Source organism: Dreissena polymorpha, chromosome 3, assembly GCF_020536995.1.
Source record: "Dreissena polymorpha isolate Duluth1 chromosome 3, UMN_Dpol_1.0, whole genome shotgun sequence".
Taxonomy (NCBI): domain Eukaryota; kingdom Metazoa; phylum Mollusca; class Bivalvia; order Myida; family Dreissenidae; genus Dreissena; species Dreissena polymorpha.
In genome coordinates this window covers 146,593,381-146,654,328 of record NC_068357.1, presented here as the reverse complement: position 1 = coordinate 146,654,328, position 60,948 = coordinate 146,593,381, and the positions used below count along the sequence as shown (strand labels likewise).

Genomic DNA, 60,948 nt, shown 5'->3' with positions numbered 1-60,948 from the left:
TGGCCCTTATAACTTACTTGCATGTATATATAGAGAAAAATTGAGTGCTTTTGAGTGCTGACGCGGGAGTGCTTTTCGGTGGCCAAAAAATACTATTGTGCTTAATATTTTTGCTTAAATCTATATTTAACGAAGTCATTATTGACTTAATACATATATAAATCTTTTTAATCCATCAAAAACGGACCTTGTAGCTTACTTTCATGTATATATAGAAATAAATTGAGTGCTTTTCGGTGATTCTGTGCTGACGCGGGTGTGCTTTTCGGTGGCGTGAAAATACTATTGCGCTTTGAATTTAAAGTTAAATCGATTTAACGCAGTCATTATTGACTAAATACATATATAAATATTTTAAATCCATTAAAATCGGCCTTTATAGCTTACCTTTATATATATAGAGAGAGAAATTGAGTGCTTTTCGGTGATTCTGTACTGACGCGGGAATGCTTTTCGGTGGCGTAAAAATAATTTTGTACTTTATATTTAAACTTAAACCAATATTTAACGAAGTCATTTTTGACTTAATGAATATATACATCTTTTCAATCCATCAAAAACGGCCGTTATAGCTTACTTTCATGTATATATAGAGAAATTGAGTGCTTTTCGGTGCTATTCGGTGCTTTTCGGAGATTGTATGGACCGGTGTTACTTGTATACTATTATATCGGGGATGTGACATTAATTCTTAATGTTGTTACAATCAAAATTGTACCCCTTTTTGTTCTGCATGTATTTCGTAACTTATTGAATAAGCAAAACTTTTAAATTAATGACCAAAATAATGGTGTATGAATATTGTAAATCTTATAGCAAACAAACACAAACACACAGGCAGACCAAACACAATATGCCCTCCTTTGTGCTCTAGTTTGTGAATTCTCTTCAATTCTAAAACTTTATCCACACAGGTTTGTGGTGGCTGTAGTAAGTTTCTCGTCCACCAACATCTTTATAACTGTCAAAGTTCACAAATATAAAATCGTTTATTAATAAACTTAAAAATGCTTAAAGTTAAGCTGAAGACATAGTAGTTATGAACCTTTTTTGGGTCGCGGTCGCAGATTTTCGAAATCTTAACGCGGACCCTATGTTCAAGGTCAAGGTCAAAGGGAAAAACTTTTATGCACATGGAAAGTTCTTGTCCAGATACAGATGCGTGCCAAATATGAAAGTAATATCTGAAGGGACTCGGACATTATGAGCTTTTTTTTAAATCGCACGCGCAGATTTCGAAACCTGAACGCCGACCCCAAGTTCAAAATTTTTAATTTGATGCTCATGGAAAGGTGTTGTCCAGATACACATGCATACCAAATATGAAAGCAATATCTTAAGGGAAACAGTAGGTATGAGCCTTTTTCGAATTGCAGTCGCAGATTTTGAAACCTGAACGCTTACCTCAAGTTCAAAGTCAATGTCACAGGGGTCAACAATTTATGCGCATGGATGGGTGTTGTCCAGATACCAAATATGAAAGCAATATTTGAAGGGACACAGTAGTTATGAGCCTTTTTTGAATCGCGGTCGCAGCTTTTGAAAACTGAACGCTGACCTCAAGTTCAAAGTCAATGTCACACGGGTCAACAATTTTATGCGCATGGAAAGGTGTTGTCCAGATACACATGCATACAATAATATAAAATCAATATCTGAAGGGACACAGTACTTATGAGCCTTTTGCGATTCGCGGTCGCAGATTTCGAAACCTGAACGCTGACCTCAAGTTCAATGTCACATGGGTAAAAATTGTAAGCGCATGGAAAGGTGTTGTCCAGAACACATTCATACCAAATATGAAAGCAATATCTAAAGGGACACAGAAATAATGAGCCCTTTTCGAATCGCGGTCGCAGATTTTGAAACCTGAACGCTGACCTCAAGTTCAAGGTCAAGGTCACAGGGGTCAAAAATTTAATGCGCATGGAAAGGTGTTGTCCAGATACACATGCATACCAAATATGAAAGCAATATCTGAAGCGAGACAGAAGTTATGAGCCTTTTTTCGAAAAGTGTGACACCGCAGACGCCGCCGCTGAGCAAGTAATACCTATATGCCCCCTTACCATAGTTAGGCGACACAAAAAGGTAATTACTTTTTAATTGCGATGTTTTCTAATTTTAGAATGCCAGGTCAACCCATCAGATCCGAATTGAAATGTACATCACTGACCTACAGTGCAAAGCCCAGCTGTGATGAACTCGGGCTTCGTGTAATCTTTGCACACAATTGCCTTTTATAACCCTGAGGCAAGTTCACATGTGTGAATCTAAGTGTGCTGTGATACCTGTCTTTTTACCACTTTACCCCATTATGGACACTACAAAACTCCGTAAGGAGGCGAACACTTTTTCGTATACTTTCTTTGATAAACTTATGTGTTATGTGATCATAAATGTTGCAGATACATGTACCGGCAATAGATTTTGCTTATTGTATTCTCAAAATTATGAATATTCAAGATGTCCGTTAGATATGGTCAAGTTATCATATTCACGTGCAAAAAATGCAGAATTTAGTTTAAAACATTTGTAAGTTTTGCTAATAAAGTTGAGGTTTTCACCGTTTCCAACAGTATTTCATTCATATCATCGCAGACACTTTTCCTGGGTAAGCAGGTTGACCAGTAAACTGTTATAAGAGCACATACTTATGTCAGTAGCTGCCAACGACACTACTCGAGTCAGAAGATGGCGAAAATGGACAGCAGAAAGGATATCATGACCAATCGCCGTACAAGTAATGTGGCTGGGAACGGTTTACTCTTTACCAGCTAGACTTGCAGGCCTGGCACATCATTAGTATCAGTGTTTGTATGTTGCCATGAGTTATGCGAACATTAAATTCAAGCCAATGATTAAACATCAAAGCGGACATTTATCAGATTGTCCGCATTTTTTTCATTATTAAATCTCTTTATTTGTATTTATTTAGAACTTAATGAAGCAGGATCGACATAAAGAAAGTTTGTGTAACAAAAAGGAGTTTATTTGATTATGCATAGTACCAAAGAACTATAAATAAACATGTTTATTGATAGATATTTGCAAAAACTGACAAATATTCAACTAATCAAACTTCTATTAATAAACAGTGAATTAATAGATCTTTGCACTCCTATATTAAATATTGTCTGTAGATACTCTTAATTATTGCCCTTTTCCTTAGTAGGAATGCAGTATGTGATATATAAATAAAATAGCAAATGTTCATATTGTTCAGATGATCCTAAATTTGACTTTGTATCTACGTTAACAGATATATTATATTTCCATAGATTAATGTATTAAGAACACCATCATCAGTTCAACTATTCATTTAATAGTCAGTTAATGCATACATGAAACTATGCAATAATAATCAAAACAATATACTTCCAAAACTCAAAAGAGTACATTATAAAGTGAAAATAATAATTTTGTGTGAGAACATCTGTTTTGCATAAATAACTTTTTTCAGCTTTGAAATACATTTATTCAGAGATGAGTGATAGTCACAAAGTCTACTCCTCCTCCTCCTGGGGCTCTTGGTTGCCATCATCATCCTCTGCAGACTCTGACTCGGCAGGTGTGTATTCAGCGAATGCTATTTTGTATATTAAATATTGTGTTAATGTTTAATTTTGTTGATTAATATAAATATAAGCAGGACATGGGAGGTAATACACTATTATATCTTTCTTATATACAGGGGAAACAAATGCAATAAGTTTAAATTTCATGTTTAATAAATAGAGGATATTTGTTCATGTCAGTGTGAGATCATTTGTTAATTTTTATGATCACATTTTATTATTACTTTGACAAAACAACACTTACCAGAATTCCACACTGGATTCCAATATCCAATATCCAAAAATACTGCTTTTATGGTGGTGCTAGGTTGCGGCGTCGTCGGCTTTGGCGTTGTTGTCGAAGGTTTTGGTGCTGGAAATGGAAAAACTATATGCAAAGGAAAACATCGCAAAACGAAGTAATTGAAAAACTGTTTAGTTAACGAACTTTTGTCGCAAAAGTAACATTTAACTTCAGACAGAAATATTTCAAATATCAGTGCAGCATTTATTTCTTTACATGTACTGTGTCGATTAGAGGAAAACAAACAAATAATTCACTTTATTGAATATTCATTAAACATATAAATAATAATTATATTTGCTTATGTTTTATTAATAATTGTCGAAATTTGTTTCGACATGTTATTTAATACATGTATTACCAATTTTTACTCAACTTTTGGATATTGTTCATGATTGTTATACGAAAAAACTAGACACAATTTCATATAAATGTATTCATTGTAAGAAGTTTCAACGATTACTTGCTGTATAAAACTTTATAGAAGAAATTGCGATATTACTTTAACACAGGAAAGTATATATATATACATGTAGTTTACGGACAGTTCGACTGACGGACGAACGGGTGCAAAGAAATTCACAACATTCTCTTAAAAGATATACATCATAATAAAAGTTAAATCATATGTGAATAAATAAAGATAAAAGTTATGATAATGTAAAGAAAAGATGCCAACATATTAAAAAAAAATATTGGCTGCGACAGAAGATGTGCAGTGCATTATTCTTACCAGGCGTCACCGTTTCGCAGCCGCATGTCACATTCGAGAAGATGCAACCACTTTGACACCGGTACTTGATTCTCAATACGATATGTACGTAAACATCCGGGTACCCAGGCACCACCTCGACTTTACATGAAGGCCCTATTAAAAGAGGTTTGGATCATTATATACAGTATAGGCCTTTATGGTTTAGTTTTTTGCCACGCAAAATACATGTACATAAATGTCTATGATGTCCGACAGTCGTGAATGATGTATTAACGAACATGTTTATTTATTCATAGATTTTTGCTTTAATGAATGAACGTTTTGACTGATGAATTGAAGGACATGCTTTCTCCGATATTTGACCTTCTCAATAACAGGCGAAATGACTTTCTTAAAAGGTCAAATATAACACGAAATAATGGTGTACTTGACAATAAAATTAAAATTATATTAAATGGTCTTCTACTAGTTCTACAATTAACTTATTTTTCATGCAATTTGTTCATGCAAACACAAAAAAATGCGTTTTGTCCCAAGTGAGTAAAAAAAGGGTAAGAATCACCTAAATCAACCATAACAAATCCACTCATTATAAAAACAATATATCCAAATTAGTGTAAATGCAATCAGCGCTGTATTCCACAAAGTCATCATACAGTAAAAGAATTATTTATGCCACGAGACGTTCAAAATCGTAAAACACTAGTTTGACGCCACCATCACGGCCGCCACCCGCAATAACTTATTCTAATTACACGGATTTTCAACTTTGTTGAAAACCTGGTTATGAACACGTTCTAGTCAAATATGTCTTAGCTGCGTATTTATATTTGAACTTACTGACTGAAGCAGTGCAAGATTTAATACCATCATTCAGAAGGGTTTAGATAAATGAATCAATTTGAAAGGAGATTAATTATTCAATTGCAAAATGGTTCCCTCTGGGAATACCTTTCGGCGCTGGTTCTACTGCTTTTGTGGTGATGGTAGGTTTCGGCGTTGTCGGCTTTGGCGTTGGTGTCGTATGTTTTGGTGCTGGAAGTGAAAAACAGTATATGCAAAGGAAAACATCGTATAACGAAGTAATTGAAAACCAGTTTAAATTTTTTCTAGCAAAATCAACACTTTACTAAAGACAGAATTCTTCCAAATATATGTGCAGCATTTATTTCTTTACAAGTAAACGTTAATTTGGCAAATATTGCCCAGCCTGCAACGCAATACATTCACTGTCGGCAAAAAGTAGATTGTGTCGATTAGAGGAAAACAAACAAATAATACAATTTATTGAATATTCATTAAGTATATTTATACCAATTATATTTGCTTATGTTTTATTAATAATTGTCGAAGTTTGTTTCGACATGTTATTTAATACATGTATTACCAATTTTTACTCAACTTTTGGATATTGTTCATGATTGTTATACGAAAAAACTAGACACAATTTCATATAAAGGTATTCATTTTAAGAAGCTTCAACGCTGACTTGCTGTATAAAACTTTAAAGAACAAATTGTGATATTACTTTAACACAGGAAAGTAGTATATCTATACATGTAGTTTACGGACAGTTCGACTGACGGACGAACAGGTGCAAAGAAATTCACAACATCCTCTTAAAAGATATACATCATAATAAAAGTTAAATCATATGTGAATAAATAAAGATAAATTTTATGATAATGTAAAGAAAAGATGCCAACATATTAAAAATATTTATTGGCTGCGACAGAAGATGTGCAGTGCATTATTCTTACCAGGCGTCACCGTTTCACAGCCGCATGTCACTTTCGAGAAGATGCAACCACTTTGACATCGGTACTTGATTCTCAATACGATATGTACGTAAACATCCGGGTTCCCAGGCAACACCTCGAATTTACATGAAGGCCCTATTACAAGAGGTTTGGATCATTAAATACAGTATAGGCCTTTATGGTTTAGTTTTTTGCCACGCAAAATACATGTACATAAATGTCTATGATGTTCGATAGTCTTCAATGATGTATTAACGAACATGTTTATTTATTCATAGATTTTTGCTTTAATGAATGAATTTTTTGACTGATGAATTGAAGGACATGCTTTCTCCGATATTTGACCTTCTCAATAACAGGCGAAATGACTTTCTTAAAAGGTCAAATATAACACGAAATAATTGTGTACTTGACAATAAAATTCAAATTATATTAAAAGGTTTTCTACTAGTTCTACAATTTACTTTTTTTTCATGCAATTTGTTCACGCAAACACCAAAAAATTGCGTTTTGTCCCAAATGAGTAAAAAAAGGGTAAGAATCACCTGAATCAACCATAATAAATCCACTCATTATAAAAACAATATATCCAAAGTTGTGTAAATGCAATCAGCGCTGTATTCCACAAATTCATCATACAGTAAAAGAATTATTTATGCCACGAGACGTTCAAAATCGTAAGACACTATTTTGACGCCACCATCACGGCCGCCACTCGCAATAACTTATTCTAATTACACAGATTTTCAACTTTGTTGAAAACCTGGTTATGAACACGTTCTAGTCAAATATGTCTAAGCTGCGTATTTAAATTTGAACTTACTGACTGAAGCAGTGCAAGATTTAATACCATCATTCAGAAGGGTTTAGATAAATGAATGAATTTGAAAGGAGATAAATTATTCAATTGCAAAATGGTTCCCTCTGGGAATACCTTTCGGCGCTGGTTCTACTGCTTTTGTGGTCGTGGTAGGTTTCGGCGTTGTCGGCTTTGGCGTTGGTGTCGTATTTATTGGTGCTGGAGTGAAAAACAGTATATGCAAAGGAAAACATCGTATAACTAAGTAATTGAAAAACAGCTTAGGATTTTTTTAGCAACATTAACACTTTACTAAAGACAGAATTCTTCCAAATATATTTGCAGCATTTATTTCTCTACAAGTAAACGTTAATTTGGCAAATATTGCCCAGCCTGCAACGCAATACATTCACTGTCGGCAAAAAAAATAGATTGTGTCGATTAGAGGAAAACAAACAAATAATACAAGTTATTGAATATTCATTATGTATATTAATACTAATTATATTTGCTTATGTTTTATTAATAATTGTCGAAATTTGTTTCGACATGTTAGTTAATACATGTATTACCAATTTTTACTCAACTTTTGGATATTGTTCATGATTGTTATACGAAAAAACAAGACACAATTTCAAATAAATGTATTCATTTTAAGAAGCTTCAACGCTTACTTGCTGTATAAAACTTTATAGAAGAAATTGCGATATTACTTTAACACAGGAAAGTAGTAGATATACATGTAGTTTACGGACAGTTCGACTGACGGACGAACAGGTGCAAAGAAATTCACAGCATTCTCTTAAAAGATATACATCATAATAAAAGTTAAATCATATGTGAATAAATAAAGATAAATTTTATGATAATGTAAAGAAAAGATGCCAACATTTTACAAATATTTATTGGCTGCGACAGAAGATGTGCAGTGCATTATTCTTACCAGGCGTCACCGTTTCACAGCTGCATGTCACATTCGAGAAGATGCAAACACTTTGACACCGGTACTTGATTCTCAATACGATATGTACGTAAACATCCGGATACCCAGGCACCACAACGAATTCACATGAAGTCCCTATTACAAGAGGTTTGGATCATTAAATACAGTATAGGCCTTTATGGTTTAGTTTTTTGCCACGCAAAATACATGTACATAAATGTCTATGATGTCCGACAGTCTTCAATGATGTATTAACGAACATGTATATTTATTCATAGATTTTTTCTTTAATTAATGAACGTTTTGACTGATGAATTGAAGGACATGCTTTCTCCGATATTTGACCTTCTCAATAACAGGCGAAATGACTTTCTTAAAAGGTCAAATATAACACGAAATAATTGTGTACTTGACAATAAAATTCAAATTATATTAAATGGTGTTCTACTAGTTCTACAATTTACTTATTTTTCATGCAATTTGTTCACGCAAACACAAAAAATTGCGTTTTGTCCCAAGTGAGTAAAAAAAGGGTAAGAATCACCTAAATCAACCATAACAAATCCACTCTTTATAAAAACAATATATCCAAAGTAGTGTAAATGCAATCAGCGCTGTATTCCACAAATTCATCATACAGTAAAAGAATTATTTATGCCACGAGACGTTCAAAATCGTAAGACACTAGTTTGACGCCACCATCACGGCCGCCACCCGCAATAACTTATTCTAATTACACAGATTTTCAACTTTGTTGAAAACCTGGTTATGAACACGTTCTAGTCAAATATGTCTTAGCTGCGTATTTAAATTTGAACTTATTGACTGAAGCATTGCAAGATTTAAACCATCATTCAGAAGGGTTTAGATAAATGAATTAATTTGGAAGAAGATAAATTATTCAATTGCAAAATGGTTCCCTCTGGGAATACCTTTCGGCGCTGGTTCTACTGCTTTTGTGGTCGTGGTAGGTTTCGGCGTTGTCGGCTTTGGCGTTGGTGTCGTATGTATTGGTGCTGGAGTGAAAAACAGTATATGCAAAGGAAAACATCGTATAATGAAGTAATTGACAAACAGTTTAGGATTTTTTTAGCAACATTAACACTTTACTAAAGACAGAATTCTTCCAAATATATGTGCAGCATTTATTTCTTCACAAGTAAACGTTAATTTGGTAAATATTGCCCAGCCTGCAACGCAATACATTCACTGTCGGCAAAAAAATAGATTGTGTCGATTAGAGGAAAACAAACAAATAACACAATTTATTGAATATTCATTATGTATATTAATACTAATTATATTTGCTTATGTTTTATTAATAATTGTCGAAATTTGTTTCGACATATTATTTAATACATGTATTACCAATTTTTACTCAACTTTTGGATATTGTTCATGATTGTTATACGAAAATACTAGACATAATTCATATAAATGTATTCATTTTAAGAAGCTTCAACGCTTACTTGCTGTATAAAACTTGATAGAAGAAATTGCGATATTACTTTAACACAGGAAAGTAGTATATCTATACATGTAGTTTACGGACAGTTCGACTGACGGACGAACAGGTGCAAAGAAATTCACAACATCCTCTTAAAAGATATACATCATAATAAAAGTTAAATCATATGTGAATAAATAAAGATAAATTTTATGATAATGTAAAGAAAAGATGCCAACATATTGAAAATATTTATTGGCTGCGACAGAAGATGTGCAGTGCATTATTCTTACCAGGCGTCACCGTTTCACAGCCGCATGTCACATTCGAGAAGATGCAACCACTTTGACACCGGTACTTGATTGTCAATACGATATATACGTAAACATCCGGGTTCCCAGGCAACACCTCGAATTTACATGAAGGCCCTATTACAAGAGGTTTGGATCATTAAATACAGTATAGGCCTTTATGGTTTAGTTTTTTGCCACGCAAAATACATGTACATAAATGTCTATGATGTCCGAAAGTCTTCAATGTTGTATTAACGAACATGTTTATTTATTCATAGATTTTTGCTTTAATGAATGAACTTTTTGACTGATGAATTGAAGGACATGCTTTCTCCGGTATTTGACCTTCTCAATAACAGGCGAAATGACTTTCTTAAAAGGTCAAATATAACACGAAATAATTGTGTACTTGACAATGAAATTCAAATTATATTAAATGGTTTTCTATTAGTTCTACAATTTACTTATTTTTCATGCAATTTGTTCACGCAAACACAAAAAATTGCGTTTTATCCCAAGTGAGTAAAAAAGGGGTAAGAATCACCTAAATCAACCATAACAAATCCACTCATTATAAAAACAATATATCCAAATTAGTGTAAATGCAATCAGCGCTGTATTCCACAAATTCATCATACAGTAAAAGAATTATTTATGCCACGAGACGTTCAAAATCGTAAGACACTAGTTTGACGCCACCATCACGGCCGCCACCCGCAATAACTTATTCTAATTACACGGATTTTCAACTTTGTTGAAAACCTGGTTATGAACACGTTCTAGTCAAATATGTCTTTGCTGCGTATTTAAATTTGAACTTACTGACTGAAGCAGTGCAAGATTTAATACCATCATTCAGAAGGGTTTAGATAAATGAATGAATTTGAAAGGAGATAAATTATTCAATTGCAAAATGGTTCCCTCTGGGAATACCTTTCGGCGCTGGTTCTACTGCTTTTGTGGTCGTGGTAGGTTTCGGCGTTGTCGGCTTTGGCGTTGGTGTCGTATGTATTGGTGCTGGAGTGAAAAACAGTATATGCAAAGGAAAACATCGTATAACGAAGTAATTGAAAAACAGTTTAGGATTTTTTTTAGCAAGATTAACACTTTACTAAAGACAGAATTCTTCAAAATATATGTGCAGCATTTATTTCTTTACAAGTAAACGTTAATTTGGTAAATATTGCCCAGCCTGCAACGCAATACATTCACTGTCGGCAAAAAAATAGATTGTGTCGATTAGAGGAAAACAAACAAATAATACAATTTATTGAATATTCATTATGTATATTAATACTAATTATATTTGCTTATGTTTTATTAATAATTGTCGAAATTTGTTTCGACATGTTATTTAATACATGTATTACCAATTTTTACTCAACTTTTGGATTTTGTTCATGATTGTTATACAAAAAACAAGACACAATTTAAAATAAATGTATTCATTTTAAGAAGCTTCAACGCTTACTTGCTGTATAAAACTTTATAGAAGAAATTGCGATATTACTTTAACACAGGAGAGTAGTATATATACATGTAGTTTACGGACAATTCGACTGACGGACGAACAGGTGCAAAGAAATTCACAGCATTCTCTTAAAATATATACATCATAATAAAAGTTAAATCATATGTGAATAAATAAAGATAAATTTTATGATAATGTAAAGAAAAGATGCCAACATTTTAAAAAATATTTATTGGCTGCGACAGAAGATGTGCAGTGCATTATTCTTTTCAGGCGTCACCGTTTCACAGCCGCATGTCACATTCGAGAAGATGCAACCACTTTGACACCGGTACTTGATTCTCAATACGATATGTACGTAAACATCCGGGTACCCAGGCACCACAACGAATTCACATGAAGTCCCTATTACAAGAGGTTTGGATCATTAAATACAGTAAAGACTTTTATGGTTTAGTTTTTTGCCACGCAAAATACATGTACATAAATGTCTATGATGTCCGACAGTCTTCAATGATGTATTAACGAACATGTATATTTATTCATAGATTTTTTCTTTAATGAATGAACGTTTTGACTGATGAATTGAAGGACATGCTTTCTCCGGTATTTGACTTTCTCAATAACAGGCGAAATGACTTTATTAAAAGGTCAAATATAACACGAAATAATGGTGTACTTGACAATAAAATTCAAATAATATTAAATGATTTTCTACTAGTTCTACAATTTACTTATTGTTCATGCAATTTGTTCACGCAAACACAAAAAATTGCGTTTTGTCCCAAGTGAGTGAAAAAGGGTAAGAATCACCTAAATCAACCATAACAAATCCACTTATTATAAAAACAATATATCCAAATTAGTGTAAATGCAATCAGCGCTGTATTCCACAAATTCATCATACAGTAAAAGAATTATTTATGCCACGAGACGTTCAAAATCGTAAGACACTAGTTTGACGCCACCATCACGGCCGCCACCCGCAATAACTTATTCTAATTACACGGATTTTCAACTTTGTTGAAAACCTGGTTATGAACACGTTCTAGTCAAATATGTCTTTGCTGCGTATTTAAATTTGAACTTACTGACTGAAGCAGTGCAAGATTTAATACCATCATTCAGAAGGGTTTAGATAAATGAATGAATTTGAAAGCAGATAAATTATTCAATTGCAAAATGGTTCCCTCTGGGAATACCTTTCGGCGCTGGTTCTACTGCTTTTGTGGTCGTGGTAGGTTTCGGCGTTGTCGGCTTTGGCGTTGGTGTCGTATGTTTTGGTGCTGGAGTGAAAAACAGTATATGCAAAGGAAAACATCGTATAACGAAGTAATTGAAAAACAGTTTAGAATTTTTTTAGCAACATTAACACTTTACTAAAGACAGAATTCTTCCAAATATATGTGCAGCATTTATTTTTTTACAAGTAAACGTTAATTTGGCAAATATTGCCCAGCCTGCAACGCAATACATTCACTGTCGGCAAAAAAAATAAATTGTGTCGATTAGATGAAAACAAACAAATAATACAAGTTATTGAATATTCATTAAGTATATTAATACTAATTATATTTGCTTATGTTTTATTACTAATTGTCGAAATTTGTTTCGACGTGTTATTTAATACATGTATTACCAATTTTTACTCAACTTTTGGATATTGTTCATGATTGTTATACGAAAAAACAAGACACAATTTCAAATAAATGTATTCATTTTAAGAAGCTTCAACTCTTACTTGCTGTATAAAACTTTATAGAAGAAATTGCGATATAACTTTAACACAGGAAAGTAGTATATATACATGTAGTTTACGGACAGTTCGACTGACGGACGAACAGGTGCAAAGAAATTCATAACATTCTCTTAAAAGATATACATCATAATAAAAGTTAAATCATATGTGAATAAATAAAGATAAATTTTATGATAATTTAAAGAAAAGATGCCAACATATTAAAAATATTTATTGGCTGCGACAGAAGATGTGCGGTGCATTATTCTTACCAGGCGACACCGTTTCACAGCCGCATGTCACATTCGAGAAGATGCAACCACTTTGACACTGGTATTTCGTTCTCAATACAAAATATACGTAAACATCCGGGTACCCAGGCTCCACCTCGAATTCACATGAAGTTCCTATTACAAGAGGTTTGGATCATTGTATACAGTATAGGCATTTATGGGTTTTTTTTGCCACGCAAAATACATGCACATAAATGTTAAAAAAGGGTTAAATATAACACGAAATAATATTGTACTTGACTATACAATTCCATATAGAGAAAATGGTATTCTACCATTTCTATAATATACTTATTTTTCAAGGATTACGAGGGTCTACTTGTTTTGAAAACATTGAGGTGTAGGCCAATTTCTTTTTCCCCCAAAATAATATAATTGCACTGACTACACCGTACCATAGCGTTTCGGCATAGGTCCGTCACCATATACCAAACAAAAAACGAACACAACTGTATGGTGAATTGTTATAGAAACCTATGACAAAAACCCGAGTGATTTATTTACAAAGCATATTTGTATTTGTCAATATGTACTTACCTTTTATGTCGGGCTCACCATACTCGCAGCCGCACGTGTCCTGCCTAAAGACGGTTCCCTCTGCGCAACTCAACTCCACCCATCCGCGGCCGGGAACACGCTGGCGGAACTTCCCGCGCTCCGTAGCCACAGCTTCCTTGTCACACGCTACTAAAAATAGTTTTTATGCAATACTGAGATTTTGGTGTGGAAAAGTTCATGTGGTTTGCTGTTTTTCGACCTGCGTAGGTTACCAGTATAAATTACAACTCCCTGATTCCTCATGATACAGTCTCCAGAAAGTGAATTGTCGATCAATTGTTAAGTAAATATTAATGGACTACAGGAAATATGACATGTGCTAATTACAATCGAAGACGATATTTTATTTCACGTGTAGTCATATTAAACATCTGATTTTAACGATGAATACCCTACTGGTGGAAATAGTAAAAGATTTTAGAATTAAATCAACCGATCTTGTCTAAATTAATGTTTTAAAAGTAATGCAGTTATAGGGGCACAGGTCAAGATTAATGAATCATTTTTTTTATATTCGCGAAAACATGTGCATATAAACTCCTGAAGAACTCGAATAACTCCAAATTATTATCGTTATCTTAACATGTCATCAAATCGCTCACCTTAATTTAATGAAAGGGTGATTGCTGAAAGTTCGTATTAAAGCATCAATTAACTTACATAGTAATTAAAAGCAATTGATTGTTTATTCCATATGACTCTAGGTAAAGTTTAGATTACTTAAGACACACATAAACAACACTAAGATCATTAAAAAGCAATAATATCTCAAACAAACTTTTTTAATGAAATTTTTGACAGCTACGCCTCATATCTTGCCATAACTGACACGTATTCAGCAATGTAATTGACATTTTTAACTTAAAACTGGACCGGTGTTGTACAAAATGCCCATACGGTGAAAGTATAAATAACTGCAAGGGCTGAATACGTTTTATAACTTTTAATGTTATAAAGAGTGACATAGGCATTTGCGAGTCCACATAAAAGGCCTATGCTTATTCAGCGTATGAATTTTAAGGTATTTTATATAGAAATCATATACAATTAATTGGAAAAGATAAATCAATCGATCGACGTAAATAGAATTTACACAGTTTATGGACTTGAGTACCAATAAAGGAGAAAAAAAACTTATTTGCATAAGTACTCACACAAATAAATACAAATGGAGTTTGTGTTCGATATTGGTTTTTGTAAACAAAAAGTTTAAGCAGTTTACATGTTATTTTCATACGTAGAACAACAAGAATATACCATGTACTACAGTCTACAGTGGCTTATAGAGCCGAGAAGCTGGCTAACTAACCTTTGTGCCACAATGAAGTTACAGTCTACAGTGGCTTATAGAGCCGAGAAGCTGGCTAACTAACCATGTACTACAGTCAACAGTGGCTTATAGAGCCGAGAAGCTGGCTAACTAACCTTTGTGCCACAATGAAGTCACAGTCTACAGTGGCTTATAGAGCCGAGAAGCTGGCTAACTAACCGTTGTACCACAATGAAGTTCACAAAAAGCCCCTTTCACACTAGATTTGGGTCACTATATATAGTATAAGCCAATATGGTTTTGTTATGTTTCACTTAAAATACATGTACATAAATGTATATGATGACCGACAGTCCTCAATGATGTTTTAACGAACATGTTTATTTATTCAAAGATTTTTGCTTGAAGGAATCAAAGTTTTTTGGCTGATGAATTACATGACATGCTTTGTACGATATTTGACCTCGATTACAACCGATAAATAATGGGGGTCTGGACTACACAATACCATAAATAGTTAAGTTTTTTCTACAATTTACCCCTTTTTAAAGACTACGAATTTATTTTTATTTGTTGATAATAAACTTAATGTACTCTCAAAAAACTCACCGGAAAGATCATGACTCTGATATCCGTACTCCTGGGCACGAATGCAAGCGCCCATCATGAGGCCGACAAACACCAATCTATAGCCTGCAAGCAGAGTTTTTCAAGACATTTATATTTGTGTCTTGTTCTGAGAAAACTGGGCATAATGCATGAGCGTAAAGTGTCGTCCCAGATTAGCCTGTGCAGTCCGCACAGGCTAATCTGGGACGACACTTTACGCACATGCATTTTGCTCAATTGTCACAGAACAAGACATGTTTGATTTATTTGAAAGCAAAAGCTGTTACGATCATACTTTTTTATCTGCATTAAAACGCTGTGATGTGACGGATTTGTAATGCTAATCTAAAGGACGTTTTTTAAATATTACAAACTTAATGTTGCTGTACTATGAAATATATCATATCAGCTGAGAAATTACTTTTGTTTAACATACAAAACAAATTGCAGCACGAAAACTTGTGTCTGGAAAATTACTTTTGTCCGTGATGCTATTTGTGTTGAAAAGAACAATACATTTTATATAAATACTGTATTTGTTTTAAGGTTAATTTTTATTCAAAAGTAACAGATGTTAATCTGTTGCAACGTGCTTTCTACATTTTGATAAATTAACTAGACACGTATTTTGGAAATCAATCTAATTTGAGAAAATTAATTCTTCCATCGAAAAGAGTATTGCTGCATTTATGGATCGGAATAAAACACGAGTGATATTAAGAGGTGGTTTTTTTTAATGATAGGACTCACATGTGAAATATTTTAGATAGAGTTTTGATAGATCACATAATCCTTTTCATAGGACAGTTTTGCAATTTGAATGTTTTATTTCATTAGATGTTTAATAAGTGTTTCAATAATTTATGATTCTTATAAAAATGATATATTCGTCCTTTTCAGTTCTGTATGCTATCTTAATTTTTCCTTATTTTTGTGTATTACTAAGGAAAACATGGTGTCATGTTTAATGAATATTTTATTTGGTACCTAGCGAATAATAATTCACAACGCTGAAACCTATGTGGTAAATGGTCTCTGTAGACAGCTTTTTACTATAGTGGTTTTTTATCAAGAATTTAAAGAAAACATTATTGTAAATCGTTCTCTGAAAGAAGACAACACGGGAATAACGTGACAATGGTTAAAATGTGCACGAATAAATGTTGAAATACTTAATACCAAAACATCTTAAGTAAGGTGTTAAACATGTTTTCTCCAAGTTATCATACTTACTCAAAAAATGTATATCCATCCTTGCGAAAATGGGTATTATGTTATATGCGCCCTGCGTAGATACTGAACAGCCTGTGCAATCACACAGTCTGGTTAAGAGCTATCTTTTCTTTAAATGAGACTACGAAACCTTGCGCGCATGTATAGCGGACATGGTAACTCCAGACCATAATACGCTAGCCGCATATGACATACAACATAGTTTCGCATGGCGCGGCATCGCATGGTATCTGAGTTTCACGAAACGATAAAAACTCCTTGAATTATTCTTACTATCAACGTCATTGAATATCGCTTGTTATATGCATTCTTAGATATCGATTTGCCTGTCATGTTTGTTAAGCTGAAGCAGCTATCTTCCTGTGGGGGTGTACAACTAATCAGTGTTAATGTTATTGGAAAATAAGAGAAACAAAAATGGAAACATTAAAACGCATCCGATCGCATTCGTGTAGTTACTTATGAACCAAATTATAATACATAAAATGTGGAAATATTATTTATTGGAAATTGTTCTTAACCGATATGTTATAGTTTCGGTGAACGAACTCTTCATACGATATTTTCTAGGTATTTCAGTACCTTACACGAAAACCCCAGACATAACTAATATTAAAAATTGTACAACTAAGGCTTCATTGACTTACAGAAAATAATCGTAATGTACTAGTTAATGGGCGCTTCTTTAAATAGACAATTTAATTTAAAATAAATTAAATTTAAACTGTTTTCATTATATTTTAAAACAATTATATCGAAATATGAACGAATAATACATTTGAAATTATATAAACCACGTTATAAAACATTTATAAAATGAGGCAGTAAAATATATAGACATTACTATCACTTTTAATTCAAATTAAATCATTCAGGTTAATAGTATATCACTTAATGATATTTATTTAAAAAACGCTTACCCAAAGTTAAAAGATCCATTATAAAAAATTCAAAGTTTACGAAAATGCAAACACAACTAATAAACAATATTGCATTTGTTGTTGCTTATATAAGAAAAATGTAGGTTCCCTAGCACCTACTTTTAGCAACCAACGTGTCTTCATATTTTTGGAGGAAATAATTAATTTTAATTAAAAATGACGAGAATGTTGTGAGGTAACAATATCGCAATTAACAATCTTGCGCGTGGGGTTAGTTATGTAGTTCATGGGAAACGCATGATCATTTCAGACGGTAAACCTGTTTACCGTTGTTTGTAGGTTTGTTAAAAAAAACACTGAGATGCAACGCAATTAAATTTGCGTTAATGGTTGTCTTACGAACATGAGGACCATAATATTAATGTTCTAAATAGCGCAACTGTCCATTTCTAATCATTAGTTATTAAGTAACCCAAATGCTTTAGCTATAACGTAGTCTCTATTCTGAAGTGTTTATAGCACTATCATGTCTATTACGATAAGTAATTTCAAAACTGACAATTTGCTTTCTTCAAGGTTTTATTTAAAGTTCCGTCGAATTCGAAGGGGCTGGAGTTTTTACTTCTCCAGACAAAAACACGACGGTCTATGTTGAATACAGGGCACCGAACTTTTTTTCATGGAAGAAACATCGCGATTGAGATACATATGTAAAGATAATATATCGTCTGTTCACTGATTTTATACACACCATATCATATCGATTAATTGTTATATCTTTCATATATGCAATAGTTTTAACTCTTGTGGTTCACTTCTCTGTGGGTATGGGTGGGGTAAATTAAAATAGGCCTTTATATATTACTGACCACAATAAGCCAATTCAAAAGGAAACACTAACATATATACCATCCTTGTTCAGAAGATTTACACGTACATATTGAGAAAAATACAAACTAATTTATTATTAAACAAGAGACCAGCGTAAACTTATCAATAGTGAATAGAAAAAAATAACAGCAAATTATGATACGACATATACCAGATGAGTTAATCAAGATGGCGAGATCCATGCCGAGGCCGGTATTTTTCGCCGTTTTATACCCTTTATTACTTGTATTCTTTTTTAAATTCCGCCCACTTTCCAACCATATTAGCAATAAAGTTACTAGCGTTTATTTCATAGTAATATTCGCTTTATATCTCGACTTTACTCGGTGCGAAATTTCTTAGCGGGATGACCTAATTAGGGCTCCATTAAGAAAATTTACGGGGAGTAAAGTCGAGTTATAAGATATAAAATACAAAACAAACGCTCATCACTTTTTTACTGATATGGCTGGAAAGTGAGCGTCGTTTAAACATTAGACAATGGTAATTAAGGGTATACAACGGCGAAAAATAACTGTCTCGGCTTGGACGTTGCCATCTTGACTATTAAGTGATTACCCCCTCTGTTATACATTATTTCTACGGATTACAGGGTAATCAAATACAAATTTGGTGGACAGAGTACTTTTGCGAAAAATAATATTTTTAAATAATGTAATTTAACAGAATCTTATACGCGCTGTTAGATGTGATGAATGGATTTATATTAATGACTCTCATATATCTGTATTATGCTATGAAAATTATGGAATAAAACACAAACAATTTACAGTTTTTTTTTTGTTATAATGTGTGCACTCTTAAAAAACAAGGGCAGGGCAATTTCGAAAATAAATTCGGGCGGAGTAAGGATGGTTAGTACATGGGTTTTTAGCGCCTTTTTCACAAACTGTACTAAAATATTCTTAAATGTGTCTATCGCGAATAGGGTTTTAGAACAGAAATACGACATTTGATTAGCTGTTCTTTCTTCGTATATTTCTTATTTGATATACCTCTACGCTAAAGAGGCATTGGGTCTTAGTAGGTAAATATAAGAAGAAATACCTTGCTTTAATTTTCATCACATTATCGTAGTTTTACGCAAATAATCGGAGATCGTTCGGGGTAAAAAAAAAATGAACGCAAAAATGCGATATAATACGAATTTCTCTGCAAGGACTCACATAATTGGCTTGTTTCGAATTAATGATCGAGTAATTCGTTTTAAGACAGATTTCATTTGTACAAAACAATGATATATTTATAACAATTCAAATATGCCTGCATACACAACAGAAAAACAGCAGTTATTATGACAGACAGCGATTTTTGAATAGTTTGAACACAATAGGATGAGCTTTTTCCGAGACAGTAGATCGCGGATGAGATTTTGTATTCCCCCTTAAATTTTACGGGTGAGCCGATTTCTCGCTCACGTGTGATTTAATATATATGGCATACGTATGCAGCGCTTATTATGTGCGCTGCTCAATACATCGATGTTGGAATTAGCAGTGCAGTGATTGATAGAAATAATAATCATTGAAAAATCAGCTTTGAGAAGCGATCATGAATAAAGATACTGAATCTTATCTTCACTTATAGAATACCCAAAATATCGTATCGATCCATCGTAATATATTTTATTTCTGCAATATTTCCTCTCATGGTTTGTATACTGGGGGAGGGGTGGGGTAAACTAGACGAGGCATTTAAATATTTCTGTCGCCAATACTATTGTTACATGCATGCGTTTTGCCTCGCTCCGTATAATATACATTGCATGCAAGCGTGTGCTCAGGTATATGCAACAGCGACGCGCATGTATGGGAGGCGTAACAGTGGGCGGTTATTGGCCAGGTTCTATTTTCTACGCTGAGCATGCGCTCTACCTGCCCTATGACGTCTGTCAGCAAGGCTGTTAGAAAGTGACACGGGTAAAACAACGCAAATTTATTACAATATCGCAGTACAGAGACTGGGTTTAAAGTAACACACTTAAATGCGTAGGTTCAATGTTTTGGATTGCATTTTTTTGTAAATTTTTGCGGTTTGACAACTCTTACTTAGTTATATTTTAAGGACTCAAAACTATCTTCCTGATGTATGATTTCATGACAATGTATTGTTTAAGTTTGTGTGACAAATTTATAATATTTATTATCATGTCATTTTTTAATGTATTTATAAATTTCCCTGACACGAAGGCTTATTAGAGATCGTTATATGATATTAATAATTATATAAATTAAATCTAAGGCTTTTCGTGTTTTTTTTCTACAAATCAACGAGCGGGAAGTACCCTATGGGGATGGAAACAGATCATGCTGTCCGATGATTCATGTTACCGTTCATAGGCGCTCGATGTCAATGTTTATATTTATTATTTTTTTATTAATTTTTGTATTATTTTGTTTTTAGTTACCCGTTGTTTATTATAATGCATACACATACTAAATCAATACAAATCTTCCGACAAAATGTCTGCTTAAAAAAAGTTCGACTATGTACATATAAATTGACAAGGTAAATCACTCGCCATTTTCTGAAGCAACGGAAGTGCATCATTATGCATATTTAAATCGCTGTCACCCCGCTCGCTCATTGAAATGCGCGCGCAGACCGGGAACCTCGCTCATTATACACAATAACAGCAACTAAGCACAGGTGGAAGTAACATACCCTGGATAGTATTTTTTTGTTATTTATTGTTTTAAGAGCAATATATTCAAATAAATACATAAAATCATGTTTAATGAGAAAAAAAAATGACAAAGAGCCGTGAAAAAAAAATCCCCACCCTCTGATATTGGAATCATAACAAGGTCATTAACTAAAATTTATCATAGACCTGTCTTCGCGGGCCGCAAAAATGTCAAAAGTAGCTTTAATCAAAAGCATCCATTTATCCTCCTATGGGCAATGGACAACCTTTCAAAAAAAGTTCACTTTAAAAAAATCTGTCCAGCCGTTAACTCACAGTCGGTCGAAACCCGAGCAATATTTCGAGTCCGTTTGTCAACCCGAATAAATCTTCTACAGACTTTCAAACAATATTTTTGAGTTTTTGACCCTAAATCGATAGCTCGCGTCCTATTCCTTTAAAACAACGAGGCGTGTCAAATAATGCATGCACATGCAACCACTTACCCCTAAAAACTTATTCCAATACAATCAGAATGATAAGTATTTTTCATTTATTTACATTTATAAAAACATCGTTGCTGTTGTTGATTGGATATTTATGTGCCTGGCTCTGTCAGTGTAATTCACTGCTAAGCCGGGTTCAAGAGCGATGGCTACTTTCGTTTTCAAGTAAATCAAATTTAGAGTTATAACAGTTGTTGCAAAGAAAATATGACATTTTGGAATAAGTTTTTAGGGGTAAGTGGTTGCATATGCATGCATTATTTGACACGCTTCGTTGTTTCAAAGGAATAGGACGCGAGCTAGCGATTAAGGGGCAAAAACTCAAAAATATTGTTTGAAAGTTTGTAGAAGATTTATTCGGGTTGACAAACAGACTCGAAATATTGCTCGGTTTTCGACCGACTGTAAGTTAACGGCTGGACAGATATTTTTGAAGTTAACTTTTTTTGAAAGGTTGTCCAATGGCCTATAGAAGGATCAAGGGATGCTTTGGATTAAAGCTATTTTTGACATTTTTGCGGCCCGCGAAGACAGGTCTATAATAAAGTCTAGTTAATGACCTTTTTATGATTCCAATATCAGAGGGTGGGGATTTTTTTTCATGGCTCTTTGTCAATTTTTTTCTCATTAAACATGATTTTATATATTTATTTGAATATATTGGGCTCCTAAAAAATATATATATGAAAAATACTATCATGGGTACGTTACTTCCACCTGTGCAACTAAGCGCCAGATTAGATTTTTGACGTTCTGATTTTTTATCTGGAAATCACCATGGCAGACAAAATCAAGTTAAACAATTGGTAAGGAATGATTCATGTGTATGCAATTTACAATATATTTGTTGATTGCCCCAATAATTGAGTGAAAGAATAGTTACAAGGATTTATCACATCGTCTATGGATGTTTCTGTTGAAACTGAAAGTAGGTAGAGAATGAGCGAGGTTCCCGGCCTGCGCGCGCATTTCAATCAGCGAGCGGTGTGACAGCGATTTAATTATGCATAATGATGCACTTCCGTTGCTTCAGAAAATGGCGAGTGATTTACCTTGTCAATTTCTATGTACATAGTCGTACTTTTTTTAAGCAGACGTTTTGTCGGAAGATTTGTATTGATTTAGTATGTGTATGCATTATAATAAACAACGGGTAACTAAAAACAAAATAATAATAATAAAAATAAATAAATAAATATAAACATTGACATCGAGCGCCTATGTTACCGTTCTGGCATTGTGTACACACCGGTCTTACTGACAATAACGTAGTGACGTCACCATCTATGTATAGAATGACCGTTCTGGTACTGTTTCAGGGCTGAATCTGACATCTTTGTCAAGGATTCAACGGCGAATGTCTTCTGCTACTGCTCTAGTCTATGTGTTAAAAATTACAACATATTCACGTCATGTATCTTAGTTCTCCTTTACGGCTTGAAACTTATTTCAATTTTCGCTACTTCATTTTGGATTAAAAACTCAATGGCGGCAGAGAATTACTTTCATAAGTAATATCTACACAACCAGTAAACGTTTTTGCGTATGCCTCTAATATAATTCGTGTTATTCAACAACTGGGGGGGGGGGTGATTTACTACATTACAATATAAGTTCAATGGACTCACGAAATAGAGCACGTGGGTAAAAGGTAAAATTCGGTTGTAACGACATATATGCGATTTATGTATCGATTGCTCAATCGGCGCAAAACCAGAGTTTGTCCCAATGCTTACTTTTCTCAAATGTTAGCCTTCTATGTCTAAAACCTGAATTATTTATTACGAAAAACGTGTACTGTCCGCTTTTTTGTTGTATGCACTTATGTCCAACATACATAATGCGCACATAATAGACTCTTTGAGTCGCGTTCTGAGAAAACTGGGCATACTGCATGTGCGTAAAGTGTCGTCCCAGATTAGCCTGTGCAGTCCGCACAGGCTAATCAGGGACGACACTTTCCGCTTTATGGTATTTTTAGTTTCAATGAATTCTCTCCTTACCGAAAATCCAATTTAGGCGGAAAGTGTCGTCCTTGATTACGACAACTCTGCATGGATATATGTGAGAGCATGGAACGACCATTCTGCGTGAAGATTGGTAGCTGGCGTCATCACAATAATGCTATATATATATTGGTCAATATTTAACACATAAAACTATGATTGATGTTTCATAAGTGCATTATAACTATTTAATAGGCCAAATATCTTTATTTAAGATATTTCTTGTCAAAATATATTCCAGTTTGCCTAAGTTAACGCGATAGCGTTGAAATATTGTTTCCCGGACAAACTGACCGCGAACTGACAGGAATACATTGCCGGATGGCATGCGGATAACACCTTCTATTATCAGAAAACATGTTTTAAGTTAATCTAATTTTGCTGGGCAACAATTTTTACACTTTTGTTTTGCAATGGCACAGCTGTTTACACAGCTGATTATTGCGCATATACTTATGTTTGATTCATAAAAATCGCAAACAGAGCTTATTCGTTGGCTAGCACAAAAAAGTGATAAAACATAAGTGGTCGTTATGGTATGCATGTATCTGATGATACAGATCAACTGTCATTTGTTAATGCAATCGGAAAATCTCGACCTTATTCAGTTAAATAATATTAAAAATAACAATGCTTTGTTACTCATTTTTACTTTTTTTTAAAAGTATTGGAATTTCGTTAGGATATTAAGTCGACGGTATACACGGACCCTTTTCAGTTTTGATTCGTTATTTTGATATTTTCTCTGCGTCACATGGAAACAACAAGCAATGATTTATTTTGCTTTCTACAACTGATTGCGCAATTAGATACATGCTCAGGAACGTTGTCATAGGCCAGTTAAATATAATAGTGTTCATGGTTGATTGTAAAATTGATAAAATATTACTGCTGTTTTCTGCTATTGTCCTAATAAATCGGCAAAAAGATTATACCACATTTGATCGAGCTTCTATTTCCTACTGTAATTGTATAAAAAAAGGTACCTCACGTTGAAACTGAATTCCAAACATGTGAACTAACTCTAGATGGCTATTTACGCAATAATTTAGTTGCATGACGAACACACGTTGATAAATTTGCTGTTTATCATGGTTCCAATGCGTTGCACGACTTATCAAGACCTATTTATTGTTGAACTGTTGTGATCACTTCTCATTTATTTGTGTTTCAGAAAAAAAATTAAGAAATAACAGACAAGAGAAATGCAAAAATTTGAAAAAAAAGAAACAACATCGAGTTGTTTATTGCGTCTTGTTAAAATATACCAATTCGTTTTTGACGTTAAGTATAGTTCAACGTAACTAGAGCTATATGCACTTGCTGGATGTAAAATTGTTTTCATTTGCTACATGCGTCATTTTTGACAGTGTTAATTTATTAAATTTTCCGGACAATTCACACATCAAGTATGTTATAAAATTCTCTTATAGTTTGGTTATTTAATTGATAAAAATATGTGGTGGTGCACGATTCCATTATACAGGTTACGCCTAATTGTTATATCATATTAAGCAAAATCTTAAGAAGAAGCGAGCGCAGCGAGGCGAGGGCCGCGACGACAGGCCCTTCTTTGCCAATAAGATTTAACTTCCTTTTTTAGCTTAAAATACAGCCTTCATTTTGATTTATGAGGCAAATGTTAGTCATTAGAACATGACTATAATATAATTACAAATATGATTACAACAGCTTCTTAGAAAGCAACTTTCAAAACAACCGATAAAAAGCCTATAATTTATTATTATTATTATTATTATCATTATATTTATTATTATTATTATAGTTATGTTGCTTTTGTAATTATTTTAAGGCTGACTGCAGTATGCTAGACAGTGTTGAGTTATATTTATATATACGGTGTTTTTGAAGACCACATTGTAAAAAAGAAGTTATTTCTTACTGTGTTATCTTCGTTAAATATAGTAATTATTATTATTATTATTATTATTATTATTGTTATTATTATTATTATTATTATTATTATTATTATTATTATTATTATTATTATAATTATTATGAAGGTTTTCACTAAATGGGTGCAAGCCAATCATCTTATTTGATCAAACTGCGGGTCATATTCTAAAAAAATAATTAGAAAACGGCCTCCATTTTTATGCCATGTAATAGATGGGTTTCACCAATTAAGTTCATCCTAAAAAAAAGATCTTAAGGCCAAAAATTTTTATTAAAATGATTTTCGGATATTTTTTCTAAAAGTGTCGGGTAGGAGGACGGAAAAAAAGATGGGTTACCAAATATGCACTCATTTAAAAAATGTTATGGTATGAAGTTCTTTTTACTTAGCAACCACAGTGATTTTTTTCAAACATGTTGATGTGCAAAATGATCATAATCAGACTGTAGGCCTTGATGTGCAGTTTTTAAATTAGTTTGAATTTTAAAAATATCTTAACTAGTTCAAAAGTTAATCAATTTTTTCACTTGTCTATAATAAACTTTTTGGTGATTTTTTGATGGTTTTTTTTCACACGGAATCCAAATGTTGCATTAAAAATACTTTATCTCAACAAACAACCAATAAGCTTTTGAGGTTTAAAAGAAACATTTTTTGTTTATTGCACAGTAAAAATCAATACCGCAGACAAATACAAATAGCATAATTAAACGCTTTTCAGGGGTTTCACTGGCCCAAAAAAGTTGTCGCATTTATCGCGGTGTGAAAACCGCCCGTAATTCAAACTTAATCAATAAGGACAATCATTTAAGAAACCTAACTGCATTAATGAATAATGGCATTTACTATATTTTTATTTCTCTGAGAAGTATGTTAATACATAAATAAAAATAAGTACCTTAATAAGTCTTAACATTAAAAGCTTTATTTTTATATAAATAACATTTTTTCCACTTGATTAACCAGATAACCAACATAATATAATAACGTTAACAATAATGTAACAGTATGCTGCATATATGTTTCAGAATGATTTATTAAAACCTAGAATCACACAAATATATATCATCTGAAGGAAAAATAAATCAAACATCAGAAAATAAAGCATCTCAATTCAAATTGTTAAACAGTTTATACATTTGGTCATTTGGACATGATATACATCAACTTCTGTTTATTATCAAATTTCACAAATTCTAAAACAACACCTTTTGTTCAAAAATTTTCTGTTAGTTGTGGTGGTTGATTTCCAGGTTCAATTAAATGAATATTTTTTCACATCTATTTCTTGACAGAAAGGCCAAGGATAATTGCCACCATCCATTCTTGTTGTCTGAAATAACACAAAACATATTTGTACAAACTATAAACAACAAATCAACACATAAATGTCACTACCTTTATATATGTCCGAATTTTAACATATCCGAAATATAGTACATCGAGTGAAGGACCTACTTTTGATTTCAAAAATAGTTGGTATCTTATTTAAAATATATCGTTCCCAGAACATTTTAATAATGGAACTGTTAAACACAAATGCCTGTTGAAACAAGTTTACATGTGTTTTTGTCATGGTATTGATTAAAGAAATAGCGTCCCTAATAATCGTTATAATTATTGATCTTCGTGACAGTTTATCCCATGATAACATACTTGATAGTTCAATGTCATTAAGGAGCTGTTAATCCGATAATAACCCCGATAAACTTGACAATTTTATTTGGACATTCATGGTTGGAAATCGTTTTAAAATTGTTGATTTTGCGATTTTTTAACTTTTGGTACGAACCAGTTCGGAACAAAACCGAAGTTTCGTACCCATAGAAAATAACGAAAAAACACATATTATATGCACAGATTCGTCACTACAACTACATTAAACAGCACATAAAATTTTAATCTCTAAAATATGACCGTTTCTGTGCGTAAAATATGGAATGTTTAAAGTTGATAGGCGCAAATGGGTTTCGCATTGCGATCACCTGTTAAATTAAAATCGTTCTTTTCTTATTGCTTTCATAATATTTTTTAGTCATTTTAATACTATCAATTTTATAAAATTGTAAAGAAATAATAAAATATTTACTTACAACTCGATTCCATTCAGGATTTCATTTGGCGGTTGCATAATTATTGGGAAATTAGCAGACTTTGCTGATGAAAGCGTTGTAGCGTTCTTCAACTTCTTGCACAAACAATGATGGCGTATCTGTTGGTAAATTCCAGCACATGTACACGATGAAGGAGGTTCACATATTAATGTGGGTAATTAAAACTGGGTTTATTATGATGATTTATAACTCATTTGAACTTTTTCGAAAACCCGGCAAGCGTTTCGTGTTTAAAAGCCACCTTTTGGCATCCGAAAAAAAAAAAGATTATTTATTTTTTTTGGTTTCGTCAAAAATTGGAGTCGGCGGGTCCGAAAATCATTTTATTAAAAAATTCTGGCCTAACTCACACTATTTCCAGCTTCTGTTTTTGTAACCCAGTCTTCCTTGAACCAGTAGTAAACATAATCATGTTTGAAAATCTGCTCTATAGATATGTTCCGATGTCGTATATATATATATATTATATATATATATATATTAATTTCAACGAAGGTAGTTTTTTTACAGATATTTATTGCTTACATTTTCTTTACTTTTTCTGTACAAGGAATTAATTTATTATCAGTTAGTTCATGTCCCACGTTTTGCATAAGTTCTGTTAAATTAAGAAGAAATAAGTCTAACCGTCGATCATGAAGTCACCATTAAGTCATGCGTTGTATGCATTGAGGATAACGTGTCATGTTTCAACGAGAAAAACATAATGAATTGTCTGTTAACACCTACAAAATCACACAACAACTCGAAATATCACTAAGAGTGGTTAAAATGCAAAAAGCCACTTTGATATATACATAGGTTTCACAATTAATGCTGCCATTTGAATTATTATATTGAAGTAGAATCTTTATTAAAAGGTATTGATGTGATTTTTTATGAAAAACCTCGCATAGATATTATTCCTAATAGTCACATTATCATCGGTAACCATTTTTTGAGAATATCGTGTTGCTTTATTACCTTAGTACCACAAGTCCAACATTGACCTTGAAGTTCTTACGCGCGGCACATCGTACATTTGTATTATAAAGCATCTTTGCCAAGTTATTTCAACATCCTTCAATGCATTGTAAAGATATAGGGTGGACAAGGCTTAGTTTGACAAGTATGTTCTGTGTTATGAACTTAGACCTAAACGTCTTATGGTCATCTTGAAGGTAAACAATTAGGTTAACACGTGTTCCTTCGAAATCCTGCAATACATGGTCAACTTATTGAACGGATAAGCCTTACGTTGAATATGAAAGGCTGTATTACCGTTTGACCTCAAAGGTTTAACCTTGACAATGAAAGTTTTAAAAAGGTTCTTGAGCGCGATGCACAGTATCCCATAGGTTAACATTGTGCCAACTTATTTTGAAATCCCATTCCACAGAAATAGCCCCGCCCTAACCTGCAGGATGTGGGTGTATAAATGTGTCTTGTTCTGGGAAAACTGGGCATAATGCATGTGCGTAAAGTGTCGTCACAGATTAGCCTGTGCAGTCCACACCGGCAAAACAGGGACGACACTTTCTGCTAAAACTAGATTTTCGGTAAAAAGGGACTTCCTTTAAACGAAAAATACCATGAAAGCGGAAAGTGTCGTCCCTGATAAGCCTGTGCGGACTGCACAGGCTTATCTGGGACAACACTTTACGCACACGCAATTTGCCCAACTTTCGCAGAACACGGCTCAAATATACTAATTAATCATACATTAGGTTGGGTAAAATTTTGCGTAACTTCAGTGTGAATGCGGACGATATTGCTGTACACGTGCGAATGGAGATTAATTGAGATAAAACTGATATAATTGTTTTTAGAAATAGCAGAGCTTTAGGCAATTACGAACGTATGGACATATTGTGGTACGAAAATAAATACCACTTCCGTTTATAAATATATAGGATTATTGTTCAAACCCAAATTATCGTTGAACTAAGCTCAAAAAGCAATATTCACAATTTATAGTCATACAACCACTTTAGGAAAACTCCGTCCTTAATAACTATTTCTATCGTTTAATTGTATTTTAAAGCCAATATTGTGTTACGTCTATTGGGTTATGAATATGTAAAAACCATTGACAGACAGACAGACAGACAGGCAGGCAGGCAGGCAGGCAGGCAGGCAGGCAGGCAGGCAGGCAGGCAGGCAGGCAGGCAGGCAGGCAGGCAGGCAGGCAGGCAGGCAGGCAGGCAGGCAGGCAGGCAGGCAGGCAGGCAGGCAGGCAGGCAGGCAGACAGACAGACAGACAGACAGACAGACAGACAGAGTACATCTTCTTCATACTAAAGAAAACATATCATTTTCTGTCACGTTACTAGGCATAACTAAATTATATTACATAACTTAAAACGGACACTTACGAAAACACATACTAATAAAATATAAAAGCGGTAATGAAATTAGTTAACAGAATTTTTAGAATCGCATTACTTAACACAAGAGCTTCTTTGATATATTTACATACAATATAAATAAATTGATTTGTCAAATGAAACTCATAACTTGTGGAATGGGTTTATATAAAATTTACGGTTTATAATTTGTTTTCCTTAAATCAGTTTAACATGGTCTATACATAAACAATGATATTCATCCTCTAAATCCAAGTCATTACAACATAAACAATAACGATGATTTCGTGGTATGTTATTTTTGGCGTATCTTACAGTTTGGATTCTCAAAGAATATGCAGAGACTTTTAATCTTACAAAAAGAATCGCAGACATATACGAAGTAAATCTAAATATGTTTCATATTCCGAACAGCGTTTAAAAACTTTAAACATATCTAATACAGTAACTTCTACAACGTTTGTTTTTTTCAAATACATAATCAAATCCATAATTATTTAACATGTTCTTGTCATTTGAGACCCAGTTTGTATAACCTTTATTACAATCACTCAAGGCTTGTTTGTATACAGTCTGCATTTTGATATTTTAATTGTTCCGAATTTAAAACAAATATTGAATCATTTTAACAAACCTGTTTACATACATGTGCTAGTGAAGGAGGATATATAGCCGATTCTCCATAAACAGCACCATTACATGTATTTATTTTCAATTGTAGCAAGCGTTCGCAAAATTGTAAAGCCTCTATAACGCTCAAAATCAACGAAAATTTCGTCAAGTATTACGTAAAATAAAGTTAAACAATTATAAATGAGTGTTCCTTATTGCAATTGCCGAATTTTCAACGCCAGATGTGGTCTGGTTAAGTAGATGTTTGTAGATACAAAATGCTCGTTTTGATTATTGTTTTGCATACTTAATTTGTTTTTAATTTCCCGCAACGATATCTATCCATACGACACATGGACACTAACATGGTACCATTTTAGTGGTCGTGTGTCGTATGAATAGATATATTCGCGGGAAATTAAAAATGGAATTAATCGTGTCACAAATAAATAAAAACGAGCATTTTGTTTCTTCAAAAAACTATGTAACCATACCATCTAGTGTTGAAATTGTGGCTATTGCTATAAGGAACACTGTTTGTTTAGGTGTTTACTTTATTTTACGAAATACTTTACGAAATTTTCGTTGATTTTGAACGTTATTTAGGCTTTAAATGCATACGTTCTATATCATCAGACTTCGTGAAACCCCATATTTCTGAAGCATAATTTAATATAAAACCCACAAAAGAGTCAAACAACTGGCAAATCTTTTCGGTTTTATGTCAAATGGATTGCATTTAGACAATAATGTATTCATGGTCTTAAGGACTTTACCTACAAACTGCCCCTTGTTTCATTAAAAACCTCCAGTTTAATTCAACACTGTACCTAAATAGTTAACGTTGTCAACAACAATATCATTACCATTGTTTACCCATTTTTCGTTTTCTTTTAATCCACCCCTCTTCCGAAATACCATTATTTTCGTTTTTGCAGTGTTCACATTTAACCCTCAAGAATTGCAATGTACGTATAAGTTATCTAAAGGTGTTTGAACTTCAGTTTGACTTGCCTAAAATAACCATGTCATCAGCAAATAATAGTACAATCAACACAATATCATCTATATTCAAACCAGAGTTAACGCTATCTTCTAGGTGAAGTTCAATGTCTTCAACAAATAAAGAAAACAAAATCGGCGGCATTACCTCCCCTTGCCTCAGTCCAACAGTATAACTAAAACAATCTGAATAAGATTAACATGATCTGATAGGTGACTTATCATGTGCATACATATCATTCACTATTCTAAGGATGTGCCTTGTATACCAAACTTAAATTTTTTCAACCATAATGCATTTCGGTAAATACTATCAAAACATGTTAACATATCGACGTATATAACATGCAAACGATTATTTTCATTTAAATAATGTTGAACAATTGACATCAGTATAAAAAAGCATCAGCATTTGAATAGCCTTTCCTATAGTCGAAGTGCGCATCCGAAATAATAGCGTTTGCATTGCAAAATGTTCCAATGCGTTTATTTAAAATAGTGGTAAACAATTTTGAAAAACAGCCTACTAAGGTAATCCCTCTATAGTTATTTACATCATTAAAGTGATATTAAGCGCATCTAACAGTATATGCTATGTTTATAGGTGTCTATCGCAATCGTTGTTTATTTTTGGTGTTTTCACTGCACATACACTTATATTTGTTAATGCAGTATCAACATACTTAAACAATATCCCGGAAAGAGAAAAATAATGCATTTGAATATCAACCGTACTTTCAGAAATGATTCTATGGCAAGCGAAATGCACATTAATTCCTTAAACCACGGTTTAACAGTTAACTAAATAGTTAAGAGACTTTGAACCCGGGTTCAAAGTGCCGTTTGCACATTAACTCCTTAAACCCGAGTTCAAGACTTTGAACCGCGGTTCAAAGTGTTCTAAAATAGATACAAATCTGTTATCTGAGACAACCAATCAGCGGAACTTAAACCACAATTAGAAGGTAAATGCCACGACTTCATTGGTCATCTCTTAACTATAGGGTTAAGAGACTTTGAACTGCGGTTCAAAGTCTTAAACTGCAGTTAAGAGGCGCGGAATGCACATTTATTATTTAACAGTTAATTATATAGTTAAGAAACTTTGAACCCGAGTTCAAAGTGCCGTTTGCACATTAATTCCTCTCTGAACTATAGGGTTAAGAGACTTAAAACTGCGGTTCAAAGTCTTAAACTGCGGTTCAAAGTCTTAAACTGCGATTTAAAGTCTTAAACTGGGGTTAAGACACGCGGAATGCACATAAATTATTTAACAGTTAACTATAGGGTTAAGAGACTTTGAACCCGAGTTGAAAGTGCCGTTTGCACATTTATTCCTTAAACCCGAGTTCAAGAGTTTGAACCGCGGTTCAAAGTGTGTCTAAAAATAGATATCTACATAATTCAGAGACAACCAATCAGCGGAGCTTAAAACACAATTAGAAGGCAAATGTCACGATTTCATTGGTCGTTTATAGACTAACTATAGAGTTATTAGACTTTGAACCGCGGTTCAAAGTCTTGAATCCGGGTTTAAGGAATTAATGTGCAAACAGCACTTTGAACCCGGGTTCAAAGTCTCTTAACTATATAGTTAACTGTTAAACCGTGGTTTAAGGAATTAATGTGCATTTCGCTTGCCATAGAGAGGACCAATAAGGAATTAATGTGCAAACGGCACTTTGAACTCGGGTTCAAAGTTTCTTAACTATATAATTAACTGTTAAATAATTAATGTGCATTCCGCGCCTCTTAACCGCAGTTTAAGACTTTGAACCGCAGTTCAAAGTCTCTTAACCATATAGTTAAGAAATGACCAATGAAGTCGCGGCATTTTCCTTCTAATTGTGGTTTAAACTCCGCTGATTGGTTGTCTCAGATAACAGATTTGTATCTATTTTTAGAACACTTTGAACCGCGGTTCAAAGTCTTGAACTCGGGTTTAAGGAATTAATGTGCAAACGGCACTTTGAACCCGGGTTCAAAGTCTCTTAACTATATAGTTAACTGTTAAACCGTGGTTTAAGGAATAAATGTGCATTTCGCTTGCCATACAAGTTTCCTCAATATTGGACTTTAAGTGTTACTCTTAAGAGTGTTTTCGATGTTTTATAACAGCCATTGAAGGGTAGCCTTCAAACGCCTAGCCCTCGTGTTCTCATCGTACCGGGAACCATTTTTGAACTCGGCCAAGATGTCATAATAAAGTATTCGCAAGGTTTCATTTAAACCATTATATAAGGTTAATTGCCCCGCCATATATCATTACACCAATGTTCTATGCAAGTTTAGACAAGACGTGGACTTAACTTGTGACAAATAGTATTCAAAGGGCATAAATATGGCTATATACAGCTATATAATGAACAATGTTCAAGCTCTTGACTGTCATGTTTGCTTTCAGTTTCTAAATCGGCTAAAACAAGATTGTGACATTTGTTCTGAACAATGGGACAAACGACGTAGAAAATGTTTATCACGCAATAATCGTTCTCTTGCGGTATATTGCATAAAATAAGCATACGACGTGTGATTGTGTTGTGGTTATCAATAAACGGCAGAACCATGTTCACTTTCAAATACTTTTCAGTCTGGAGACAATTGTGTAACTCTTAAGAAAACAAAAAAACTTAAACCAAACAGTAAAGATAATATACCCAAACAACACGTTTTATTCACACCAAGGCAAACGCCATTGAAATTTATCACAAACAACAAGTTTTATTCACAACTCGGCAAATTTATCTTATATACAAAGTGTACGTCGAATGGGAAATTTATGTATAAATTCATATAAATGTGTGTCTACAATTTCTTAATTTTTCACGAAACAGCAGACGATTAAAATGCAATTAGTGTAAACATTGTAATTTCAAAGCTCATTTGCCAAATTAAGTCATTTTGTAAACCGTTTGTGCAAAAGTCAAGTTTTAGGTGAATCATGTCAGTAAAAAAAAACATACACTGTGATATAAAAATGCTTATATATAGTAATCTTTTATATTTAATTAATTTGGTCACATATGTCAAGAGTTGACAGTTTGTTTTAATTATATGTAGCGCATATTTCGTGTCGAGTGGGTATTTGCTGGGATTTATGAACTATAATTTATTTGCAATTTTTTACAGCGCATTTTCATGAATTCATATAATATGAGTTACAAATATGAAAAATATGAAAAGGCCTATTGTGTTAATAATATTTTTTTCTTGGTTTACATGTTTTATTGATCGTGTGTTTAAATTTTATAACATTTCAAGTCGAGTATTATGCCGACCTCAGTGCATATTATCAGAGAAATGTCCATCAAAAGTTACGAGCAAAAAAAATTGCGTTCAACCTAGCGATTTATTATTTTATCAACACTCCTATTAAACTGTCCAAATAATACACCGTTGCAAACAGGTCAACCGTCCCCATCAATGGCCTCGATGTCAATATCTACTCTTGTGTATTTCTCTCGGAACAAAATCAGGATTGGAACAGCTGCCGTATAAACGCCGACCAAAGCCCAATTAGTCCAGCCAGTGTCTGAAAGTATTTGAATTAAGCTGATATCCATTTGTGAAAATGTTTTAATGTTAAACAACTCTTCAAAAACATCAGCCGTTGAATTTGTTTCAATAAAATCATTTCTTCATTTAACCCTTTCCCACTCAGAAGCACCGTGAAAATAGCTATGTGCAAACAGCATAAAAACAGAACAACCTGCGAGTAACTCGCAGTCTGTTCAGGTTTTATGCTGTTTTCTGCTCATCAGTATCTATGGGTTGGAAATGAAGCCTTTAAAACTTGAATCTAGTAAGAAAGATCTTGAATTTAATTAAACTTTCATAGGGACTACAAATGCGTAAAAATACCTATCTTAGTGGTGACGATTTTTGTCTGTCATTATCCTACGCTTGACAGGCGTGGATAGCAATCCTGCAGTCTATCGTCAATTGTCCTTACAACATCATTAATTACAATTTAAACAACAACAGGAACGACCATACTCCTTTCGAAGATAAATTGGCCGTGATCTGTGAAAAAGAAGTTTAATTCATGTGCGTTAAGTGTCGTACCACAGAAGCTTTTGAAGTCCACACAGGCTAATCAGGGACGACACTTTCCGCCTCAACTGGAATTTTGCTATGAAGAGACTTACTGTAAAAGAACAATACCATAAAAGCGGAAAGTGTCGTCCATGATTGGCCTGTGCAGACTGCACATGCTAATCTGGGACGACCCCTTACGCACATGCATTAAACCCCTTTTTCACAGAGCACGTCTCATAACGATTACATACCTTGCGCGTATGCCTGGTCTACCAAGAGAAACACTGCCGACCCGAAGTTGATCACCATGCCGAGGAAGCCCGCGACCATGCCCTCTCCCACCGGATATGCCGTCTCGCATCCCAGCTCTAGGTACAGTGGTCCCGCTGCGCCGACAATAGCTGCACCTGCTATCACAGACACATAGATGGCCGCTGAAAATAATCACGAGGCTGTTAGAGGAGAAAGCTTTTCACGTTTATGGTATTTTTAATCCAGAAAGTACGTTTAGCTATACATTCACTTTATTAATTAAGTGCATAAAGTCTGGCGGATTGCATGTGGATATTTGAGACGACACACTATTGACATGAATTAAACCCGGATTATTAACGGAACAAATATTATCTATGCACATTATAAACAACTGCTGTTTATTTTTTGCATTTTCTTCCAGCAAAGGTTGTGTACGAATATTGTATATGTACAGATTTCATTAAGCTATCGCACTCGTAATGAATTCCCGCGAGTTCTTCGAAGATTGAAGAGCTTTTTACCTGGTTACTTATGGATATCTAATTTAAGCAGGTGCTAATGTGAAGTTGCCATGGCCGAAAGGTTAAGGCGATACACAAGAAATCTGTTTGGATCTTCCCGCGCAGGTTCGAATCCTGCCGACATCGCATACTTTTTGCGACGCGTTTTATTTCTGTTCTAATGTCATTTGATTTAATATAGTATATAAGCTATGTTTATTGTAAAATATGTTGCAATTTTTATGCACATCCTTCAATTTTTAAAATTAAATCAACGTTATGGCTAAATTGGGTGAATTACTGCTGAAAATACGAATCATGCATGTTGCATTTTAATTTTTATTTCAAAAAGTAAACGGTAAATCTGTCTTTTTCTTGGTATTTTGGCTGTATATAGTGTATCTATAAAAACTCAGTTCAAAATATTACTTAACTGATACTATTTTGAATTTTATGACACTTTGTTTTTAACCAACCCAATTTCTACTTGGCTGAAACCACATAAATTTCATGGCGCTCTTTCATAGATAACACGTTATAAAAAATAAATGTCTGTAAAAGAATACTTATTTCATATTGTTTAAACTTTAAACACCTTTACTGCATCTGTACACACCAACTGCATGCCCATATTTGGAAATCTGGATGAATTATGGAACTTTCATACACCCCAGGGATGCAAATAAACTGGACAAAAGCCGAGCGTGGGGGCTGGTTTGTATCAGTATATTTATTTTAAAAGCATGAAAAGCCTACCTAAACATTGATATGTAGATCAGTGCAATGATGCTGATTAAAAAATAACACATTAGATTATATTTGGAAAGGTGCCCATTACGAGTGCGCTACCTTAGGCCGAAATTTTCTTAGTTTACACTTAAAAATATTTATAATGCAAGCGTTCCAAATGAAGAGTGTTTTGAAGTAGAATATGTCATCATTAGATACACTTAAAGGAATTTCGTTAACATATATTAAAATATAATACCGACGTGTTAGTAACTTGTATTTTTTGATCGAGCGTTTTGGTTAGGAACAATTGATTTATTTAAGTACCTTTAGAATACGGCAGTAAGTTAACACACATACAGCTGAACCAACCAAAGTCCGCTATCACTATAATATTTAGTGCTACCAATATCCACTTCATCTTCTTTTTGTACATATCTGCAAACCTGCAACACTTAATTCGACTAATTACTGCTTATTATATGGAAAATAATCTCATTCGAAATGATTATTGTACTATTTTCTGCATTACACATTTAACTGTGTTCTGAGTATAATTAGAAGAGAACACATATTGTGTTTAAAGTTAAGAATGCTAAACGATTAAACTTGCAATACTTTGGAGGTTACTTTACTTAACGTTAATGTGCTGAATTGAATAACAAATCCGGAATCAAACATGAATATATAAAATGCAAACGACAACTATATCGTGTATGAAATTAAATTACTGTACGGTAGTTCAAAATTAACGTTGTCAGGCACTGACCGTCCAAGCAGGATGCCACCAGCTACGCCGCATACGCTTCCATAGAAGCTTATCCATCCAACCTCCGCCTGCAAATAATGAATACAATTAAATGGGCCGTGATCTGTGAAAAGGCGGTTTAATGCATGTGCGTAAAGTGCCGTCCCAAATTAGCCTGTGCAGTCTGCACAGACTACACAGGGACGACACTTTTCGCATTAACTGCATTTTGCTAGGAAGAGACTGTCTTTAAACGAAAAATATCATAAAAGCGGAAAGTGTCGTCCCTGATTAGCCTGTGCGGACTGCACATAAGTGAATGATGACAATAAATACCGGTAGGAGCAAGTTAAATATAGTAACAGATTCGTGAAAACAAGATTCTAGTTAATATGTCTACTTCACATAACATTGTTTACACATTCTTAAATTTCCAAAATCCTTGTTTAAAAGAAGAATTTTCTCCAGTTGAAAAAGTTCTCATATAATGATTATGTTCTAAAAATAACTCTTCCTTAAACAATGCACATTAGGTCTCGACTAGGAAATACCACAAACAAAATTTAAAAAAAACCTAAACATGCTCGAAGATTATGATAACCTTGATAACCGTACCCAAACATGTCCATATGAAAGCATATAAATTATACCTTTCATCCCAAGAGATATATTACTTAACCCATTTTTGCCTAGTGGACTCTCCCATCCTTCTAAATTGAATCAATTTATTTCCAAAATTAGGGATGTCTAGTATATTTATTTCTATATTTAGAATATTTCTTATAGAAATTCCTTTAAGCAAACAGCGCAGACCCTGATAAGACGCCACATCATGCGGTGTCTCATCTGGGTCTACGCTGTTTGCCAAGGCCTTTTTTCTAGACGCTAGGCATAAATGGGTTAAACCAACCTGTGCAATTTCAAACGGGTTGAGAATGACGTCCAAGAAGGAAAGCCAGTTGCCAAAGAAACCAATCGGCAAAGCAAACATGGCCGCAATAAGCCACATCGAAGGATTTCTAAAGTAAAGGGTTATTTTACGTTTGTATAAGACGCGCATTGAAGTCTAGTGAATTTTTGAAAACAAAGCCTAAACACGACTTTGTATTATATAGTGACTGTGAACAACGCACGCAATGACAATTGATGTACTTTAATTTTAAGAATTTGGATGGCATCATGTTTAATAAAAACGCCTTCGAATGTTCCACTTTTTAATGAATACACGAATGTTTAAATAAAATGTCAAAATCTGGCATTTCATAAGTATATCCTAATGTATAACGAAAATAAAACGACTTCCATTAAGTACGTTATATTTTAATTTAGTGTTATTCATTCGTGTATACGTTACTGGTTTACTATAATATTATAGCTTTCTGTGCTTTCCAATAACTACATAGTGGAAAAATAAATCGCAACTTCAAAAACATTTAAGCGAGGCAATATACTGGATGTTATTACAGGCAATCTTATTATATTACCTTCCTTTGAGAATCCATTTGTACCTAAGTATCGTGCTCTGATTAGTAATTGTCCGATTGTTAATTGGTTTCCTTTTTTTTTTAGAAGAAATGGTTGAAAACGACATAATTTGTATTTGCTGTAGAATAAATTTTCTTTCTTTGGCACGCAAAACCGATATTAACGAAAGCTTTTTCTGAATGTTCAAATAACTATGTGATCACAAAAATCAACTCGAAGATGTTCAATTAATAATAAGATTGTAACAGCATGAACAATTCTAAATCGTCCACATCAAACATTTCTCATACTTTTAAAGTATGTAGGCATTGAAATTTAATTTAGGGAATAATGATAATTGCGTACACGCTACGTCAAATAATTAAATTACTTATTCCGTTACTCTGCCTTTGTTTTTTTGCAACCAGTTACATTAAAGTTCATACTCTCACAGCAAACAATTTTATAAGAAAAGTCTTATATATGATGCAACTATGCTGTTTATGCATCAGTGTTGTCAGATTGTCACCATAAAATAGATAATCTTCACCTCAAATATCCTATAAGATAATGTACTTGAAAATGTGCCGAATCCCTGCTGTAAAGCCGAACCGTTCCGAATGTGCCGTTCTGCTCGGAGCCTTTTCTGGTTTACTGGGGAGGTAAACCACTGAACAAAAAAGCAGCAGAACCGTAACGCCACATGCTGAAATGCATAATTAATACGATGACATCATTTTACGTGTACGCCGTGCCCCTTTACCTTACGCATAATGCTACTTAGTATCAACACAATTTACCGGTAGTATCTTACAACATCAAAAAGTGAAAGCAATCTATAAAGTTTGGGGCTGATATATAAAAAAGATATTCTGTTTAACCCATTTATGCCTAGCGTCTGGAAAAAAAGGCGTTGGCAAACAGCGCAGACCCAGATGAGACGCCGCATGATGCGGCGTTTCATCAGGGTCTGCGCTGTTTGCTTAAAAGAATTTCTGTAAGAAATATTCTAAATATAGAAATAAATAAACTAGACATCCCTAATTTTGGAAATACATTGTTCCAATTTAGAAGGATGGGAGAGTCCACTAGGCTTAAATGGTTTAAACTTTTTTTTCGAGTAATAATTAAACGGATTACTTAAAGGACAAGGGAAGTTAAGGGCCGTTATTAGTCTAAGTTAACGTTTTGTTTTTAAATAGATCTGTGGAAACTATCACAAAAGGCTTTCCCTCAATCGAACTTATGTGTCATGTTCTGAGAAAACTGGTCATAATGCTTGTGCGTAAAGTGTCATCCCAGATTAGCCTGTGCAGTCCGCACTGGCTAATCAGGGACGACACTTTCCGCTTTTATGGCATTTTTCGTTTAAATGCAGTCTCTTCTTCGCAAAAATCCAATTTAGGCGGAAAGTGTCGTCCCTGATTAGCCTGTGCGGACTGCACAGGCTAATCAGGGACGACACTTTACGCACATGCATTATGCCCAGTTTTCTCAGAACACGACACATATGTTGTATTTTTGGTTCATTGTCAATATCGATACAAAAATGTTTTTGGCAAGGCAGGTGTTTACTATGCATATGCCGTTATGGTGATTCTGATCAAAGATTTAAGATTAGTGATAAAAATGTTGACAGGCGCCCAGATTTTATCTAAACATAATCCGTATACACGTTAAAACAATACCGCGTGCAAATCTTGTGCAAATTTCTTTTAATTTGTCATGTACAGAACATATATTGATGTTTCAACATTGCGTTGCGTCATTTATAGCAAGGTGCGTCGAAATAAGTGATAAATGCGAATGTGTAGTGGTTGGACTTTTGAAGACTAAACACACATGAGTTGACGTATTTAAAAAGATCATTCAGTTTTTTTTTAAGGAGAAAGTAAACTTAATTGACCGCGGCATATGGATTTCGTTCTAATAAACTGAAGGAAGAGAATAACAAAACAGGCTGCTGGTAGGTTTTTGTTTTTAGTCTATGTAATCCTTGTGTTAACTGACTGACGAATAGACAATATTCCAACGTTGTTAAATATGTCAATGTTGTATACAAGTGGTAGATTAATGTGGACGAAGACATACTTCTATTTCGTTGAGGCGTGATCATCACTAACTATTTATGTTATTATAAAATATATATTCATTTCCCATCGGCTATGTTTCAATCTCCTCAGTGGGTCCAAACAAAAGAACCTTGCAAGTCTTTTTCAGACATGACATTTTCCATGTTTTTATAAAATATATAATCTTTTCCCATCGGCTATGTTTTATTCTCCTCAGTGGGTTCAAACAAAAAAAAACTTCCAAGTCTTTTTGAGTCATGACATTTCACATTAAACCCAGCTTCACATAAACTTATTATTTAGTTCCTTTACATAGAGAAATTATGTAATTGTGTTCAACTAGGTATTTTAATTAGGGTCATCGAATGCAGCAGGCAATAAAGACAAAAACTAATTAGGTTCAACAAATAAAACAACATAAGTTATCTTGCGATTGATGATTCGTTAATTACAATATTAATAATTGTAACAAACCTGAAGTATTGTGCTGAGCAACATGATTTTATAAATTAAATATTGGAGCTTTTGCAAATTACATCTTTTAACATGAATAAAGCACACTGATCATATCTACGTAACGGATTTCGAAAATAAGTCCTAAAGTATTATGTATTGGTTTAGAAAAAAGTATGATAATTAGATAGCATAATTTCTATATTTCTGTTATCACAATCTTTGTTGAGTTCGACCAAATGCAACTGTTCTCTTTTGGCAAGATTTATGTTCTTCAGCTTATTGCAAACATAAATGGTGAGTACAGCAAACGAGCGCTTTGCAAGCGGATACAATGACTGGCATACTTTCTGTAATTTTAGTAAATGGTCTTGATAGCACCTTTAGCTTACACAAACTTGTGCGTACTTACTCTCGTAATTAAAATGCCGCATTTGCTGTTGAATTCCAGCCAGATCTAAAACGTGAAAGAAAATGTACATAGTAAGAAGAATTTATCAACTTGTTTTGCTGGTTACTTCAGGGCATAGATGTGAATGCTTGTTTTATGATGATTTAATAAATTATTGGAAGCTTAAAAGTTTTTCTTTTGATACCTTCATGAATATTATGTTATTTGGCTGCATGCATATCGGGCGACATTTAATGATTTAAAGACGTGTTTATGTCAAGAAATGAAATATTTGATATCAAGATTTATTGTTGTATCTAAAATATTGATATCAAGGAAAGGATGTTAAGTTTTCAAAAAACAACAATTCTTGATATCGAGTGATCAAATAATTGATATAAGAAAATCGGATTCTTTATATTAAAAATGAATCATTACTCGATACAATAAGTTTGTGTTTTTTTTTATTTGAAAATAATAAAAGTAATATAAGGTCAATTTCTTGTTGATATGAATAATTTGATTTTTTTTACACGTAAATATTCATATGTGAAATCCAAATATTATATTTCTTGATATGTTAAATAAGTCTCTTTTTTAACATACACAGAGAAATGTGAACATATCAAGTTTATATAGAGACACTAAGAAATAGCTAAACATGTTGTCGAAGATTCATGAAAACATCATTGTTGTAAAATATACTATTTGCTGGAGAATACTGTTTTTTAATGTATATCGTCAAAGTTTACTTTCAGTGCGTTAAAATTAGCAATATTTTTGTTATAAAAACAATCTTTGTTATACATACTACTTTCATAATATTGCCTAGGGTAGTTTGCTCTTACATTTCACAAATCATTATTCCTACCAAAACACACAAGTTTATGCATTACCTGTCTGATTAGCCATAATGATGGAGTTGTTCCTGAAAATATTTATCGATGAAAGAAAAGACGACTTGGTGAATCAACGAGATATTTAAAATAATGTCGAGGTTTAAAGCATTGGATATGGACGAATACCTTACATACCGTTAGCTTATTTTTTTAAATTGGTTACATATGCATATGGAGAACACCGTAGAAAAACATATACACGTGTTGACAATATTTCATATATCAATACTTTGAATCAATGAATGCACCGGTTTACATTTGTGGCATGTCAACTGTCAATGGACCTGAAAAGAGAAACAAAAACACGTGCAAACAAAGTTAAGGATTGTGAATAACGGTTTGTGGAATACATTTCATAAACTTGAACGAGTAATCCCAGCACAGAAAAAGATATTTGCGGTACTGTATCGTACTGTGCTGCTCTGCATCATACCCCAATACCGTACCATATCGTCCCGTACAATAAGACAGTGTAATGCAGTGTAAAATGTTCGCTTTATGTTTCATATTATATAAAAGTTCTTTCGAAAATAATACACTATGTGTGTAACACACCAAGAAGAGCCGCCGCGCCGCCCATAGCTGCTGACAGAACCGATACGGCTGTAGCTGTCGTTCTCTCTGATAGTCCGAACCACGTGTTGGAGACTGCAGCCGGCATTGACATGGTAACAGTCGTAGCAAGGCCATTAATCCCTTGGCCGATAGCAAGCAGACTGCAAAATACACGGGATGGATATAGTTTAATAATTGCTTGATTCTCATAAACGGTATACATCTGCAATACTTTTACCACGAGTTAGCTAAGTCGGGATCTCGAGATCTCGACATTCTCTCCTCTTTTGTTTAATGCACCCTTCCTTTATTTACTGCACCGCTCATTTTTTAATTGCACTCCTCTTTTATTTAGTTTTGCACTTCTCTTTTTTCTAACTCGTGGCCACGACATAGCTAACTCGTGGCCACGAGTTACTAAGTCTTGGCCACGAGATAGAAACATGAGGAGTGCAATTTTAAAAAAAGAAGAGTGAATTTCACCTCTATACCACCGTAGCATAGGCATGAACAAAGTTGATTTTATCTCCCATATTATGTGCCATTAAATTTTAAATAATTTGCATGCAAGTGAAGAGTTTTTGGCGTCGCTCTGGAGAGTGGCGACTAGTATGTAATGCATTTTTTTTTCGCTTATGGGAGGAGAAGTTATTTTACGGATCAATGTATATATTTTTGTTTTAAGAATATATTGCATAGTGGTGATTGTTTTGTGTAAATAAGTGTAAATAAGTACTGCATTTGTGCCTATTACATTTATTACAACATTTATTGCCAATAATGCAAAGCTAATTGTTATAATTAATAACTGATCCACAACTGATCACAGGGAAAAGATCACAGGGACTGGGCAAATACGCGAAACTTTCTGGTTTTGTATAAAAACAAAACATAATCAAAATATATTTATTTTGTGGTTTTTCTAATTTGCTTATTTAGTGGAGAATCAATGTAGTACGATATTTGACGACCTATCGCGCAAGCAAGTTTATTGGAAGGCGTAGTGGTACGAAAACGTACAATGTATTTAGTTTATTAATAGACATATAATAACGATCGCTATACACAACTTCACCAAATAGCAGTACATAAATGATGTCAGCCGGAAAAGCTGAGTTGGGAGAGCGTTAGACTGAAGTTGTTTACGCAACAATCATCTAAAGGCCCCCGGTTCAATCCCGTGTTCCGGCACGAACGGAACAGTTCGGCGGCTAACAATTTTTTCAGTCAGGTTAATAAATATAATAAAGCTTTATTTTATTCAGACATTTGAAAATCCATTTTACTACAATTTGATATTTTTATTAAAATTAATGGATGCCGCGTGGTGACAACGTTAATTAAAATTTCTTACATCACTTAAATATCTTATAAAAAATACACGTGTTTTTATATTAACAAATAAATGCAAACAACACATCTATTATCCATGTATTTTTATGGTTGTCTATCATAGGCCCTAAGTACTATCCCTATCACATATAGAGCGCGAAGCTCGAAACGTATTATTGATTGTAACAATGAGTTGCGATAAAGGAAGCAGCCGCTTATCAAGGAGTTGCTGTGTCCCAGCAACCCGATTCCCTAGAGTCAAGCACTCCTCGGATTTTTTTTAAGGTAGCGCACCTCTAATGGGCACATATCCAAATATAATCTAATTAATTATTTTCTTAATCAGCATCATTTCACTGAACTACATGCACATTTGTAGGTAGGCTTTCCATGCTTTTAAAAAAAATATACCGATTTTTTCAAAACCACCCCCACGCTCGGCTTTTGTCCAATTTATTTTCACCCCTGGGGTATATAAAAGTTCCATAATTCATTCAAATTTCCAAATATGGGCATGCAGTTGGTGTGTACAGATGCTGTAAAGGTGTTTAAAGTTTAAACAAGATGAAATAAGTATTCTTTTACAGACATTTATTTTTTACAAATTTTTATCTATGGAAGAGCGCCATGAAATGTAAGTGATTTCAGCCAAGTAAAAATTGGGTCGGTTAAAAACAAAGTGTCATAAAATTCAAAATAGTATCATTTAAGTCATATTTTAAACTTAGCTTTTATAGAAACACTATATACAGCAAAAATACCAAGAAATAGACAGATTTACCGTTTACTTTTTGAAATAAAAATAAAAATGCAACATGCATGGTTCGTATTTTCAACAGTAAATCACCCAATTTCGCCATAACGTTGTTTTAATTTTAATAATTGAAGAATGTGCATAAAAATTGCAACATATTTAACAATAAATATAGCTAATATGCCATATTAAATCAAATTACGTTAGAAAATAAATAAAACGCGTCGCAAAAAAGTATACGTTGTCGGATGGATTCGAACCTGCGCGGAATATCCCAAAAGATTTCTAGTCTATCGCCTTAACCACTAGGCTACGGCACCTAATAGTAGGCTCTTCAACCTTTGAAGAAATCGCGGGAAATCATTAGAGGTGCGCTACCTTAAGAACCACATATAGAGCGCGAAGCGCGACACGTTTTACTATCCAGGTGGTATGGGCCCTTTAGCATTATCCGACCATTACGTCCCTAGTTATCTTTCTAAGAATTTGAGAAATTTTGATATCGTTGTTCGAAGTCCGAAATTTTCATCCGATTGTTCCCAAACTTGCACAGGTTTTTTTATCAATGAGGACCCAACCCAAACTCTCTATATAAGCAAAATCGGACCATAAGTCCAGAATTATGTCTCTTTGAATTTAAAAATAAAAGTGAAAAACTGCTTGGTTAGGTGATTATGTCAACATTTTTCATCAGATTCTTTCCAAACTTACAGTGTCTTCATATCAATGAGCACTTTTACCTCATTAAAAATGAGAAACATCGGGACAATAAGTCCAGAATTTTTTTTCTATTAAATTTGACAAAATAAAAAATTTCCACTTGTTTAAAAATTTCACAACTTTCGTCTGAATCTTTCCAAACTTGTTTAGTGTTTTTATATCAGTATTACTCGAACCCTATTGAAAATGATGAATATCGGAGCAATAAATCTATTATGATCTTTTACTGAATTTCAAAGTATTGTGAAATGCAGCTTATTTATGCAATTTACAGTTTTCATTCAATTTTTTTTCAAACTTTTACAGTGTTTTCATATCAATGAGTACTCAAACCCTATCGTAAATGAGCAACGTAAGAATAAGTTCAGAACCATCTCCCCTTGAAGTTGAGAAAAATATGAAATTACGCTTACAAGATGAAGCAGATTTTTTAAAACCTACACAGTTCTGTTCCATTAATGAAAACTGCACACGGATGTCAGTAAAAAAAGGGAAACCAATGTAAATAAAATGAACTATGAAATATTTGGGGGTTACAACACAAAATCATAGATAATGGTTATTTGGGGGTTAGAACACAACATCATAAATAAGGGTTATTTGGGGGTTAGAACACAAAATTATAGATAATGGTTAACCAGTTTCTTTTTCTATTTTATTTAAAATAATCGGCCAATATATTAATATTTACAGTAGAAAAAAATCGTTCCATGTAACTTCATTGAGTGCCTTTTACACTGAAATTCCCGACGCCCTTTGATGCTTTGCATCAATACTTATCTTGTATGTCATTTGTAATGATGCAAATAATTTTGTCTGAGTGTTTTTCATTTAATAAAAAATAACCTTGTGGTCAATAGTTCGCAAATGAGAAGAAAAATCGATGTGATTACGATTTGATAAAGCTGGGTAAAAACAATTGTTTACATGAAAGATCATGTTCTTATCCCAAAAGTTCAATTTACTTACATGTTTCAAGTTGCCATATGCGTCAAAATCATATTTCTTTACATCGTATTTTGTTCGAAAAGTTAGGATAATTTATATTTTGTATCTTGCACAGAGTCTAACCAGTTTGTGACCATTGCTTATTTCGATAGAATAACAACAAAAACCATAGCCAACATGTGCTTGAGGCGCTTGTTCACATTATCAATTATTACCACCTTAAATATATATTTATACACCAACACATAGTTCAGTTCTAGATATGTGGATATAAAATGTCTACATTAATCTCAAACCACTCTACGAGGGACCAATTGACACTAGTGTACCTTCACGTATTCGGCGGTCAACTTCATATTATCATGCAACATCTCCTTATGCGAATATGAATTTTCATAAGTGTCTATAAAAAATACTATTTTTTACAAATTATGTTTCACGACTTCATTTTCGATAGCGTTTGGATTTACCTAATGGATTACAAAGAGGTCGTCGCGATAAAAACGGTCGATGTAATGCATTTGATTTGTTTACTTACACCGTTGCCCAGGCATGTTGCATGGTGATGACTCGTGTGGCGGCGGTGAGGAACATGGCCCCGTTGCAGACAAGCATTGACGTTCGAACACATGAAATATGTGTTTATATTAGGAACATTGCTATCTGCGGGTTAATACGTTCACAGCATCTTAAAATTACATGCACCGTTAAAACTCCAGAACAATGGAGAAGCTTTTGTTACATCTTTACCAAAACGTGATAAAATATATGTATGATATGTATTTCACAAATGAACATGATTTAAGATAGGATCGACCCCATGAATCATGAATATAAAGAATTAGGTTTAAACAAGATAGACATGCCGAACCACACAATTAGCTAAGAATTAATGCCAAGACCCCAACTTTGAATAAACATTTACCTCATACCGTTGCAACTCAAGTTAAATAATAAATAACAAAAAAATGATTTAAATAACATAAACCTTTTATGTCCACTAAATAAACTCCAAGCAGAGCGAAGATAAATCCGGTGATGTTTCCAACATTTGTTACCCAGAAAAGCGTTTCTTCACTCCAACCGTACGCCAGCTGCGTTGATTGAGATATAGAACCCCACGAGGACCACAAGAAGTTGTTGACGATAGTTGCCATGGAAACCATACTCAGGACGTACCAGCGAGTTTTAGATGTAGGGCCTGTCGTCGCCTCTCTGAATGCTGGTAATAATGGCTCCGATTCATATCCGTCATATGCGTCCTTCCTGGTCTCGTTAATAACTTTTTCCGACTCCTGCATTTCACTATTTCTTTGTATTGGCACTTATGTATCTGATGGGGATTTTATCAGAAGTTTTTTGTTAAAGCATTATTTTTCAATGCATCTATTTTGTACTGGTTCCACTTGAGTGACATAAACCATATTTCCTTTTGCCAATTTATTAATTTGAATCTAAATAAATTAATCCACCTTTTTCGCTAGTAAAACAAACTCATTTGTAGACAATTTATTAACTGTATACATGCATGTGATTATAATTCTTTTTATACATAAATAGATAACAAACATACACGTTTGCCCATACATTTCACTTGGTATAACAATCTGACGATAGTCTATCGCATACAGTGATACATGATAAAGCTTTTCTAGTACATCAACATTGTGATAATCGTGTTGATATATATTCATTAACGGCTACCGCTTTGCATGATGCATGTTAAATAATAATGGTCAAATTAAAAAAAAGAATTAACTGTTTTATGTTTAAAAAAATATATTACGAAGTGGTTGATTGAAAAATTTTGTTTAAACATTATGATATCCGGGTTCGTGTAATTTCTACTCATCACGCGAACGTCGCGATAATATGCTTAGATAAAGCTCATATATGCTTCATCAATGTTAAAGGGTTGTTGTTAAGCCTGCTACCGGTTAAACCGGTTGGTGACTATTGGCTTAGCTAAGCCATTCTTTTTCCTATGTGCTCTATACCTCTGTCGATTTTTTTCATTGTTATTTTGGAGATCAAAACGAAATTCCTTTACTCTACCATAAAATGCCAAACGTAGAGGTAAACCTTAAAATATGTAACGTTTTTCGTATGCGTTCTATGCATTAATCATATTGTAATTGAATTCGAAATAGTAGGTTTCCTATGGATCAGGTAAGTAATTATAAGTTGAAGTATTTTTATTCATTTTCCCACACAGCTCAACATTACACGATCGTACATAATTGAATATCATAGATGAGCAATAATAGCATACATACAATATATGTAGCAATATATACTTACAACTATATTAGTATTTTAAGTACATTTCATTTGTACAAAAAAAAATGTTAAACATATCATGAGGAGATAATGTGTTTATAAAAATTCAAAGTAAACGGGAAATGACAGGTTATATAAAAATTGGGAGCGAGCATTGGTAATAAACGGATTCTTCTTGTAATGCACATGCACTATTCGAAGACTTAACGATTTACACACAAACAATAAAATTGTGTGTCTGAAACATGTCAAAGAGTTTCATTATGCTTAAAATTAGTTCAAGAAATAAAAAATATATAGAAAGGGGAGAGATAAAATTTATAAAAAACAACAACAATTTATTAGATTAATTTATGACGAGTTTCTAGTTTCAAGATGCGGTTTATTATGTTTAAAAATCAGAATTAAACAGTATATGCGTTGTAAAAGTATTTTAAATTTGAACGAATAAACACAATCTCTTAATACAGTAATGCTTAATTAAGAATATTATTTCCGTTACAACATATATTCATATATGTTGAAGATTTTATGAAACGTAAGTTTATGGTTCCAATGCTGAATACTTAAAGATATTTATAGAACATTTTTCATAATCATTTTGCGGCTTCCATAATGTGTTTTTTTTTGCGCTTGTTGCATGTTATGGCGTTGACGCCACCATGTTGGTACTTTCTGTTTGTCATTTATAAGGATCGAACAGAACGATTTGTCAAATCTGTAATACATTTACGTGGAGGAGCTGCTGACCTCAACTTCACAAATATCGAAGGCGAAACGTTAACATGGTAAAGCAGTAATTCAAACGCCGTATTTAAACGAATTTCCGTGACGATATTTGAAATAGATTTATTGTTATGTTAGCTACAAAACTGTTACAAGTGTTATGTGTTAAGCAGTGCACATGTGTTAGGTGATAACTGAAATGTGATCGTCCGTCATAAGTCTTCCAGTCTTTTCTTGAAATAATCCCCACATCTGCTACTTTGTAATACAAACTCATTTCTGGTTATCATCTCAATCATCTCAATGTAATTCAATACATAGTTCTGCAATTGTATTCGACGGCAGCAACTTACATGTCGATTTCCTTTCTTTTATAAAAACATATTGCAACAATTTCTTGTTTTCCATGCAAGTCCTGGTGACGACTGCGGTAACAAAATCTCATTTTTTTATTTATTTTATAACGTTTATGGATTATATCGTACGAGCTAGATACTTCGTTTGCTAAATAATAACTAACTGCAGCGTGTACCAATGTCTTCATAGTCAAGACACGGTCCTGTAGAATACTTTATTGAATAAATCTATGTTAGGCATGTGTTAAATGTAACACGTTCCTACTGCCGTGTGATTTTCAAAGAACGTCAAGACTGGTTGCACGTTACTGATCGTTTTTTTTCCTTAGAGTTCATGCTTACATGTGCGATGTTAAGCGTGTCCGTACGCTCGTTTGCAATCTCTACATTTTGACAATTACAAGTTTCACGATCTTACGACGTCCGATTTCCAATACAGACACTAATTGTCAATTGGGCTTCAATCCAACGCCATTATTACTAATGAATTCTCATAATTAGTACGAGGTTATAAGGTTTCATACGTTTATCAAGTTTATTATCCGCTACCTGACGATATGATACAATTGTAGTTGCGGTATATTTCACAAGTTAACGGCTTTGTTCATGATTAGAGACGCGACTGGGCCCGAATAATATAAATTAAGCCCGATGCACTAACGACTTCGTTAATTTTTAAGATTGCAACATTTCGTACCAGAAAAAGACATTTTTCATGGAATAAGATGGATTGCGACTACCATTTTGAATGCACGATTTGTCGCGATTGATGCCATACCAAACGACAAACATCGATTTTAAACGATTTCATGTAAATACACTGATAAGAAATTGAGCGTTGTTGATCGTGTAATTCGTAGACATTTTCGGGACCGTTCAAATATATCAACATAAACACGATTGTCAAGATTGAGTATAAGATCAGATGGGATATGGCAGAATCCCGAATTCACTATTAAGACCACGGTTTCAATCGTGCCGCTAATTGGGAGAGTGTAGCATATTGCTATGTTCCAACTGTCGTTCAATCGTATGTTAGAATACGCTTTTTTGAGATCGGTTGCAATCTGTTCATGGTTTGACAATAAACGATGTCATTATCTCTATGATCTCGAATTCCCCGAATTAAGACGTTCTTTTACGAGCTGACACGTTGTCCAACGTAAAGCAAGAATTCAAGCGTTCTGTTACGATGTGATTTGATTTGCATTTGCTTTCTTTCTCGATTTAATTAATGCTATTAACAATAAGACCCACGGCTAAACCCGAAGGATATAAAATACAGCAAAACATGAATATCGACGTGATTTTTCTTGCAAAAGATTACGTTTGCTCACCATAATGTTCAAAATACGAGTTGATACGATTTGTCGCGCGTCGTAGCGATGCTCTACAATCCGACACGATTTGGCACTATGTTCCCGATTAAAAATTTAGAGAAGCTTATAGTGTTAATGTTAAAAAGTTGTTTTAAAATGTCAACGATTACAAATATAGACACAATTATTTGTAAGATCAGATAATTATTTATGGGGTCCGTTAGGATAATCGCGATAAGAAGTTTGCGATTAAAACCACGATTTGAATCGTGGCGCGAATCGTGACAGTGGGAACGTAACATCAGCAACCACAGTATAATCTGGAATCTTACGTCTCTGAGTACATGAGCCAATCGTGGCGTTGGTAAAGGATAACTCGACAGCGGTGTCTTTAAAAAAGGCAACCTCACCTTTTAAAGAACAAAACATCATGAATGTGTTTCAATAACGAATTGGTATCTTTTAGACATTTAATTTCGGTACGGCGCATCGTGAAAACCGCAACAATTAATAGCAGATTAATGTTATTTATATCCCGTCCATTACGCAAGTTTTGAGTATAGAAAATGGACAAATAATTTTAAGTAAATAAGTAAAGAATTTTCAGATGAATCAAAACCTACAGGTTTATTATAATTACCTGTAATGACACATATACATAGTGAAAATGTCAGATGTCAGATGTATACGATTTTAAATTTTAAAGAAATAAAACAAATGCAAAACAAATAAAACTTAACTATGATCAAACATAACAACTTTCCATTTAAAGTCTCTTACACGTTGTTTGAAAATAAAGACGTAAATTAACTTCGTACTTTTCAAGCACACAAGAGCACTATATTTGTGTTTTTCTTTACATCAAAACGATAACAAATACAATAACAGCGCGTACTAAACTTCGACTTCTGGAATAATATCAGAAATAACACAAACGAACGAAAATTTATTAAAAACTATACACATCACATTATTGCTTGCTTCATGCAACAGTACGTTGTCCAAATAAAAGTCCACTATTTTAATGAAGAGAATAAAAGCGAACACGACTCGAAATGCCTCTTAAAATTGTTTAACATGCTTAGCAATAATTGTACACAATCCATCAGAAATCACATGACAATGCAGGCTTTGCTACCCGCTTCGTCAAAGCGATCCTCCCTTTGAATTCTTGTACCTAGCGTTTTATGTGCATTATTTTTTCTTCCATGTTCACTCTCTTTGTCGTAAAACACGCCGTTTGTAATATCGCGCCCATACTGACAATCGTCACTGTGAAAATCCCTCTCTATGTGCGTCACTTTATTGTCTGGTATGTCTTTGTCAGACAGAGCTCTTTTCGGCTTGCTGGAACTGAATTTGGATGAGGTGCCATTTTGGTCAAAGAACGAAAACGACGAAGCTTGCTTTTTAAAAGGTCTTAATTTACTGGAGTGCGATTGCTTTTCAGACTGAGAAAGTATTGTTTGTGGTGTAGACAGATCGATGTTCTGAAGTTCTTCCAACAACATATTCAGTTCCTTATCACTCCGAGACTTGTCTTCTATTGTCAATGACAGACGTGATTCTAATTTTTTAATTCGTTTCGTTTTCTCATCCAGTTCTTCCCTAAGTGATGAATTCTGAAAAGCAATAAAATACAAAATTCAAAGTAGTGCGTTAATTTCAAGATATAATCCGTTGCATAAATGGTATGACCGGTAAGTTTTTTTTTGCCTGAAGTACTACCGTAACACACATACATGAGCTTTCTTTAATCAAGTAAAACATCTTAAGGTAACCAGCTTAAGTGTAAGTGAGAAAATTAAAAAAAACTGGTGATAGATCATAAATACATGCAGTGATATAATTATACAATGTTTGAGCTTAAAGGTTATATTAAAGCGATGATAACTCGCATGCACATATTTGCACGTTCAACAGACAACGTACATTTCTCAATAACTGTGTGGTAGACAACCATGCACATTTCTAAAAAATCTTCCCAGCATTGTTTGTACTACACCTAGAGCTACAGAAAATATGAAACAGTAGAATTGTATTTTAAAATAAAAGTTACAAAAATGTTTTTAGTAAGACGCGTTTGGTCAAACGTACTTCTTTTACAAGACGGTCGATTGCCATTTCTTTCGCTGTAATTGTAGCTGTTGACGACGCCACCTGTGTTCTGTAACGCTGAACGGTGGCCTCCAACAGTTTCACTTTATCTACGAGATGACGTCGTGCAACTTGCCTGAAATGATACCTCTTTATAACGCTCTATTTGAAGTCGATTAACAAAAGACGCGTACGCAAACATTATATAAACGCGTGTATACGGTAATTTTTGCGAAAATCATGCAAATTCATTCATTCGTTTCTTAATATTATAAAGAATACTAGTAGACTTAATAAGAATTAATTAAAGGTATAGTATTGTTTGAAACACTTACACTATCATAAACTATGATTAATTTTACAGCGCGCTATTGAGCATTTTTAAAAATAATCTTTCTGCAATAGAAAGACACGTTTTATATATAAATAGTGTTGTGCAAGGAACACAAATCTGCACCTGGTGTCGCAATTGGTTAATTTTCAATTGAAATTTTTATGGAAAGAGATTGCAGTTATGCGAAACCTTGTTAAATTATAAACATTAAGCAATAACATAAATTCTTGTATGATCCTCCATATTTGTCTAAAATACATTATTAACCACAACCACGGCAACGTGGCGTGTTTATTGGTTTTGTGTTTGAACATTTATATAAATAGTATTTTGTAAAAATATACAACAAGTGTTTTCAAGGTGCTGTTTTATATTGTTACACAACATAATTATTTAAATATCGTTTGAAAATATTGTGTTATAATACTCGGAAAAGAGATTTGTTTAAAAATTGCCCCTAGCAAGGAAAGCATATGCCATTTTGAAACCTTTCTTGTGAACCAATAACAGGAAAACAAAAAGTTTCAGAAAATATAATTTCGCTAGGTTCTAAATTGTAAAGCAGTCCGACATAAAATAGTCGTACCAATTATGGCGGGCATTGGAAGAAGCAGTCGGGGACAGTGGTTGCTGTGGAGCCTGATCGTTGTCATGGGTAACAGTGTCAGACACACCTTCATCTTGTTCAATGTTCGTCAGCCGTTCTTCCAGCTCAGATTTCATCGTCAATAGATCCTAAAGTAAGACAAGGTAAAAAACTTATGGATAGTTTTTTATTCCGTATTTAATTTGACAATTTGAAATCAGTTAGTTTATACGGTTTAATCTTTGTAATGTTGTCATTAATACTAACTTGATTTTAATTGTATTGTATCTATTTTATCTATGACGACATACAACTTCGAATTCTTCACCGATTTATTTAATTTGAGTTGTAAAAAAATTAACAACGTTCATAGCGTGTGTCAAAGTAATTAATTTCTGTTCTACGTATTCAACAAATAATTACAAGTATAATTTGTAACATGCAGTGGTTAACAAAATATTGCAAGATATATATCGAAATTAGAGTAAGGGATAAGAGAATTGTTGTTTTTTGTTACTTAACTCCAAATGGTTGTTTTTTTTTAAATGAAGCTACTAATGGTAACACAATTTTTTTATTTATTTGTGTTTCGGTTGTCGTGTTAATTTGTACTGTATAATTACATTGTAAAATTAGTAATTTATCTTGAAAACAAAAAAAACACGTGGGGACGATGAAATTTCTCTTCTACCCATGCAATCGGAGTTTCAATTTGTTAATATCAGGTACTGTTTTAATTTCCTAGATCGTACATGATTGAGCTGCTCCACTGTCATAGACCGTTGCCTCACGAGGTTCTGTCGTTTATCCAACATCATCTCCGCCTCTTCAACCTGTAACGTCATAGAGATTTGTGTTATGCAAGTTGGTGTTATACCTATCCCTCTGAAACATCATAGAGACTTGTGTTATGTAAGTTCGTGTTTCACCTATCTCTCTTGGCCCGACCTGAAACGTCATAGAGATTTGTGTTATGTAAGTTGGTGCTAAACCTATCTCTCTGGGCCCATCTAAATGTAACTTAATAGGTTGTTATCTTTATTTGTAAAGATTGAAATACTCAAAAACAAACATTAAGTTGAAAACAATATCATTATTACATTTTATATACTGTATATCCAATACGTATATCCACGCTAAGTATACATTAGCATATAAATAATTGCAATTAATCGGCTAACTTTATCTTTCATGCAATCGTCATGTTAATATATATTTAGTGTGCGCAGTAAATTCTTGTTAACAAGCACAATTGTTTCAACGTTTATGTAACGCAAACAAAACAATGACATGCATTTTTTCTCAGATTACTCTATTCACCTCTTTTTCAAAGTCCTTCAGTTTCTGTGTTCTTTTCGACAAGTTTTCTTCTTTGTCGAGCAGTTCTTGCTCGTGGTCAAGAAAAGCCTGCTTTTCCTCTAGAGCCGCCATGTTGGCCTCAAGTTTCTTCAGCTCTGTTCGAAAATTAGGACTATCGCTGGCGTCCGAGGCACTGAAACAATATATCATGTTGATATCATTAGTTGATAGAACTGCGAAAGTTTTACCTCAAAGTAACATTACTACTCAAAATTAACGAAAATTTCGTACAATATTTAGGAAAATAAACTTAACCAATTAAAATTCAATGTTACTTATGGTAATTGCCGAAATTTCAACGCCAGATGTGGTCTGGTAAAATAGATGTTTGTAGATACAAAATGCTCGTTGTTTTTCAATTTTAATTTCCCGCAACGATATCTATTCATACGACACATGAACACTAATATGGTGTTCGTGTGTCGTATGGATAGATATATTCGCGGGAAATTAAAATTGAATTAATTGTGTCACAAATAAATAAAAACGAGCATTTTTTATCTACAAAAATCTATGTAATCATACCACATCTAGCGTTGAAATTGTGGCTATTGCTATAAGGAACACTGATTGTTTAGGTGTTAACTTTATTTTCGAAATACTTTACGAAATTTTCGTTGATTTTGAGCTTTATAGAGACTCTAATATTTTGACAATTAAATCTGGACGGATATCTGCCGATCGCTTGTTTGAGGCATGTTGCACATAGCCTTTTCAATCCTGGAAAAAGTGTTTCACATTCAGCATAAAATATTAAAATAAAATATGACAGAAAAAACTGTGATCACGGTCAATGAACGGATAATGCAAATTATTTTCAAATACACTTTTGCAAGGGTAACCCCAGTTATCAAACGCAACAATTCCCATATTTAACACTTTTATTGATGTACTTTGAATATTATTTATGCAATTATTGAACACGTTTTCATATTTATATTGATGGAAACGTTCACTTCAAATACCTTGAATTTAAAAAGAACTTAAACAAAAACATCATGATGTTTTGCATATTCTTTCTTTTCAATAAATTTGAAGACCTAATTTCTTTTCGAAGATGATCTCTCGATAACGTTTATCTTCACTGAAAAAGCCAATTTCGTGTCGCGTCACGACGTGCTAAAATGCAATTACTATTCACGTCATGCAATTATACAAATTACTCATCAGTCTGTTCCACATTTCTTCACCAACGATACTAACACTTTTAAATAACTAATGTCGGTAACATCTTCTGGTTGGTTTTCTTGGTGTACATACTCATTATCGGTAAATCCCTAATCCATTTAGGACGAAATGTTAAACGACTTATTTCGCCATGAATGGATTTCAACAGACATAATAATTCGTGCAGTCAGAATCCAAAAACTGTACTTATTCCGACTACTTGTAGTCTGATTGTGTTGTAAACCGCTGACGAGCATGTTAGATATTTCCTACGAAAATGGTGCATTTGTTGTTCTATTCTTTAAATCAGTTCATTGTTTTATTTATTTTAGCAGTGATGATTTAAAGGAATAACATTAAATCATATCGTGAAAGAATTTTTTTAATAAAAAAATACTTGTTATTGCTATTTCGAACTTAGTATGTGTTTCATAAGTTTTTTTTGCAGTTTTCAATAGTTAATTGCAGCGTGTTTTGCAATTAAATACTCAGAATTATAAATTGACCCCCATACACAAACAAATCATTGAAAGGATTAATTTTTCATGGCCACGTATGTAACCAAGTACATGGTTTTAAACAAATACTTACGCAACTGTTGAAGACAACGATATACTAAAATCCGGAATGTTGGATAACGCGGACTATTCTCGAACTCGAACAAAACTACAAAACATCCCTTAAATCATATTAGTTTATTCCACTCACACGTTACTGTCAGTTACGGGCATGAATAATACATGTACATGTTTTATAGCTGCCGCTCGCTTTAGAAAAATCCAGCTCCCATTAACAAGTCTCTTGCATCTTGTTAACTGTGAGACCTATAAAGTCTCAACTGCAGCAGTTATCGATGTCGTTGGCTTTTCTGGTATTTAGCACGTTCGTCTAAGGCGTAACCGCCGACGACTTTGCAGTGCTTTGCAATATAATGTTCGTTAACAAACCGTAATCTTAGTGCAGACGTGATCTGAATACTATCGTTCCCCTCTGTTTCATAATAATGTTTTCTAATTACGTTATGGTTATACACTAACACGTATTATTGATCTTGACATTGTTTTGTTTTAATAACAAAATTCAAATCGTACCCGAAAATTGATCTTACATGTCGTTAATGTAAAATATAGGTAATTTAAACATGCTTTCATAATCAAATCAAATAATGTTAAAATTGAATGTATCAAAATGTTAACATGTTAGAGAATCCAAATTATTCCATGCAGTGTTTAATGCTACCTCATGATCATTCTACAGTTTATGTTCCATAAATAGGAACACAGAACTGACAATAACATTCATTAAACGCATAAGGAACACAGAACTGACAATAACATTCATTAGACGCATAAGGAACACAGAACTGACAATAACATTCATAAGACGCATAAGGAACACAGAACTGACAAAAACATTCATTAGGCGCATAAGGAACACAGAACTGACAATAACGTTCATTAGACGCATAAGAAACAAAGAACTGACAATAACATTCATAAGACGCATAAGGAACACAGAACTGACAATAACATTCATAAGACGCATAAGTGATACAGGACTGACAATAACACTCATTAGACACATAAGGGACACATAACTGACAATAACATTCATTAGACGCATAAGGGACACAGAACTGACAATAACATTCATAAGACGCATAAGGACAGAAATGACAATAACATTCATTAGACGCATACGGAACACAGAACTGACTATAACATTCATTAGACGCATAAGGAACACAGAACTGACAATAACATTCGTGACACATCTTATTTGCACTAATTCTTTGCTTCATCCTGCCTCTTAAATGTAAAATGTTTGACGTCTATGGCGTGTCAAACTTTACAATATTCAATGTTTTCATATTTATGTGTATATGTATGTTCTAAAATGTCACTTAAAATGTCCCTTTAAAACCTGATCTGACGCTTAATTGCACGATTACAAGCTAGTAATTGACAGAATCCATAAAATAACGAAATTACTTGGGTTACTAACTATTTATGGGGATATACCTATATCAAAACATACTACTTCGAAGCACCTGATGCAAGAAAAATCAAAGTACTGACAGTACTGGTGTGACGATGCTTTTGAAGAGGATGGATATATAAAAGCATCAATTTAAGTTGATCTACATCATCACAATTTGGTATGTGGGTACGAAAAAAAAATTTGGTACAAACATTTTGGATACGAAAAACTTATGCCAAAACAAATTTGGTTACGAAAAAAAATTAGAGTAGGAAAAAAAATTGGGTACCAACAAAAATTGGGTACAAAAAAAATTTGGGTACGAAAAAAAAATTGAAACGAAAACAAAATTGGGTACGAAAAAAAAAATTGGGTACGAAAAATATTTGGTACGGAAAAAAAATTGGGGGTACGGGGACGTAGTACCCCTAGGGAACTTGACTCAAAGTCAAATCACATATTTCAATCTAGGCCATGTCAAACTCAAAGTGTCAAAGTCAAATGAAAGGTGCGTTCATTAATTATTGTCCCATTGTTTACTACTGCTGTGAGTTTTTATATATTATAACTGATGACCATCATGTGAGAGAAAATTCACATTATCTTAGTATATCAGGTTTAGCAGCCTTTTAGATAACAAAGTTGGCTAGTTTTCAATGTCGCTTCTGTGGATCAAACCCGCAGCACAACCTCCTGCAATCAAAGACGACACTCTACCACTAGGCTTTTAGGAAGATTCTGAAATTGTTCGATCCCTCGTCAGAGCAACCAAACCAAAAATTAAGTCAAATATTGCCGACTCGGTATTATTGAGTCAGCTCATGAGAGATAATGGAAGATGCAACATCTCTCACGCCCCCTAGCATCGCCTTAAGCAGTACTCAATTCTCAACAAGAAAGTGCTGGAGTCATTGATCCCGAGGGACCAGAAAAAAACACTTGATTAATGTTCGAAATAAAATCATTTGATTAATGACAATACTATTATTTGAGCC

The 60,948-nt window shown here is 33.6% G+C and overlaps 3 protein-coding genes across 3 annotated transcripts; all 3 read right to left on the bottom strand.

The window, feature by feature from the left end:
* Positions 1-5,492: 5,492 nt before the first annotated feature.
* On the bottom strand, positions 5,493-15,812 carry LOC127872674 (uncharacterized). The gene is made up of 7 exons (XM_052416003.1): positions 15,758-15,812; positions 13,858-14,007; positions 12,492-12,575; positions 10,752-10,835; positions 9,011-9,094; positions 7,271-7,354; positions 5,493-5,611 (listed from the first exon to the last, which is right to left on the bottom strand). The coding sequence occupies exons 1-7, from the start codon at positions 15,810-15,812 to the stop codon at positions 5,493-5,495; spliced, it is 660 nt and encodes a 219-aa protein (XP_052271963.1).
* Positions 15,813-34,549: 18,737 nt separating this feature from the next.
* LOC127871837 (solute carrier family 49 member 4-like) lies at positions 34,550-49,359 on the bottom strand. Its single transcript, XM_052415078.1, has 12 exons — positions 48,738-49,359; positions 48,288-48,378; positions 43,996-44,156; positions 43,697-43,724; positions 43,438-43,469; positions 42,563-42,607; positions 40,202-40,331; positions 39,072-39,180; positions 38,183-38,250; positions 37,741-37,859; positions 36,181-36,363; positions 34,550-35,423 (listed from the first exon to the last, which is right to left on the bottom strand). Exons 1-12 carry the CDS (start codon positions 49,048-49,050, stop codon positions 35,299-35,301), a joined length of 1,404 nt encoding a protein of 467 aa, XP_052271038.1. The 5' UTR covers positions 49,051-49,359; the 3' UTR covers positions 34,550-35,298.
* A 4,039-nt stretch (positions 49,360-53,398) lies between these two features.
* Positions 53,399-56,900, bottom strand: LOC127871850 (spindle assembly abnormal protein 6 homolog). Its single transcript, XM_052415105.1, has 5 exons — positions 56,768-56,900; positions 56,200-56,280; positions 55,448-55,596; positions 54,528-54,663; positions 53,399-54,052 (listed from the first exon to the last, which is right to left on the bottom strand). The coding sequence occupies exons 1-5, from the start codon at positions 56,876-56,878 to the stop codon at positions 53,543-53,545; spliced, it is 987 nt and encodes a 328-aa protein (XP_052271065.1). The 5' UTR covers positions 56,879-56,900; the 3' UTR covers positions 53,399-53,542.
* Between the last annotated feature and the right edge of the window lie 4,048 nt (positions 56,901-60,948).

Excerpts from the sequence above, each read along its gene's own strand:
- LOC127872674 (XM_052416003.1), bottom strand. The coding sequence starts at position 15,812 with ATGGGCGCTTGCATTCGTGCCCAGGAGTACGGATATCAGAGTCATGAT. Across the intron at positions 10,836-12,491 it reads AGTAGAACCAGCGCCGAAAG|CACCAATACATACGACACCA; the intron begins GTATTCCCAGAG and ends TTTTCACTCCAG. Across the intron at positions 7,355-9,010 it reads AGTAGAACCAGCGCCGAAAG|CACCAATAAATACGACACCA; the intron begins GTATTCCCAGAG and ends TTTTCACTCCAG.
- LOC127871837 (XM_052415078.1), bottom strand. The coding sequence starts at position 49,050 with ATGCAGGAGTCGGAAAAAGTTATTAACGAGACCAGGAAGGACGCATAT. Across the intron at positions 48,379-48,737 it reads TTATTTAGTGGACATAAAAG|GTGTTCGAACGTCAATGCTT; the intron begins GTTTATGTTATT and ends CACATATTTCAT. Across the intron at positions 39,181-40,201 it reads GGGATTCGGCACATTTTCAA|AAATCCTTCGATGTGGCTTA; the intron begins GTACATTATCTT and ends CCTTTACTTTAG.
- LOC127871850 (XM_052415105.1), bottom strand. The coding sequence starts at position 56,878 with ATGGCGGCTCTAGAGGAAAAGCAGGCTTTTCTTGACCACGAGCAAGAA. Across the intron at positions 56,281-56,767 it reads TGAAGGACTTTGAAAAAGAG|GTTGAAGAGGCGGAGATGAT; the intron begins GTGAATAGAGTA and ends ATGACGTTACAG. Across the intron at positions 54,664-55,447 it reads TCCAATGCCCGCCATAATTG|GCAAGTTGCACGACGTCATC; the intron begins GTACGACTATTT and ends GTATCATTTCAG.